General features: G+C 35.9%; 5 protein-coding genes across 10 annotated transcripts; 2 read left to right on the top strand and 3 right to left on the bottom strand.

The window, feature by feature from the left end:
- Positions 1–6,937: 6,937 nt before the first annotated feature.
- Positions 6,938–7,348, bottom strand: LOC115995937. The gene has a single exon (XM_031235086.1). It carries the CDS (start codon positions 7,346–7,348, stop codon positions 6,938–6,940), a length of 411 nt encoding a protein of 136 aa, XP_031090946.1.
- A 51-nt stretch (positions 7,349–7,399) lies between these two features.
- On the bottom strand, positions 7,400–8,209 carry LOC115995936 (protein FAR1-RELATED SEQUENCE 5-like). The gene has a single exon (XM_031235085.1). It carries the CDS (start codon positions 8,207–8,209, stop codon positions 7,400–7,402), a length of 810 nt encoding a protein of 269 aa, XP_031090945.1.
- Positions 8,210–18,357: 10,148 nt separating this feature from the next.
- LOC115997325 lies at positions 18,358–25,892 on the bottom strand. Its single transcript, XM_031236868.1, has 3 exons — positions 25,310–25,892; positions 21,818–21,948; positions 18,358–19,569 (listed from the first exon to the last, which is right to left on the bottom strand). The coding sequence occupies exons 1-3, from the start codon at positions 25,511–25,513 to the stop codon at positions 18,798–18,800; spliced, it is 1,107 nt and encodes a 368-aa protein (XP_031092728.1). The 5' UTR covers positions 25,514–25,892; the 3' UTR covers positions 18,358–18,797.
- Positions 25,893–41,294: 15,402 nt separating this feature from the next.
- On the top strand, positions 41,295–45,332 carry LOC115995610 (protein ALP1-like). Of its 4 annotated transcripts, none has more exons than XR_004093538.1 (3): positions 41,295–41,458; positions 42,404–42,931; positions 43,016–43,899. XR_004093538.1 is itself a non-coding variant. In XM_031234697.1 (3 exons), exons 2-3 carry the CDS (start codon positions 43,121–43,123, stop codon positions 43,791–43,793), a joined length of 594 nt encoding a protein of 197 aa, XP_031090557.1. In that variant the 5' UTR covers positions 41,295–41,458; positions 42,404–43,120; the 3' UTR covers positions 43,794–43,899. The 4 variants fall into 4 exon arrangements, 1 of the variants encoding a protein (XP_031090557.1); XM_031234697.1 differs by having other exon boundaries at positions 42,404–43,247; positions 43,327–43,899; XR_004093537.1 differs by lacking the exons at positions 42,404–42,931; positions 43,016–43,899 and adding exons at positions 44,013–44,377; positions 44,463–45,332 and having other exon boundaries at positions 41,306–41,458.
- Positions 45,333–50,888: 5,556 nt separating this feature from the next.
- Positions 50,889–58,442, top strand: LOC115997037 (photosystem II stability/assembly factor HCF136, chloroplastic). 3 transcript variants are annotated; one of them, XM_031236484.1, is made up of 9 exons: positions 50,889–51,319; positions 51,884–52,119; positions 53,518–53,648; positions 54,460–54,592; positions 54,875–54,997; positions 56,559–56,633; positions 56,981–57,096; positions 57,441–57,524; positions 58,205–58,442. In XM_031236484.1, the coding sequence occupies exons 1-8, from the start codon at positions 50,977–50,979 to the stop codon at positions 57,505–57,507; spliced, it is 1,224 nt and encodes a 407-aa protein (XP_031092344.1). In that variant the 5' UTR covers positions 50,889–50,976; the 3' UTR covers positions 57,508–57,524; positions 58,205–58,442. The 3 variants fall into 3 exon arrangements, with proteins under 3 accessions (XP_031092344.1, XP_031092346.1, XP_031092345.1); XM_031236486.1 differs by having other exon boundaries at positions 58,194–58,442; XM_031236485.1 differs by having other exon boundaries at positions 58,161–58,442.
- The last annotated feature ends 13,647 nt before the right edge of the window (positions 58,443–72,089 follow it).

Here is a 72,089-nt window from a genome sequence, read left to right as displayed (position 1 = left end):
TTCTATATTTTTGTAATATCGTATCAACCATTTGGACATATAATTAAAAATATTGAATCTATACTATATATAAAAGTAAAATCCTCCTCCTATTAATAAAGCTTATTTAGTAAGAAAATGTAAAATCGAAATGAACTAATAGCTATTAATTGGTAATATATTGTTTTTATATTCACATATCAATACTATTAATAAAAGTAAAATCATCCCCTTCAACTTCCTCACACAAACTAATATTACTAATTAATTGGTAAAAAAGTTAATAAAATTTAATTGGTAACAAAATTTTATTTACCAAATTTTGAGAATAATTAAACCATTATAATTGTGAGAATAATAGAAACAAATTCTGCAATAATAAATATATAAGAAAATTCCTTGAAAATTATGAGTAATTTTATAAGAAAAAATAATTTACTAATTATTATTTACACAAATAATAATATTTTATATCTATATATATACTAGACAATAAAATCATTGTAAAATTTCGGTCCAAACAATAGTAAAGATAAAATGGAAAAGAAAACCGATTTTACTAATTGATTGAAAATATAAAAAGATCCTAATAGAAAAGGAAACGAAAATTAGGCAAATTGGAAAAGTAAAAGGATATTACTAATTAAATGAAAATTGATTGAAAATTATTTAAAAACTTTAAAAAAATTATTTTGAGAACTTTAAGTTATTTAAACTTTAAAAAATTAATTAAACATGGGTTGTTATATTTTTTATAATAATTACAATTAATTCATTCAAATATGGAGGAGGAAGAAAAACTAAATGCGATACGGTGAAAATGAATATACTTACGGTATAAAAGTATAATTGCACATATATTAGTGTAATTGACTAATAATAATTGTCTAATAATTATTATGGTAATTAAGCTAAACATTGGTCATATTACATAATATAATATAATTAAATTATTTTCCATTTTTCTCATATTGATTTTAGTAATAATATAATTACATAAGTCATATTACATATCGATATTTTATGATAATTGTAAACAAACAAGTCATATATTATTCAATTAATTGTGTAATACTTTTGCACTAATCTTATAATCAAATAAATGTATAAGTTCAATATTAGAATTTTTTATAATTTCATCTTTATTTTTAATATCTAAATATATAATAGAAAAATAAATTGCGCTATATAATATTCGATGTCACCGCACGGATAATTAGACAATTATTTGCTCTAATTCAAGCTAGGAAAACATCAGAAAACATAATCAATCCAATCAATTTCATTAATTGCGCTATATAATATTCGATGTTACAATTTATATAATTGTATATCGATCCAAATATTCTTAAAATATTATAACAAATCTATTCCGTGCAACGCACGGGCGAAAATACTAGTATAACTAATGAAATTATATCTTCTTTTAACTTTTTTGATAATTAATTTTTATTTTAGAAAATAAAGACAATATAACTAATGAAATTATATCTCTTTTTAATCTTTTGATAATGAATAATTTTTTTTTAATAAAGGCATTGTAAACATCGAATTCTAAATTAAAGAAATGCATATGCATTTTTTGTTGTTGTAGCTACTAATTTATTTAATAATTTAATAAGAATAATAGAGTCGGGTACTTACTTTCAATAATAATCTCTAACATATTCGTAGTATATATTTAACAATTATGTCAACTCCGATTAGGATGAAGTTTGAACCTAAGACCTTACTTGTAGAAATTAATAAATAAGTTAAAAGTTAACGTAATATTCCGTTATTAATGTTTGTAGTAACGGAATGTGGGTTATTTAAGGGAAGAAAATACTATAATAGAGGGTAAAAAATAAAAATTATATAAAATTACTAAAATCAAAACAATATGAACCATTCGTTTAAGTAAAAATTATCACCAACATTTTTTTCTTCCCGTTAGAGCCCTAACTTTATTGCCTCTTATTAAGATTGTAGACATAACAACAATACTTATAATCTTTAGTACTTGAGTATCATGTTATTCTTCTTCAATTGCCTTCCCTTTGCCTGTTTTAGCTTATTTGGCTGCCAACTTCTGGACTTTCATCATTGAATAGTAGCCTTGTAGTTTCTAGTATATATTCTGTTTCCAGCAAAATTCAAAGAGAATTCTTCCTCAAGCTTCATGTAAGGAATTCCCTCAACAATTGTGTCAAAAGTGCTAATCCTCCATTCTCTCCACTTCTTCACTCTAATTACCTCAGACAATAGAACTTCATCTACTGAGATTGTCCCTCCATTATCCATGAATAAAGAGTGGTAAATCTTTTATTTGCACTTGGAGAGAAATTTGAGCATCAGTCTCTATTTGTCTCTCAACAAAGACCACATCTCTGCCTTGCTCCTAACTGACTTCTAACAATACAGGGCAAATATCCCCTATCACTTCAATGATGTTCTCACTAGTCATGTCTACCACTCTACTGACAAGCTAGGTTCTTGTGGAACAAATCTAGATTGGACATCCATTGTACAATAGCAATGGAAACATAAACTTCCCCCACAACACCAACACAAACTACTAACTACTTTGCAACTCGTTGAGATTCTCCTTCCTCTTCTTTAGTCTTCCTCTTCCCAAGCTTCTTTGATTGGACTTTCTTGAATGTTGTTGCAAGATGTATATTGGAGGAACTAGAAGTTGCCACTGAGCTCTTTTTCTTGAGAGTTCCACCTTTAGTCTTAGTTGCATGTGGTTTTGTGCTAAACAAGTAAGTATTCCTGTGAATACTTGCACCTGGTTTCAACTTGATACCCTTCAAGTTCATCAAATAAGTCACCAAAAATCTAAATCTCACTTTTTGGGTGAGAGTCTAGTCTTGCCTATCAACTGCCTTCTCAACAAAATTTGTCAGGAACTTGAATATCACTTGTCCTCAATCACAAGGATAGTTGGTCATGATAACACTCAACAAGGTCATCTTCTTAGTTGTTACATCATTCAATCCATCGAATTTGTTCCTAATGACCATATTGATGATGTTCACGACTCTTTCATATTTTGGCTTCAACAACTTCTTCTTTTACAAAAACTTCAAGGTACTGGAAGTGCCTTATCCCCTAACTTCATTCTAGAAGTTTTCTTCATTGTAAGAATGGGCTGAATGCCTGAATAGTTTGGTTTAGCACCTTCTACCATTGAAATATCGTAAGTTGTCCTTATGTCACCAACAGAGATCATAAAATCTATTCCACCAACCTTGAAGTTGATTTCTTCATTGACAACCTCAACATTAACTAGAGGTATGCGTCGAACGGGTTCGGTCGGTTCGGTTATACAATGTTGAAAACCGTTCAATTTTTGGTTAATTAATTTAATACCCAAACCGTTAACTCATTTTCGAAAACCCAATCGGTTTCTTAAAGTTCGATTTCGATCGGTTAAATTGGTTTTTAAAATTAGTTTGAAAATAAAAATAACACTCATTTAATGTAATATAATAAATTATAAAACTACATTTTTCAAGTTTAATGACAAAATAACTAAGTAAGTTAGTAACCCCATATGGCCATATTGCATAATTACAAGTTACAAATTACAAAGCACAAAATGCAATGCTAAAGTGGTAATTGCTAAACTACAAATATACAAAATAAGTGACAAAATAACCAAGTAACAACTACTAACTAACAAACTACAAATTACAAAATATACATAATAACTAATAAGTGACTCTGGTCACCAACAGTCCAAGAGGGGCAACAAATAAACCATAGGCAGATTATAGATTGCAGATAGTAACAAACTACATAATTACATAATAAGTGACTCCAGTCACCAAATTGTCCAATCATTACCTCTAGGGGCACCAAGTAACCAACTGAGTGAACTAACCAAAAATGCAAAAACTGAAGTAAAATTACATATACTGAATCTCATATTCTTCTTCTTCTTCTTCCTCCTAATGAAAAGTTAGAACTTAAAAAAAATCAATCACAACTCAGTGACCCAATTTAAAAGATGAATAATGGGACTTATGGCTCAGCATGCTTTAGCTTTCATGGCAAGACAATGAACGAGGGAAAATTTCTACTTGAGTAGAGTTATACCCACTACTCAGTGCAACATACCAACCCATAGCCATTTTTTTTTTCAGACTATTCATGGAAGCATCATCATAGCCAAAAGATAGAGGCAGAGAGATAAACATAATTACATAAATTGGGAGAGGCAGAGAGTGAGAGATATAGTATTACCATTAACTTAGGACTTAGGAGACTATAACCAAACTTGTTGCAGTGTCCATCAATCATTATGGCCTATTGGTTCTTACCTCATAGTTAGGGATGGCAATGGGGCGGGGCGGGGGCGGGGGATATATCCCCCGCCCACGCCCCCGCAATCCCACCCCACTCCCCATACCCGCACCCGCACCCGCGCGGGTTTTGAAATTCCTTCCCATACCCGCCCCCGTGGGGATTTTGCGGGTGCGGGGAATACCCATTATGTAACATTAGTCATTAATATGACACTTGATAAATAATTACTATATTACCATCACACGGTGGGCTCCCATTAATTAGAGAGAAAGCTACTAGTAGTCTGCTAAAGTGATAATTAAGTAACTAATAAAAAAAACATATAGTAATATACTAATAGTAATAACAACAACAATACTAATAATAAATTTTTAATAAAATTTATACGTTTAAACTATTTTTAAATTTTAAAAAATAATTTAAGAATTAAATAAATAACATAATACTTTGAGCTAAATACTAATAACACAAAATTATATATATATATATATATATATATATATATATATATATATATATATATATATATATATATAGAATAAGGATCGAATGAGAACACATAGTTAGGTGAGGAGGTGTGGACTAATCTAAGCCGTATATTTAATCAATCCAGTGGTTGTGGGTGAGTTGTGTTTTATTTAAAAAAAAATTAGCCGCTCTCATTTTTTTACTAAGTATATGATGGGGAGGGGTGTTTTGGTAATTTTCTTTTAGCAATTCATTTAAAGTTCAAGAATTAAAAGTAAAATCAGTTTTCACGGGAAAAAATTAAAAGTTAAACCTTTGTTCGTTCTTCTCCGAAGGGAAAACAGCCCATAGGCTCAACTGCGCTGTTTCTTCATCGGGTATCCTCCATTCGTTTCTTGGTGGTTGTTCAGAGTTTCAGCGGCATGCCCGGCAACGGGGAGTCTCGTCCGAATTCTCGCCAACGGGATAAACAACCGGAGACCGGAGGTATATTTTTCGGCCCACTTTTGTGTGCAAACTAGGGTTTTAGAGCTTGCGTTTAAGTTTCTTTTCCCAGTGATGGATCGTGGTCACTACTACGTTATAAGTGTGGATTTGAAGAAGATGAAGATGGATATCATAGATAATTGTCCTACTATGGCTACTAACAAGTCCAGATATGGCAATGCTCCTGCAGACTTGGTAAGGGCCCAAGTATCATTTCATATTTGTATTGATTCCAATTTCGCCTCCGGGGCTGTGGTGCTTTGTTTTCTGTTGGCATTTTGTGATGGGGTGGGGGGGGGGGAGGGAAGAGGGGGGCGGTGTGCCTCATGATGATATTTTTTGTGCATGAGGGCTGATTTAACTGTGCATTTCAGATTATGTAATCGTGCATTCCCGGCTGACTTATGTGTTTTCCCGAAATTAATTTATAATTTGTAAGGTGAGTTATTCTGTCTAACTGGTGTGTTCTGTTTGGGCGTTGTAGCAAGCGTTCCTTGCCTTGTTTTTTGTGGGTGTTCATCTTCATGATAGGGCGGATCGTGTGAGACGCTTGAAGCCTAAGCGTATGCAAATGTCTTGGAGGGACGGGTCCGTATTGGAAGACAGTGGCATTTATACTATGCGCCACATGGAGTCTTATTTGGGTCAGGGTGTTTCCAGTTGGGAGTGTGGTATAGTCAAAGGTGACAAGAACATGCTGAATGATTTGCGTAAGAAGTTCATGCATGATATCTTGGTGTTAAACATCAACACGCACAAGCATTTTGTAATTCAATGTGCGTTAGAGTATGATCGCAGTTTGTTTGGTCGTGCTAGGTAGCATTCATGGAAGGTTGTCCTTTTTTGGATGTGTTTATAAACTTTAAGTAGGTGGTGGTTTTTGACTTGTATAGTCCACCGTTTGGTTTTTTGGGTTTATGTTGTTCTAGTTGTTCGTCTTTTGTCTATTCGAAGGCCTTCACTTTAGCAATAGGGTGTAGGGTACATTTGACGAAGTAAATGTAATTGGGTAGTACTAATGCATTGACCTTGTCTGATATGTAATTTTGTTCATAAAAAAAATGAAGGAAGAATTTTTTGTTTTTTTAACAGTGATCATAGTTTTTGAGGAAGTTATAAGCACATATGCTGTCCGAAAGTGTGGCATTGGAGTTCCATATCTCTTTTTAAATTCTGATCCGTTTAACTATATTAAAGTCTGTATTTTCGCGATAAGAAATGCTTGGGGATTGGGTTCCAGATGTATTGCCTTTCTCCTAGAATAATCCATTGCATTCTTGGGGTCCCGAAATGCGCAGTGTGGGCTGGTTAATGTGTTCCGCCTTGGTGGCCTTTCTCATGGAATGAACTCTTGCTTAGTGGGGTTTCTGGATTGCACGGTGATGGTGTTTACTGTAGTTTTTCTCTGCACATTTCGTCCTTCTAGATTGCACATTAATGCGGGGGTGGATGCACTGGAAGTGGTTTTGCGCTGCACAGTCAGCTATATTTGCGTAATGTTAATTTGGGGGGGGGGGTGTATTTCTGTATGACTAAATAAGGGTGTTTTAATGTCATATAAGTTGGATTATATCCAGAAACAACAATTACAAATACTGAATTGAAAAAAATTGATATGTCAATCCTCTAGGCAGGATTCCTAATGTTTTGCAAAATAGTTGGGTGTGATGAAATACATTGCAGTAGGTAATATTCCAAATTTGTGTAATCATGTCACATTTGTGCAGTTACGGCTATCATGGTTTCCATATTTGTCACATTTGTGACAACGGCGTGCTCGTTTCGCTCCCGCTTCTATTGCTATCTCCCGTTTGCTTTTTATCCTTTTGCCACTGCCCTTGGTTTTTGCCACAACAGGGGGTCGGATGTACACATCTGCCTGTGTTACTGTTCCGCATAGCTCCTCAATGATTTTTATATTTCTCCTGCTTCGCTCGGTTGGGCCATGGTCTAACATTAAAGCTTGCTTGTGCTCCCGGAGCAGGCGTGTGAGTGCTTCCATTTTCTTGTTGTCCCCACTGACTAACCCCACGCATGAGTGTATTTCTCTCCACATTTGATTTCTGATAGTTTGGGAGTTGTCCTCTATTGAGTTTTGGTCTGTGTCTATATTATCCATGCTTGATATTGGACGGATGCAGGCTTTTCTTGTCCACCGGGGCACTATGTACTAGGCGGGAATGCGATCTATTCGGCAGTCTTTGAAAATGAGGAATATATGGCGGCATAATAACCCAACACGCGTAAACATCCTGCAGGTACAGCTTATAGTCTCATCATTAGGATTGTGGGTAACACATAATACGGTGTCATCATCTCTTTTAATCTCATAGGAATCTATTTGCCCATTTTTCGCTATAGAAATCACACTGCATGAAAAACAACTTTTCTCAATCTCGGTTTGTACCTCGTGAAATATAGATACTGTGTATTCTGAAGCAGCATGACGCTCTAGCAGTAGAGGGGTTTTGAACTTGGCGAAGTGGCCTTCACATGCTGCGTTCAATTCAGCTTCTTCATATCGTTGTGCATCGAGTGCACTCTCGAAATGCATTAAGAACTCAACTAAGGTTGAGTGGTTGCTGAAGAATCGTCCAAATATACTGTTTTCTCCTTTTGAACGGGACGTGGTCCGTATTAATCCACCCATATCCATGTCCCTAAAATAGGCGGGGATCCAAAATGAGCGCAACTCAAACATTTCTTGAAACCAGGTTGACTCCACTAACTCGTAGTCCTCCATTAGACCCTTCCACTTCTCTTCAAATTCATCTATGTTGATCATCTCATTCCAAACAATTGCATTTAATTTCCTACGGAAGACGTCATCCTTTGCTAGAACAGGCCCTGCCTTCTCCCCCAGTTTTGTCATTATATGCCACATGCAAAAACGGTGGCGCGTGGCTGGAAATACCTTCCCGAGTATGACCCTAATCGCCGGGTCTTGGTCTATTATGATGTAGTTTGGTGCATGGCCCATTGCCTTGTTAAAATTATCTAATAGTCACTCGTATGATTCTTTGTTTTCCTTTGCTATCAGCCCGGCTGCAAATGTAATGCATCGCTTGTGGTTATCCACTCCAGTGAATTGGACGAACACTAACTTGTACCTGCGCCGGAACCGTTGAGTATAGGTTAGTGGTCAGGGTTGAACAGGTGCACAATTAAATGTAGCATGTTGCACGTTATTAAATCCTTTATTGCACAGTAGGAGTAGTATAAATGCACACACCTGTTCGTACTGTATGTAGCATCGAAGGAGACTACGTCCCCAAAGTAAGCGTAATTACGTCGTGCCGTTGGGTCCGCCCAGAATACACAGTTTAAGTGTTGCTGTTCATCAATATCATAATCAGAATAGAATGCTGGGCATACCTCTCTCTTCTTGAAGAATTTGTCTATGAGTAGTTGTGCATCGTGCCCCTTTAGGTATGCTTGTAAGTCTCGCTTGAAATTGTGGAAATCAACAATTGTTGCTCCCACAGCTGAGTAATTCCCTACCATCTCTTTGTATAGTCTATAGGACTTGATGGGTCCAATATTGGCCTTCACGCAATTAGCTATGAATGTTTGGTGTCCTATATCTAACTTGCGATTGGACTTCAAGAATTGTTTTGACGTCTCTGAACATAAATAGTGGTTGTGTCGCTCATCAAGAATGGAGACTATAAACTCTCCCTTCAAATTCCTTTTCATCACCATTCTTGCCTTGCACCCAACCCTATTTGTTATCCTGCGTTTCTTTTCACGTGGTGGGCTATGTTTTCCATCATTCACGATGAATGTTGCTTGTTTCTCAACATTCTTATACCCTTTGCGGCTGCATACCAAATATTGTAGTGTAATATCACCTTCCCTATTTTTCCTTACTGTGCTTTGTCTCACATCAAAACCTGCCACCCCTGCGTAGTACTTGTAGAAATCAATTCCCTCTTGTATTGTGCCAAAAATTTTTCCTAGGAAGGGTGTGAGTGTTCTTTCACATTCCAGGGTCCAATACTTTGTGGAGCCTGGTGAAATCTCCAATCGGCACCCGCTGGTGTTGTTGCTGTTCAATTCGTCTTGACCTGCATTTTTGAAAAATCAATAACGCAATAGTTTTTTAGTATCAATTTAACTTTAAGTTCTAACCACCCCACGTTACTGCAACAAAGATTCCAGGTTAGTATTTTTCATATTTATAAGTGCGTTGTTGCAGTCATGGCGGTCCAAGCGGGGTTGTATGTTTTCATATACTTTTGGTCAACAATAACATGCAACCAGTATTCTGATGTCTCAGGTGTGATTGCACAGCTGTCAGTATTATGTTGCCTATTATCTTCTATATTGGTGCTAATTAGGAAGCACTGTTTTGCACGGTCAACTGCAAATCATCACTTGATCTATGGAGTTAATCTCTCTCTGGTTATTCACGTGGTTGAGAAATATGGGAGCAGTTATTATCATATTCAGACTACTCCGTGGTTGGTTTTTAAGAATTCTAACAGTGCACTTCACCAACTCCACCGTTGTGCTATATTAATAACAAAAGGATCTATGGTCTACATATTATGGTTCATCATTAATATGGGTAAGGCATTACGGCTGATTGTGGGTGGTTTTCCATGTGCGGAACACCGTATCTACCGAACCCTTGGTAGGAGTAGTTTGATGGATTTACATTCCAGTAAACCAACATCATAGGGGTTTTGGACACACCATACTTAATCGCTAGGGGGAATACAGACCTGGTTGCATTGTGTGGGCAGTCGGTGCACAGCGCTGAATCGCGGAATGTACTTCAGGGTATCCTTGCGGTCTGGAGTCCGTGAATTGCTATGGAGAGTCTGGTGTGTTTCTATATGATTTCTGTTTAAAAGGGGAAGACTCTGGTGTATTTCCATATGAGTCCTATCTAAACAAGGAGGTTAGTCCCATGCAGTATGGGTTTGTCCCAAATTTGCACTGAAGCCCTTGTTTTGTATTTAAATTACATTATGTGTCTTTTTAAGAAAGGGTGGTAGCCTTTTGATCGAATCAAACGCGTCGGATTCATCAACTGATAATCCTTCATAAAAAAATTAACTGATATAGTCGAAGTCCGCTCTGTGCTATTGCACACCATAATATTTAGTGATGCATTAAATCTAGATCTGTGGTGTACAATCGGGGGTGATCTCGTCTTGGTTGATTATGTTCACAAATGATGCACATCAATTACTAATCAGTGGAAATTACAGACTGTTATAAGTTTAATAATAAAATATCTGTTGCCAAAATCATTCCACAGGTTGGCATTCTGTTGTTTTGGGAAGAATTAGAAGTATCCATTAACATTTTCAAAGCAAGCATTCTGTTTTTTGTTCTCATTGGACATTTGGACAATTACGACTGTCATGCTGTCCTAATAGATTACATTTGCGGCAAACACGCATTGGCTTTGATCCATCCAGTTTTACGGTTTTTGTGTAGGCACTCAAACCGGAGTGCGTAGGTCCGCAACGCAATGGTGCAATAAGGTGTTGAACATGGTGTAATCGACTCCCATAGGCACTGTAGTCGTTGAATTCGTTTTCACCTGCAGTTTTTGTTAGGGTTATATCAAATTAATATATTTTTCATAGTTGTATGTGTATCAACCCTGTGGGTGATGGTCAGTGGGTCAGGTCTCATGGAGAGGCGCACGTTACCTAATACTATGTTGCATTTGATGACCTCTATCGTTGCACAGCAACCTTAATGGCATTACGCTATCATGTCCGGTGTTATTCAAAACCCCACATGTTATTCGTGTTTCTGATTAAAGCGCCTCTGGTCTAGGCATTCACATGAACACCCTCTACGTATGAATTATTCCGTTCATGGATTTTATCTTTTCACAACCCTTTCGTAGTCGTAATTCTATTGGAGTTGTGATTGAATAATCCGGCATGGTAATGTACTCATTAGGATCACGCTTAATCATTGAAGGAAACATACCTGTTTGCATTGTCTCTCCTGATCTTGCACGGCACCAAGATTGGAGGATCGAATACAGTGTAGTTTCTGCAGGTGGTCGTCTATGGATCACCATGGAACACGTCTGGGTGTTTATAAATTTAGTTATTAAAAGATAGAGTTTAGGATTTAGTGTAGTTTACGGTATTGACCCTATGGCATTAGTTATCAATTAACGGTAGTGCTTACTAGTGTAATCTTAGCCTTTAGATAAAAACGAACGGATGGGTTAGATTATTCCTCATATCCTCGCCTAAGGCTAGGTCCTCACCTGATCCCAGACCTACATATATATATATATATATGTATATATATATATATATATATATATATATATATATATATATATATATATATATATATATATATATATATATATATATATGCGGGATCACACGCTTAATCATTGAAGGAAAACATACCTGTTTGCATTGTCTCTCCTGATTCTTGCACGGCACCAAGATTGGAGGATCGAATACAGTGTAGTTTCTGCAGGTGGTCGTCTATGATCACCATGGAACACGTCTGGGTGTTTATAAATTTAGTTATTAAAAGATAGAGTTTAGGATTTAGTGTAGTTTACGGTATTGACCCTATGGCATTAGTTATCAATTAACGGTAGTGCTTACTAGTGTAATCTTAGCCTTTAGATAAAACGAACGGATGGGTTAGATTATTCCTCATATCCTCGCCTAAGGCTAGGTCCTCACCTGATCCCAGACCATATAATATATATATATATATATATATATATATATATATATATATATATATATATATATATATATATATATATATATGCGGGGGTGGGGCAGGGATACCTCCCCCCACACCCGCCCCCATACCCGCACCCATTACCCAAATTATGCGGGTATTTTATTACCCATTGGGACGGGGATGCGGGTAACCCGTTGGGTGCGGGTAGAATTGCCATCCCTACTCATAGTTCCAACTAGCAAAGTGCAGAATGGCAACAACAAATAATAATTGCCCAGCCACTTGTCATTTTGCCAATTGGCAACTGTCCAACACCTTCTAATTTCAATTCAAGTCAATTGAACAAAAAAAAAAAAACAAAGAATAAATGAATAAATTAAGTCTTAAGAGAAGTAGGCTAGTTACAACAATTAGGGCAAGTGAAAAACCAACTCCACTACTCCCAACTCCACTGCCACTCATGAATTCTGCAAACAGAAAAATACAAATAGATTAAAAAAATTCTCAAATTAAAAAATTCTCTAATTAAAATAAAGTTAACTAGTTAGTAGTTACCTTTTTCTAATCTCTCAACCTCATCCAGATTTTCTTCCACTGTAATGGGTTGATTTGGCAACCTCATCCAATCTTATGCACAAATAAGTGTTTCCACTATCCTAGGAGTTAAAGAACTCCTAAATGCATGCATCTAACACTCTTCCACTAGTGCTAAAAGCAAATTCAGAGGCTATAGTGGAAATGAGAACAACAAGAACATCCCTAGCCAACTGGGAGAGGATAGGAAACATATTATTATTGACCTTCCACCAATTTAAAATGTCAAAATCAAGGCTTTCATCCTCCACAAGTTCCTCACTAAGGTATATTTCTAACTCAATTTTTTGCCTCCCAATTGACCACTCTCTGCTCCTTGTTTTTTTAATTGAGATTTCAATTTAGATTGTGGTCTACCAGTGGTGACAAATTCAGAGTGGTATGTAGCAGTGACAGAAGCCTCTTGCACAGCAGTAGTAAAAACATAAGAACTGGGCACATAGTCATTATACAAAATTTTCAAACCAGTCAAAACATTGTTATAACAAGATTTTCCTTTACATCACCATACAGTTGTGTGAACTGGTATGGCATGTTGCAACTTTATCCATTGGATCCAATATATTTGCATAAAAGATGATGAAATTTATTTTATCAGGATCACCCGAATATTTCTCAAACTTCAATTTCATATTTGAACGCATCAACTTAACAAAGGCAGATTTAGCTTCCACCATTTCAGACAACATGCAAGACAAGTCCAAAATTTTAGAGAAGAAATTATTGGTAGTCACATACAAAGAACCAAATATCCTCAGAGTCATTTCATAAAACATTTAAGCAAGTTGACCATATACTCAACAGAATACCAATCCATAAAATTTGGGACAGATTCACCTAAAGTAGAGGAGAATGAACTATCATTTTCTTCATAGGCCTCAAATACCTTTTGATATGTGAGTGCATTCTTAAGCATCAAATAGGTTAAATTCCATCTACTTGGTACATCAATAGTCAAACTAGACTTGGCTTCTACCCCTATTAAATTAGCAAGGTTCCTGAATTTTTTAGCCTAGCAGCAAAATTTCTCACATATCTAACTGCACCCCACACGTTCCTCACAAAATTGTCTACATCCTTTAACTTATCTTGGACAATCAAATTTAAGATATGTGCAATGCATCTCATGTGCACATAAGTGCATTTCACAAAAGAAACCCCCCAGATAACTTCTTTTTGAAGAAACTCATAGCATTGTCATTACTAAATGCATTGTAAATAGTCATAGTGAATGCATATTTTACCCCCCCCCCCACTCAAGCAGGCAGGTTTCTAGGACTTTAGCAATGTATTCCCCCATATGTGAGGTGACAGGGACCAAGGAAATAATCTTTTTGTGTAGCTTCCACTGGTCATCAATAAAATGTGCAATGATGCACATATAATTTATTCTTTGGATAGAAGTCCAATTGTCCAAGTATCAGTTGTGATACTAACTCTTTGTCAGCAAGTCCTAAATAGTTTCTTCATATTTATCCTCTCATCAGAAAAATCTGATAAATGTCCCTACTTATAGTCCATTTAGATGGGATCTTAAATCTAGGACATGCAAGAACAATAAAGTTCCTAGACCCTTGTCCCTCTACAAATCTGAAAGGAAGCTCATCAATGAGTATCATTTCTACTAGAGCCCTCCTAATTGCATCTTGATTGAACACCCAAGTACTTAAGACCACCTCATTAACCTTAGGCTTGTGCATCGGGCGGGTTCGGACAGTTCAGATATAAGAATGGCCTACCCGATCGAATTTCGGTTTGTGTTATTCTAATCCAACTCGTCCAATTTTAGTTACAAAACCTACGGATATATATATTTTTGGATTCGGTTTATTGAAATCGGATTTAGAATTTATCCGAATTTCCTATCAATATAGAATAGTGTCTGATTCTCAGGGCAAACAAGGAAAGAAATAGAAGAACCTCAACAGCAGCAAATAAAAGGTAAAAAAAATTACAAATTACAACCTTTAACTTAAAATTTAAAAGTTAAAAATTAAAACTTACATAAAATTTACAAATTAAAACTTAAAACTTACAAATTTACAATTAGGCTTAGGCGATAAACACACCCTGGATTTTGGGAGGAATGAAATTGTGAGGCAGCTTGCCTTTTCCTTTGCCTTCTTTTATACCAGAATATCATATCCAATTACACTAAGAGTAACAACAAAACCCCCAAAATTGCACCCAAAAAAATTATATCAGAACCCCTAGATGTAGTGTGTGAAGGAATAGTTGGGCTTGGGGTAGCTCCAATTGTAGACTTGCAGGTGTAGTGTTTGGAAGAGGAGTGGAAGTATCATGTGGCAAAGGCTTTGAGGGAATAGAAGGAGATGATGCATGAGGGTAGAGTAGAAGAAGATGAACTAACAGTGAGAGGTGCAAATAATGGAGTGCTGCGGATGCGCAAATGAGAAATTAAGGAAATAATCAAGGTTTTGTTGGCTGCTAGTTAATTATGTACATATATATAAGAGTTTATTACCGAAATGGTCCCTCGACTATTGTAAAATTATCAATTTGGTCCTCGATAAATTTTCGTGCCCAATTAAGTCCCTCGACTTAGAAAATTTTAACCAATTTGGTCATCCGTTTATTTTGTCGTTAAACATCCGTTAAAATCGGGACCAAATTGGTAATTTTGCTATATAGTTAAGGGACCATTTCAGTGAAAAATTAATTACCAATTTGGTCCCTTGGCTATAGCAAAATTACCAATTTGGTCCCTTGACTATAGCAAAATTACCAATTTAGTCCCGATTTAATGGATGTTTAATGGCAAAATAAACGGAGGATCAAATTGGTTAAAATTTTCAAAGTCAAGGGACTTAATTGGGTACGAAAAATTGTCGAGGACCAAATTGATAATTTCGCAATAGTCGAGGGACCATTTCGGTAATAAATTCTATATATAATTATGCGCACACACACACACACACACACACACACATATATATATATACGCACACGCGCACACACACACATATACCTACGACGTCGTATATACATATACATACATAAACTAATAAACCTTCTTTTTCAGATATTCGGGTGGGTCGAGTATATTTTATATCCCCCACCCGAATTAATCAACTCATAGTTATTTCAGCTCGGATTTCAAAATATTGGGTTCGGATATCCACACACTTGATGGTTTCATATCTCGGGTCGGTCGGGTTATGCACATGCCTAATTAACCTCACTATTTGGACTAGGACTAACCACGGGCTGAATTGAAAGAAGAGATTGTCTAACATCTTTGGAGTGAGAATTCTTTAGGTAGTTAAGCATATGGTGCCTTAAGGAAGATGTGTCATTCTTTTTTGACTCACAAGAAAATAATTCTGCACAATAAATACTCTTTGTTTTCATAACCATGCCATCACTGTCTTTGATCTTCTCAAAATGATCTCATACTTTGGATCTGGATTCAACTTCCTTTCTCTCTTTTTTTTTTTGAAGGAACAGATTGAAGAAGAGGCACATGCTGCTGCTGAGATTGATTTCTTTCCACAACTTCTACTTCCACCAGTAGGTTCCTCACTAGATACTATAGGAAGTTGCCCAGTTAAACTAATACTCTCCATCTTTACATATGGGTATTAGAAATCAGTAGGGAAAAATAAGAATAAAAAATCAAGTCAGTATAGTGCAGTTAGATAGTTAGACTCATACAATCAAACACAGATACACATTTAACTGATTTAAGGGTCCATAATTCCATAAAAAAAAATTTTAATTTATTTTAGAACTTCAAAAGTTCATCATTTAGGGGCTATTAGGGCTTCCACATCAATTAATCATGTATTGACAACGGGTCTTGCACACCCCTAGCATTAGCATAAAACTTAGTAGAGTTGAGTTTATGTACTGATTTGTAGTTGAACGTCAAGTACTTCATCAATCCACATTTTTGAAATGCCCTAATAATTTTCCTCGCTAATTCCTAGTCCGTCATGTACTGCATATGCCCTGGTTAGTCGTTAGCAACAAATGGGGATGAAGATGAGTTTCCTTCGACAATTATTTGTGAAGGTATGAAGGTTTTAGAAGGTTTTGAGTCCAAAAAGATTGTAGAGAGTTTGAGTGTTTGAAATTTCTTTTTGAAAGTGTTTAAGAAATTTGGAAAAACTTGATTTTTTTTTTTTTTAAATATGGGTCCAATTTTTTGAAAAGTTGGTCACGTTTTGAACTAGGTCAAAATTTGTCTTAAATGCCCTTAGAAATTAATGAAGTCAAAGGTCTTTATGGGGGCACATTAGTAGAATAGTAGTTGAGGCACAGAAAACTTTTCTAGATTGGAAAAGAGAATATGAAAACGTGCAATGAATTAAATAAGAAAGAGTATGTGCATTAAATGTATATCAAATCATCGTGTCAGATAACTATGGCATGCAAAACTGTTCCCGCTTAATTCAAAAAGCTATAATTGCGTACCTTTCAAAATTTTAACCTTTTGGATGATTCCATGATTTGATCAGTTGTAACTTTCCCCCTGACTTTACACATTCACTTATGTTGTGCCTTTTCGTCTTACTCAACTTTTCGATTGAACAACTTTTCAGAACCTTAGTTGCTTTCTAGATAGCTTTCTAGAAACTACTTTTCGGTAGTTCTTTTACCATTCAGCCATTTCTTTTACTTTTCGACCCTCCTAAACATTTGATCAATCTTTTTAACTTCTCGAGTTTTCCTTACCATTTGGTCAACTTGTCAATATTTCAGATAACTCTTTACTGTTTGGAAAATTTCTCACTTTTCGATTATAATCCACTTCTCGGATAGCTTGACTATTCAGAATATTTCTTACTCTTCTTTTGTTGATTTATTTACTCTTCGGAATACTCCTTCAACTCAATCATTCCAAGTTCATGCCTAAGCATGGCAAATCTGCTTTCACATAGAGGTTTGGTTAGAATATCAATTAACTAAAATTTTGTATTGGCATACTTCAAGATGATGTCTTTCTTCTCCACATGATCACGAATAAATGATACTTGATGTCAATATGCTTAGTCCTTGAGTGTAACACTAGATTTGTGAGTGATTACAATTGTACTAGTATTATCACATGCACTTGATGCTAATCTCTTTGGCTGCTACTCCATAATCCTTGAGTTGTTATTTTATCTAAAGTACTTGTGCACAACTTCTCACTGCTACATACTCAACCTGTGCACTGCTAGTTGGTATTGAGTTTTGCATTTTGCTAATCATGAAACTAACCTCACGCCTAGGAATTGACAAATACGTGATGTACTTTTCCTATGAATCTTACACCCGCAAAAGTCTGCATCTGAATATCCTACTAACTCAAAAGATCCACCTTTTTGGATACCAAAGTCCACCTTTCAAGTACCTTAGAATCTTTTTAGGTTGCTGTAAAATGACTTTCAAGGCTAGGTTGGAACCTTGAGCATACCCCTTCAGAATATGAAATATCCGGTCTACCGGTTGTAAGATAAAGTAGAGATCCAATAATTCCGCTATACTTGGCTTGATCAACATTTTTGTCTTCATTTTCCAAATCCATCCCCATAGGAATATCTTTATCGAAGTTTTGCCATTTACTCCAAACTTCTTAATCAAATCCATGATATACTTTGCTTGGCTTATGAAAATACTTTCTTGCTTTGCTTGACTTATAAGCCAAGAAACTAATTGACTCTCACATCATAGAAAACAAAATACCTTGGTAAGAAAACTTTTTCCTCAACTGTGAGGAATTCAATTTCCTTTCAAAAATAAATTCCATAAACGTAACAAGAGAAAATATCATTTTCTTCAAATTTTAAAAAATTGATTTTCTTGAAAAACTTTTTTCATTCAACCATGGCACAATTTCAAAAACCTTATTGATATTAAGGTAGTAATTCAATATAATATCACCAATACATACTAAAATGATGTCAGAATAGAACAATAAATACCAATTCCGGAAAGAATATATGATACATATATAGACACTATATTCTGTTTTTGAATAAACAGATCTAGCTCCTAAGTATCTCTAATATACAGATTCTGGGGTGCTTCCGGGACACAAACCAAACTACGGCAAAATTCAACCGAGCCTGAGTGATAAGTTCATTGAAAGCACCAGCAGGCAGCAGCTGGAGATATGAACATCCTCAGCCAAACGTATAACATTGTATTTGATAATCACTTTTCTTATGTATATAGTCCCTGTTTTTCCCGTACCGCATAACAGATGATGGATGCCCATCTAAAATAATGAAGAAAATATGGAGTAGGCAGTGGGATATGCCAATAGAATTGCACTAATCAAGTGCAGCCTTGTTTCTTCGGCCAGTTATTGGTTTCGGTAAGCCATCAAAGATTGGTTTTGTAATGGATGCAGTAGTGAGTGTTGGCCACAGGGATGCCAGTGTGCTGCTATCTGAATCCTGCAAGCTTGGTGTGCTTGATGACTTTCTAACTCCTACCAGATTCTCAGCAATAAGTGAATCGCCCAAACCGATAGGGATAGGATTTATCAAACTTGCTTCACCATCAGCAGCTGAGACAGTTCGACTAGCTGATTTAGGCCGCAAAGCCAAACCTTTTCCTGCTATGGTCGAAAACCCACCGCCACTACTGTTATCTTCCTTCAGCAGCCTTTCTGGTGTGCTCAAGAAATCAGCATCAGATTTTTGACGCCTTCTGACCAGTTTCTCTACCCAACTATCTGAGCCATTATCTTTAGCATCTTGGGTTGATGCATGATCCACCAAATCACCATTCTGTGTCATAAAACCATTTGCTACACTTTTAGACTTTCCATGGAGACTTGGTGGTTGGCTAGATAGAGGTGCTGGCATGGTAAATGGGCCATCCTCTGGATCATGTAATCCAGCCTTTCGGTAGACAGCCATTTCAAAACCTTCAGATGCACTTTTCTGATCTGCTGGTTTAATACCATAATAATCTTGTAAACTGCTCATTGCTGGAGAAACTTTTCGTTGTGGAGAAGGTTTCAGTTTTAACGACTGCAACGAATCAAATAGATCAGAGTATCTACGGTTAGGTTGGGTCTGCTCCAAACTGCTAGGTCTGCAAAAAGAATTGTCACTGTTAGCCACTTGCCCACTTGTGCATCTTAAAGTAAACATTAAAACATAAATCTTTGCCTTTCATGACCATTTCTCAACCTCCAAGAATAGAATCAAGAGCTAATAGTTATAGTCAGTAACCCCAGCCAAGATGGCTAAAGATACAAACTTGTAACCACAAGGTCACGAGTTCGAATCCAAACCTTTTTGGTTTGAGCTAGTCAGCTATGGGCAACCTAGGTGGGGTTTGCCTAGTGCACGCTTTTGGGAAGTGGCTGCGAGTTTCCCTCGTCACCCCAAAAATAGAGCTAATAGTTATATCCCCAGTTTCAGTAAGCAATATCAGATAAGTTCTATATCTAAGATGATGTGTTCCTAAATTGCCAGCATAAGCTAAAGCTACAATCCTAAAAGCATTATATCAGTGTGTCACCATCCCTAATTGTTGCTTTAGAGCAAAACCCACATGCATCTCTATCTTCTCAAACAAATACAAAAGCACAGGAAAATCTCCAACCAAAACCACTACCTACGGTTGTACACATCTTAACAATAACAACCATCATGTTCAGCCAGTATTGGTCTACTCCCTCAACCCAAAGTCCCAACTATCCCCAAAAACAATCATTGAAATAGGATTAAACAAAAACATGGACCATATAAAGGGAACTGAAAATTGAAAACAGAATGATCAGAAAGATGACACTGCAATGCCAATAGTAGATGATAAACCTAGGAATAAAATTCAAGTCACCACCTTAAATTTGAAACTTATACATGCAAAAAAAAAATTTCTAAATTAATTATTTAAAAAAAAAAAAAAAAAAAAAAAAAAAAAAAACTTGTGATGTTTTGTAAATATAAAAGGCACAGGCTAGGCTATCATGAATCATGAAGCCTTCTCCAGGAACGATTTTAATCAGTTCATCATAGATCTGATGGACAAGGCACAAACAAATGGTGTTTGGGCACATACAACAGCAAGATATAACCAACATATTTAACACAGAGGGAGGGGGCAACAGGAAAGATCAAGAAGGTATTAAACCACCACCTGAAATATGAATATCAAACTTATTCCGTTTACTAATGGGAGGATTTCTCCAGTTTTCTAGAAAACTGAAAAATTGGAGAATAGAAAACAGATGTTTACTAATTACTAGCACAACTTCCATTTTGAAAACGGGAAACAATTTCCAATTTTCTAGAGCACTAGAGAAATTTTTTTTTTTCCTGTTTTCTAAATGGAAAACAAAATCTCTATCATCTAATTGGCTATATATACAACAATCACATTCTCACCATTATCTACTTACATATTTATCCATTACTATGATTACATTCATTATCATCTTCTTTTACTTATCACCATCTTCTATCTTTTCTACTTGCATTTAATTATATAAACATAACTATATTTGCTTATGCTTAAAGTTAAAACATTATTCACATAATCACAATTAAAATTTAAAACTTGAACTCTAAACCAAGTTTTAGATTTTGATTGAACTCAATAGATTATTGGTTTGGATATTTTTAGTTATGTTATATCCTAATATAAGTTTGGTCTGGATATCGTATATTGAAATTTCACATATATTAGACTTCAAAGTAAAAATTATATATACGTTTTCACTCAAATTGATATATACAAAAATATTTTAAATATTAGCTCAAAAAAATATTAATATTATCTAAACTAAATTTCAAGTTAACTTAATAGTTATTCGGATATATTTTTAGTTATGTTATATCCAGATATAAATTTGGTTCGGATATCAAATGTAAAAATCTTACATACATTAGACTTAAAAGTAAAAATTATAACCAAAAATATTTTAAATATAAGATCTTAAAATCACTTGAAATTGAACTTGTGTTAATTTTATAACGTTAATCCAAAAAAATAAATTTGGAAAAGAGTATTAGTAAACAAGTTTTCTAAACAAAAATTGAGAAATTAGAAAACAAAAAACAGAGAACAGAAAACTGAAGTAAACGGGCTTCTTAATGTTATAATAAGAGCTATAACAACTTGAGATTTATAGCATCCCAAGAAATTACCATTGCACCAAAATTGGGAAAATAAGGCAAAAATATGAAGTTCTACAAGTAGAACCTTGTACAGGAAAATCTGATGACAGGTTGAGAGATGCCCCCTAATTTAGTAGAAAGCCCAATGCAATCAAATTAAGAAATGAATCAAAACTAAATAAAAAGGGCACTCAAGTAAAACAAGTGAGAAATACCCTTGTTTATCTACACCATTTGACAGAATTGGAGATGGCGGATGCCTCCCTGGTAAAGGAATTTGAAGTGTCTTTAGAGCAAACATTTGGAGATCAGTAACCAGACCATTCATCCTCTTAATATCAGCCACCTGTCACACCACAATAGTCAATGCCAAACCACAAAATGATATGCAATATAAAGTGATTTTTCCACATAAAGAACAAAAAAGCTAAATGTCAGTAGCTCCAAATCACAAACATTTATATCTAGAATTGCCAACTGAAAGTTTTGTTCTTCGGAAGGGAAGAGAAAACAAAGAAAATTAGTTGTTTAAGTGCTCATTTGTCAAAAGTCAAGTGATGAATCATTAATGAAAATTTTTTGCTTTGTTTTGGCAAAGTGCATATATGTACAAAAGCAAACCAAAGCAAGCGGGAGAAAGGCATGCCTTTCTAGAAGATACGAAGTCAACACTGAAAATTAGGGCTAAAATAAGCAAATCTGGTATAATTCTAGCTTTCTTCTCTACCCAAAGGCCCAGACAACACCAAGTAAGCTTTCTTCTTCATCAATCTTCTGCCACCCAGCCCACCTTCACATTGTTGTTCATTTTTTTTTCACTCCAATTTATACTTTCTCTCAGTCTCTCTAATCTCATTGGTTATTTTCCTTTGATGCTTTATGCTTGTCTCATCTCTCTCTCTCTCTCTCCATCTCTGGGTTTTTTTCTTTTGGTAACTATGCTAAGCATATTATCTAAATATGTCCATTAAAATGGTAATTAAAAAGAAGTTGCTCCAAAGTCCAAACTGACAGGTAAGTTCTCATAATGCAACATAACATTGCAAAATGTAGCATCATCTAAATCTCTCTACAAACCACTACTACCCACAAACAGTATAGGCATTTATTGAACCAAGATTGCAGGTACAGAGGCTTCCTAGCTGTTGATGTAAACACAGAAAGGAAATTTGTAGAAAAGGGTGCTCTACACTTAAACAGTTTAGGGACAAAACACGCTTGTGTAGAGGTGATAGCATGATCATGCATTTTAAGAATCTAAGATTGCAGACATAATGTAGCCTTCTGAATGTTATTATAAGTGTTTTAAAATAATAATAATAATAATAATAATTTAAAAAAAATTGGGGTATGTCTTGTGTCAATGCACACAAATTTCAAAATCTAAGTACTGCAAGTATTCCTAACTTCGTTCTCATAACATCTAACAGGTCAGATGTGCATGTTGACATGTAGCATTCAATGAAACAACTAAACAACCTATCCCCATTGTAAGAATGCAGACATGATGCTGCATTCTCAACATTTTAATATAAATATACATTTTTTTATAAACAACATTTTGGGCATATCTTGTGTCAATATGCACACTATTTTCAAAATTTAAGTACAATAACTATTCACGCTATTTCGTTTTCATTACAACAAAGTAAGATACACATTACACACCTTTGCCATTTGATGTTTAATAGACACCTAAATAGCCCCTCCTACTCCCATGGCAATTATTTTCTTATACTGAGTTTCCTTTGGATAACCAATTTGTTTGGACTTGAGTTGACACATGATGTTCAATGGTGCCTATAAAACCCCTCTCGACACCTATGACAATGATGTTTCTTAACTGAATATCGTTTGGTTAAGCCATTAAGCAATTGGTTTGGACTTACTTAGTTACTTTATCTTTTGTTGTTTGCTAACTGCTTGTTCACAATGCCCAATAACTATGCTTTTTCTAGTCAATATCAGTCTTTTGTCTCCATTCACTCTTCAGTATAGACTTCCTTTCTTCTCCAAAAAAAAAAAAAAAAAAAAAACAGAACAAAACAAACCAAAAACAAAAATAAAAACAAAACAAAACCCAAAAAAAACAAAAAAACAAAAAAAAAACAGGGGAGAGAATGGAGAGAGTGACCAATAGGTACTATTATGATATTTTTAAAAGGCCAACTACCATGTAGTGTAAATGTGTAATGGTACCTCTGATACCATTCCGAATGGGTGGTCACATGATCGAACTAAGGTGGTGGGGGCATTGATTCTTATTATTTGGGCCAAAAAAGATTGAGAAAGTATAGAATATATACTACCTTGTAAAGAATCAAGTATTTCAACAACAACAACAACAACAACAAAAAAAAAGAAGATATTTTTAAAAGACAACTGAATTTTGGAGCATATTGATACTATCAGATCTCAGTGCCATAGAACTATAGAAGTCCATAAAATCCTGTATGCCATCTAGATTTTTTTAGACCACATAGTAAGGATTTTAAAAAACTATCTTCAATTACACTTTCCCAGAGTGTTTGAATCAGAACTAATGAAAATTGAAAAATGAGCTAAGCAAAGGCTTTAGTTTAAACCAAATAAAGGACCCATTATCTGGCTTAAGTTATTGATCATCACAATGCGGCCTAGGCAACAAAGGCTCATAGCCTAAATCTTTCTGCCCTAATCTACGAATCACCAAACACAAAATCAGAATATTATTTCAGGACATCTTACACTCAGCACCTCCAAAAATCTCCTTAGTTCTAACTCACATTTCCTAAAAAGCCATAAAAACCACTAGCAATCCAAGCACAAAATCAAATACAAATAAAAAAGAAGAGTCAGCTTCTCAGCTTTAAAAAATTAGCCCGCAGCCCAGTTTTCTATTGTCCATATTTTTACAATAATGTACAATAAATATCAGAAAACCATTTTTAATAACGTGGTTAAACCATTTCAATCGAAGATCCTCTGGATTAGAGCCAAGGCTGACGAAGTTGGCAATGCATTCGCAAAGGTAAAGGCTCCTGGCGTGCATGATAATGGGAATAGGTGGCAGCTATTAAGCTGGACCAAACCCCAGAATGGCTATGTGAAAATAAATGTAGATGGAGCTGTTGACAGATTCACTTCCAGAGCCAGTTGTGGTGGTCTGATTAGAGTTGAAGATGGCTCCTGGAAGCAAGGGTTTACCTTCAGTGTGGGATATTGCTCACCTTTGGAAGCAGAAGGATGGTCACTGCTTAAAGGGATTCAATTGGCGATTCAACTTGGATTTAAGAAAGCTATTTTTGAAACTGACTCCAACTAGACCACGAGCTACCTAAACTCCACAAGGCCTCCTTCAATTGCAGCCCATAATATATATTAGAGGCCTGCAGAAAAGAGTTGCGCAGCCTCGAGTTCTGGCAGATTGTATGCGTTGCGCGGGAACAAAATCAGGCAGCTGACTACTTTTAGCCAAATTGGCCAGGAATTTGCCCAAAGGACTGAATGTCCTCACTCACCCTCCGGATGAAATGTTAGGAATATTGGAGGATGATAGTTTTGGTCTCCGAGTGTGGAGGAATGTTTGTATTTCACAATAGCTGATTTTTGTAGGGTATCACCCCTCCATTTATATATAAAAAAAATTCTTAAATCTTGACAATACAAAAAAAAAGCAGACGATCATAACTTAGCAGGGAAGGAGTTAAAAATATCCTTTTAATTACCTCAACGCCGTACCGAATAGCAACACCAGCAAGGGTATCCAATTTGGAGACTGGGTGTTCGATATAATTCACCCCGCCGCCGCCACCGACGCTCCCATCACCGTCAGCAACGCCGCCAGCGCCGCCGGACGGCGGCATCGATACTGTAGAGCGATCCAACTGATTAAAGTAATCTCCTCCATTCACTCTGACCCCTCTTTCCATATTCCCTACTAACTAAAACTATAAAAAAGAAAAAAGAAAAACAAAAAAAGGAATCCCACACCACCAAAACGAAAAGCAAATCAACGCAAACCCAGACTAAGCATTCTGATTTGATTAATTACCAATAAATAATCATAATACAGACGCATACGGGTATAAGCGTATATGCTATGTATAGATGCTTATGTACAAGTATACTTGCATATGAAATGGAAGAAGTGACTTGGGTGAGTAGATCTGGACTGGAAGAAGTGTGAAGAATCGCTTTAGGCGTTGGGTTCTTGGCCCAACCTCGCCAGTAGCGGAGATCTTACTGCCATCAATTTAGGAACGCTGCATTTTTGGAGCGTCCATTTGTCGTCAGATTAATGTATTTTTCTTTTCAATTCTCTGTACACCAGGTTTCACATATAGTCAACCCCACCGGTGTAACTGTGTAAGCTTATTACTAATCTAAGCTCACAGGATCATAGGATAGTCGTTAAATCACGATTCACGCAATCGACGCACTAGTCAAATTTTGATAAATTATTACGTGGATCGTGATTCACACAGCTGTGTGGATCACAGTCTAAAATATCATCGTAAATTTTATGAGTAAAAATGATGTACATTATATGTAAGAATAATGTACATTACGTGTTAGAATAATGTACATTATGTATTAAAATAATGTACATTACGTGTTAGAATAATGAAACATATAGAGTAGTATAATACACATTATGAGTTATAAAAATGTATCTTGCAGCTAGACGCGCGAAAAAGTAAAATTAAACAAAAATGACGTTGTTTTTGAATCGTAGTTCACATAGCTTTGTGGACGACCACAACCCACGCAATAACTATTGTCAAATCTTAGTCTTCATGTGTGCATAAGGGATCCATTTCTACAGAAAATTTTAATTTGATCAATCAATAATAAATATGACAAGTATGAGATAGAAATAGTATATACTATATAGTAGAGAAAACATTACAACATGTAATTAATAATTTTATTCTCAACTTTTACTCATATATTCATACTATTGATGTAAACACTTTTGATAATTTACATGATGCAAATATATTTTATGAAGTAAATTTTTTTACTATATATTTTAATTTTAAAATTTTTATGAATAAAAAGTAAAAGAATAACACTCAAAAGTAATGTCACCTGAATTAAACCTCAAAAAGTAGCGCTCAAAATTTCAAATGTTCATAATAAAATTTAGATTTAACAAATTCGATCCAACGTAGACACATGACTACACAACTCAATATTATTATTACTTATCACTAACATGATATGCAAGTTGGAATGAAAAAAAAAAAACACAATCTCATTTTAAGTAACTTCATAGTTTGTCATTTTCTTTAAATAAAAAAGGTTAAAATGTCATCACGCACCATGAACCATTCTTGATTATTCATGTCGCACTATGATCTTCAATAAGGGATATTTCGAGTCATAAACCAAAAAAAAATTTTTTTGCCGAGCCTTTTTTGTAGGTTTTCCGGTAATCCTGATGACATGGTGCGGGTAACTTGCTGATGTAGAATTTTTTTATTTTTTTTAGTGTCTTTGCTCGGTCAAATAAGCTTACTCCATCCAGAAGTTGACTTTTTCATATCGCTGCATCTGAACGATGATGTTTAGGGGCTAATCATCTTCAAATCTCGCACCCAAGATCCGGCTTCTTACTAGCCAAACAGTCAGAACAAAAATACATGAACCTCTCCGGTGAGGACTTATTGCCAGTGACCCATATGAACATGGAAAAACAAACAAAATGAAACTCTAGGCTGGCAGTGAACGTAACTGGAGGCCATAATAAAACAACGCAAAAGCTAAGTCTCCCATAATCCATGGAGTACGTAGCCGGAAAACCTATCAATGTAATCCATGAAGAAGAACTCACAGCGCAAAACTTTTAAAAAATCTCAATTAGAACTCACAGCATGTTAGTTTTGTTTTGCACACACAAATTAGTGCCATAAACTTGTGGAAGCAGATCAGAGATGTTACTCATATAGTATACCATCCATATCATCCATAAGCTCCCTTTCATGAGTTCAATTAATCTATATCATCACGTTCAACTTTTGTATTCTCAGCATGAATAACAATAGCATATTTATCAAAAGAAATCAATGAAAGAAGGGTGTGAGAGTTTTGCCCAAACCCATGTCATCTGCAAAAATACCACCACGAATAGGATCCGACGGCTTAACAGTAGAGTAATTTGTCAATGCATTGACAAAAACAACCTATTTTTCCTCCCAGAAAAGAGGTAACTCATGAGCATTCTCTTGCTAAACCAACCACCATAAACCTTCCTTCTAGTGTGAAAGAAGTTCTTCCATTCACTCAGCATTGACAAAAACAACCTATTTTTCCTCCCAAAAAGGAGGTAACTCAAACCAGACTTTACAATAGTATGTGGTGGTTCCATTCACTCACTGTGTAAGTAGAACCACCACATTTACAAATACATATATACCCGACTTGAGCGGCGCTCTTTAGACGAAGAAAATGAGGACACATCCAACTGAAACCCCTCTTCGCCATCCTTGGCGTGCATGTTGATAGATACTTTCTCAACCTACTGAAGCAGAAAGAGTCAACAGATGCCTCCACTGAAGCTCGAACTCACTCCCGTTCACATGAGAGTGTACACCGGGTGCCGCTTGACCACAAGGTCTTTGGCTATTTTATTTTATTTAATTAAGCTTGCATGTCTTCCATCTCATTTAATTTAAGCCATGTCACTAACAAATAAGTCCAAATCAGCAGGTTACCCACGCCATGTCATCAGGGTTACCCAAAAACCTACAAAAAGACTAGGCGAAAAAAAAATTGGTTTATGACTCGAAATATCTCTTATTGAAGATCATGGTGCGGCATGAATAATCAAGAAGGGTTCATGGTGCAAGATGGCACTTTAGCCAATAAAAAAATGACAAACTATGAAGTTATTTGAAATGAGATTGTGATTTTTTCATAGTTTGTCATTTGAAAATAAAAAATAGATGTTGATAAAAATGTATTTTGGTTTTCCTATTACAGAGTATTTTCTTATGAAAAAAGAATATGAGATAAGTGTGAAAAGATGAATCAGACAAATACAATAGGTCCTTAATTTTTACTCTCATACTTCTAAAAAAAATTCGAAAAACTTCTAATAATTCTCCAAAATTCTAAAGTGTCCTAATGTGTTTTATGTTTGCTGAATGATCAATTTAACTGCTTGAATACAAGTAGGGAAAATTGTAATTTATGACTCTTAAAAATATACTAATTATCAATGTCACTCATAAATTATTAGTGGTGTAAATGTTACCCTTCAATTTTTAAAGCTTAATATATATTGCCCCTCCCCAGAATTATTAGTGGTGTAAATGTGGTTACCCGCCGTTTTCCTTGTTCGAAGGCACATTTTTTTTACTCCATTTTTCTTTTTTCATTTGCTCTCATTTCACCAATAATAATGTTTCTCCTTCTTCTTATTAGGAGAGAGACAATATATGCCACATTTTAAAAACTAAAAAGTAACATTTACACCACTAACAATTCATAAGTGATATTAAAAATTGACATATTTGTGAGGGTACAATTTTTCCTTCATTATATCTTAAGAAATTGCTTCAATATAATGCTCCTAAATTTTGCAGAGGAATTGAATTGATTTTAAGAATATTGCCTTTGATACAAGTATACAACCCTTATTATTTTATGTCATGAAGAACTATTTTTAACAAAATTTCCTATCTATTAAAACCGTTTATTGAATCTTTATTATTTTTATTAAAATTTCTTAAATGCTTGATTAAAACAATGAATTACGTTTACAGTTACTTTTTAAACAATAAAAAAAAATAATTAGAACATTGAATCACTCCAATCTCATACTCTCGTTATAGCATTGTCTCAAATGAGGCCATAATGGCGTAGCTATTGTGCGATTTGCGATACTTTTGTTTGCTTTCTTCTTCTTTTTTTTTTTTGGTTTATTTTTATTTCTTTTTAGAAAATAATTTAGTTTATTTTTATTAGTTTCATTCGATACAATTTTTATGTTAGTCACTTAGTTGTTTACATATCGAATCTTAAGATATTATGCAATTGACAAGAGTCTTAATGATTGAAATTTTGACATTAACAATGTAATTTCTCTTGATACATGAAATACATTTCGTTTCGATTTCAATTTTCTATAAACATTGTCATTAATTAGCAATTAAGGGTTGACCATAAGAGCAAAGACAATGCACTCGGAGATTTAGAAATTATCCCGTAATAACTCTTATAAAAGTGTTGATGTTTACTAAAATAGATATATATTGTCTCGTGTGGTGCACAACCATATATAATTGATCTATATTTTAATATAAATAAATATTAAGTATTGTTCATGACGTTCAAAAAAAAAATAGAATCATGTAATATAGTTTACAAAAACATGTACAATGACTAAGAAACATAATGTTTGATTAATTATTATTATTGAAAAAGAAATTACAAATTATTAAAAGTCTCTTTATAAACTTTATTAGTAGTAGAAGGACAAACTCTTTCCGATTCATCACAAATTAATATTTTTAAACCGTTGGGGTTACTTACCATTGATGCCGCCACATACAATTGTCCATGAACAAATATTGATTTCTTTAATAGCAACCCAACATTTGATAATGTTTGACCTTAACTTTTGTTGATGGTCATTGCATATGATAACAGAACTGACAATTGTCTTATGTTGAACTTGAAAGACGTACCGTCTTGGGTCTGATGGGGTGATAGTTATCCTAGCTATTAACTGTTGGAAAATTAGCAATAAAATGGCATTTAAGTGGCCATTTTGTGGTATAAATATATGTAGGGTCCACATCCTATTTGGGTCGGGTCAAAGTGGATTCGGATTCTTCGTAGTGAGACGAAGAGATCGATATATTATACGCTCAAAATAGATAATGGGTGAATGAGAAATTGGTTCTCAAAGTAGACCCATTGAGATGGAATTTGTGTGGGAAAAGCTTAAGGAAAGCCTTTGTCCCACATTGGTTTGGGAAAGGGATTTCATCCACTATAAATACAAGAGCCTTTTTAAGGCTAATTGACTTGTATGGCATAGAGGTCCTCTTTCGCGCGTAGAGGGGGGGGGGTGCAAATCAAATCCCAAAATGAGTTCGAAAAGGCTTGAACTCGTGTGCGCCAGCACCTGCGGATAGGCTGGCCTTGCGGGCATAAGTTATGCGAAAATTCCGAACAAGTTTTTCATCTCAGACCACACAAGTGCGACGCGCGCGTCCGAACGTCTCGCGGACCAGTGCGATGTCTCGAAGCTTGCACTTCTCGACGTCTCGCGGCACGGGCATGTCTCGAGTGATGTCTCGATGGTTCACAGACTGGACCATGTCTCGCACGACGACTTCAGTAACCTCTCAAACGCGACCTTTCACCTACTGTGTCCATTCAGAAATGACTCTTGGCATTACGGAATTAATTTGATTAATTCCAATCATTATTTTTAGAGTTATTTCATGAATTATGGGACTTGGTAGTGGGTGTAAGTGTTGCTTAATGGCAGATTTAAATTTCTGCTAGTGGAAGGAGGTTACAAATGGATTATCAATGCCATGATTAAATGCTATGATCCATTTCCTCCATTATTTATATTCGTTGTAAGTAGCAGGTTTGACACACACCAAGAACACACGGCATACACTATTTTCTCCCTCAAAACTCTGCTCACATTTCCTTCTAGCCACCTGCGTTGAACCCATGTTCCTAGTTCACCGGATCCGAGTTTGTGTGCTCAAACGAGGATCGTAGTACGTTTTATCCTAGGAAACCTAGACAACAACGCTCCAGCACACCGGGAGGCGGTAAATAAGGTTTTAAGGAGAGTGGCAACACGACTCGTGCTTCCAACCACCCGAGTTCGTCCGGATTTCATCCTCAACCGCAATTCAGGATTGTTTAACCTTCTGTAGGTTTATTTCCTGTATTTATTATCCTTCGTGGATATCTTTTTGTTGTAATTTCCATTTTTTCTTGCATTTTCGAGATCAACCTCTGTAATATTAACTAGTACCTTTGTTCCAGCATTTGACCCAGCCAATATGCATGTTTCTATCACATGTTCAGCTAATTTAGTAAGAACCAATAATGTTTGGGTTATAGTATGAATAAGAATTGTGTTTGTGTAATAGATTGTATCAATAACAACCAATCGAGTACCATTGCAAAGCCTAATAGTGTGATTGATATTTCTCATTAACATTATAACTGTTGATCGATATTTTCCATCAATAATTAACTGTTGAATTACAAAAATTATTTCACCACACTCATGTTTCCTATGTATTTGTTTACTTCTGGAGTACAAATCCCTTTACATTTAATTTTGTTTTTCAAGTTGACCATATTTATACAATTCAGCTCAATTGAATTAATGTTAATTTAATTATCAAATTTTTTATATAGAAATCTGAAACGGTGACGTTTCTCTCTCCAACTTTTTTTATTTTCTCTCTAGTGATTAATATTATATACACTTCTTTTGTCTTTTTTCTTTATTTTCTTTTAAATTAAGACACAAATACCACTTCTTTTTACCAAAAAAAAAATGAATACTACAATTACTTCATTATAATTATTTTCAAAGTTCATTTTTTAAATATTTTTTTTTTCATTTCCAAAAAAAAAAAAAGCAATACAAACTTTTTGTAACTCAATAGAAATTAGCTTGAAAAATTGAACAATTTTTTTATTTAAAAAATAATGTTGCAATTTCTTTTAATAAGACCACATATATAATATATATACTTTTTTAATCCTATAAAGGACATACATACATACATACATACACATATACATATACATATACATATACATATACATATACATATACACACACACACACACACACACACACACACACACACACACACACACACACACACACACACACACACACACACACACACACACACACACACACACACACACACACACACACACACACACACACACACACACACACACACACACACACACATATATATATATATATATATATATATATATATATCTACCAAAATTAAGAAGAACCATTGTATGCAATATATACGTATAATGCTTAAGGTTGAAAGTTGAATGAGCCACGTATAATGCAAATTATATGTAATGACTTTCCGTGCAAATTAATGTATATAACTTTATTAAGGTTATGAGTTATTTATGCAAATTATATATAATGATTCTATATACCAAATTTATTTACATATAATCAGTTATGAGTTATATATATAAATTTAACACACTATTTTCTGTGCAATTTAGGTTGCTGGTTGAATCATTAATTACTTTATTTGCTAAGCTTATATATATACACGTACCGAATTTAAGATATTCACTTAAATATGATTTAATTTTGTTAATTGTAATCTTATGCTGACTGATTTCAATTTCCAAACTAATTTTTTTTTTGTCTAATGAGCAGGAAAATGTCACTTTTATTATATATATATATATATATATATATATATATATATATATATATATTAAAGGTAAATAAGAGTGTATAAATATATAGGCCAATTTTTTACAATACAAAATCGAACACAAAAATGTCATGGATCATAATTCATATTGAATCTTGGTAGTTGGGATTTATATCCTGAACTACATGGTCATTTGGTATCTCAATCAACCACATTTAAACTTTTCAAATTAAAAAAAAATGACATTTTTCTCCTTTAAATTATATGCATATAGCATTTTCCCCATTAAAAAAAAATTCATTGGTTAAAATAAACATTAAGTGAGGAGACAGAGAAAAACTTAATATTCACTTAGGGTGTGTTTGATAAATCGGGAAATGATTTTCGAAAATTATTTTCCGGACTTTCCATGTTTGGCAATGTCCGAAAAATGCGGTCAACAGAAAATGAATTCTGTTGACCATGAAAAATGAGTCCTTTTTTCCAGAAAACAACTTCCAAACAAAAAGTTTAGAAGTACAAAAAGTTCGGAAGTCATTTACCAGAAATGACTTCCGTCTGAGGGACGGCCAAGGGCCACTAGCATGGATGGACAGCTGAAGATGGGTCTTTTGTTTGTTAGCACTTAGCAAATCCAAGAAACACCATTTGCCATACACCCATGCCTCAACCCAGAGCACTTAGCAAATCCAAGAAACACATGAGGAAGCTATTATAAATGAAGATGAGGTTGGAACTCAAGTTGATGATCAAGTGTAACCTCAATAGGAAGTGGCATTAAGGAGCTCTGCTAGACAAAAAAGATCGGGCATTCTTGTTGACTACATTGTTTATGCACTTGAGCATGAAAGTGACTTGAGTATTGATAATGATCCAGTCTCATTTAACCTTGCCATACAGGGTAATAATTTTCATTTTTTACTATAAAGAGACTTTCTCTCTAGTTTCTAAGAAAGACTTTTTGAGAATTATTTTGGCTTTGGCTTGAGCTCCACCAAATGGATGTTAAAAATGCCTTTCTGAATGGTGAATTAGAAGAGGAAGTGTACATGGATCAGCTACAAGGTTGAATGACCAAAGGAAAGGAAAATTTAGTATGTAGATTGAAGAATTTGATCTATGGATTAAAACAGGCTTCCAGACAATGGTACTTGAAATTCAATGATATTGTATTGTCATTTGTTTTTTTAGAGATCATTGTTGATAGGTGTGTATACATGAAGGTTAATGGAAGCAAGTTTGTAATCATGGAATTATATGTTTGCGACATTCTTCTAGTTGTTAATGATAAAGGGATAATGTGTGATGTTAAAGAATATCTTTCTAAGAACTTTGAAATGAAAGACAAGGGTGAGCTTCATATGTGATTGGAATAGAAATATTCCATGATAGATCACAAGCGATTTTAGGTTTATCCCAGAAGGCTTACATTAACAAAGTTTTAGAAAGATATAAATTGGAAAACTACAAAGAAGGTCCTGAGATACTTACAAAGAACTAAGGACCACATACTTACATATAGAAGGTAGAATAACCTAGAAGTTGTAGGTTATTCAATACTCAAACTATGGCGGATGTTTGGATAACAGAAACTCCACATTCGGACATATTTTCCTACTTGCTGGTGGAGCAATATCTTAGAAAGGTATGAAGGGGTTGGTCATTACTCCTTCCACTATGGAGGTAGATTTTGTAGCATGCTTTAAGGCTACAAATTCAATCATCATGGCTGTGCAATTTCATTTCTAGTTTGGGCATTGTCGACACTATAGCCAAACCATTGAGGATTCATTGTGATAATGCGGCAGGTGTATTTTTCTCAAAGAACGACAGATATACTAGAGGTACCAAGTACATGGATTTGAAAATTCTGTCTGTTAAGGAGAAGATACAAAATTAAAAGAGTATCAATAGTGCATTTTGGTGTCGATCTTGTGATTGCGGATCCGTTGACTAAGGGATTGGCACCCAAAACCTTCATTGGCTATGTTGGTAGAATGAGCATATTGGTAAAGTCCTTGTATAATGGTTAATCATGTCATACATGTATGGGTTTATTTTTGATAAGCACATTGGGTTGTTGATATTCTTAGATATCTATTCAAGTTTTGATTTTTTTATTGTTGATGTTGATCATTTATTTACTCATAATTCAGAATTGATAACGTTGGTCCTTGTTTAAAACATAAAGAATAAGGTACTTTCAGATTTTACCTTAGTATTATGGTTCAAATTCTTATTAACTATAATACATGGAAGGGAGCAGGATGCTATGTCAGGCTTGTAACTGCTATGATTTCATTATTAAAGTTCGATAAGGTTGTGACCTCTACATTTTCATATTAAGTGAGCTCAAATTAAGGATTGAAAATTTTAAAGTCACACTTATATGAATTAAGTGGGAAATTGTTATAAATAATTTATTCCTAACATTGATTCATATAATAAAGGAGTCACGCTTATATGAATCAAGTGGGAGACTGTTAGAAATAATTATTTCCTAAAATTGATTTATATAATAAAGGTTGTAATTCTATAAGGGACTCACGATGATGATTAGTGATGTATAAATGCGGAATTACTAGGTGAAATCCCCTCTATCTCATTCTTTTAAAATTTAAGTTTTTAAGGATTAAAAGATGTATGTTGGAAAATGTTAAGAGTTTCCTAAAAGGAGGTTTCACATTCCTAAAGAGATTTCTATTCCTAAAAGGAGGTTTCCCAATCCTCTTGAAAGAGGGTTCTCATCACATCTATAAATACCCAGGAAAACTATAGGGATTATATGGTTTTTCTACTCTATAAGTTTTCCCGTCTCCATATCATCTAGAGGTGATTAAGGCATACAGATTAGAGAGGTGGAGCATTCTTGATTATTCAAGTAAGAGATTACATCTCCAATGGAATCAAGTAAGTTTTTATCCTTATTCTTGTTTTAATTAAAAATCCATGATCATGAAAATTGTTTAGTTGATTGATTTTATTTACATGTGGTTCATTATTATTTGTGTTTCCGCATTCAAGTTATAGCGCATAAATATTGTGATTTACAAAAATAACAATTAGTGTTTAGTCTTAACATGTCTTGAGTCATTAACGGGTTGACCCGTTAAAAATCTTTAAAAATTGGTGTCTTAATGGATCAACATGCTTAACCAATTAAGAACATGTTTAAGATATTATTATTAGCATTAAGAGTTAATTCCATGAATGGTTCATTGACTATTGTCACTTACCAATTTTTATTCGGCCTATACTTTCAATTTGACCATAATTAGACCATAATTTGTCCCGTGACTATCGATTTTGTTCGAGATTTGGTCATCTAGTTAAATATTCATTTAATGGACGTTAAATTGAAGGGAAAGAATATAAAAATTAGCTAGTAGAATAGTTTATTCAAATTTGTATAAGTTGTTGAAACAAAAGATATAATCACTTCAAGTTTGGGGTAAAGACTTATCAGTAGCTTGGTTCGGTTGGTTATATTACTTTTGGGCAGTCAACGGCTAACCAACATAATCGTTACATGATAGGTGCCAAAAGTATCTATTTTTTGGGTCTATTGAGGGGTTGTTTAACATTGATTAATGCCTATCGTGTGAAACAATTTGTGGTAATTATGCTTGGATGTGCTAACATTCGTGAGGATGCTATCTTTAGAATATCTTTGAAAGGAATCCAATAGGTTCAGGATCACGAAGAGATCACGAGACGAGACAAGGGGTTAATTAGAAGATGGACCGATCGTGGCACACTCAAAAACCAAACTATGCAAGTAAAGGGGCAAAAGGAGAAGGGAAACACCCTCTCCACGCCAAGTCCCACGCGTGAAGACCGGCGTGGGGTTTTTCCAGTAATGCTCCACGCTGGCGTGGCGTGGATGGGCTATTTTATGGCAAAGCGCATGACTATAAAAGGGGGGCAATTTTAGCAAGTTAGGGAGTTCCACTTCAGTTCCAATTTTACATTTTTGAGATTAGAGAACTTTAGGTTAGATTTTAAAGAGAGAAAGTGAAGAATTCAAGGATTGAAGGAGATCTAGAGAAGAATCAAGCTTAGAATTGAATTGTAGACTTCAATTGATAACACATTTCGTTTCCTATTTTATAATTCTTTCAATTTCTAGCTTGTGATTGCAAATTGTCACTTTGAAGCTTGGTTTGGAATATTGTTCTTCTTGCATCTTTTGCTTTTGGAATTGAAATTGGAGTGATGTTAATCTTGATCATGGATGTTAGTTGCTAATTAGCTAGGATTGGATTGGGAAACCTACACTCTTGCACTCATGAATTCAATTGTTGAAATTAGAGACTAAATATGCTTTGTTCTATCTTTGTTGTGAGTATGATCCTTCTTGATCTCGTTGAATCGAGGGCCCCGATTTCACCAAGATTTAGAGGTCACACACTTGGTGAGATATCGCAAGTGTGTGAGAGCCTAGATGCTCACATCTCCCACCCTCTATCCGGGAGGATGAGGTCCGGAGGGAACTCATAAACTAAGTGTTCGATGAAATTCCCCAACCGAATGAGGATTGGGAGTTCGAGTGTGACACCACTCGCTATAGGGCATATAGTTTCCTTAGATAGACCAATTGTCATTTCAACATTTACCATAGCCCATAGAGTGCAAGAGTTGAGGAATCTTAATCCAATCTGTTTACCTTACTCGCGCTCTAGTTGAATTGAATCTTTCCTTACCCAATGCTTTGTTATTCTTTTAGTCTCAAGTTTCTTGGTAATTAAAGATAGGTCGTGTAAACTCTCCAATTTGCCATCCTTGTGAACATGACACTCGGGGATTTCATCTCTGTTTTACCACCTCTACACCACCGTGAAAACTACTATTTCAAAATAACTCCATTGTCGGGGATGACAAACGGTGTAGATTATACTTTCTACCTTGATTACTAAGATAATTTGTTAGTTTGTTTGTTTTCCTTTGGGTTGCTTTACCATTGCAAACTTCATCCCACCGCACAATTGTTCGCACACACACTTTTTGAGCTAACCACACAAGGAGCTACCTCTTGTGCTCCGTTTCTTTGTTTCACCATTGTTTGTAGGTACAATTCTCGAGCATATGGATCATTCGCCACCACCTGAAGATAGAACATCTTACGGTTATCCACCCTATAGTGGAAATCCTTACTATCCTCCTCCACCGGCCACCATACTACCCATCTTATGCCTATTATCTTCCCTACCACTATCCACTACCTTCACCTCTACCACATTATTAGGAAAGAGCGTATGCCATGCACCACTACTCACCCCTTCATCATTCTCATACATATGAGACACCACTTTACCCTAAAACACCCCCCCCATGAGCCAAGGAATCAAAACCACAACTATTTCGTAGATAGCAGCTCATCCACGCCAGCCCCATGCGTGGAATAATTCCAGTGAGTTGCACGCCCGTGTCCACGTGTAGACGAGGCATGGAACAATTCCAGTGAGTTCCCACGTCCGTGTCCATACGTGGATGAGGTATGGAACAATTCCAGTAGGCTCCCACGCCTGAGTCCACACGTGGACTCGTGCGTGGAGCAGGCTGAGCCGCAACATTATCCTCCTTCGGCTTCGGAGAAATCTTTTTTGACCAACAATGAGCGGGATGACCTTGAGAAGCGCCTCAACACCCTTATCAATGAAACGAAAGAAGAAAATGCCAACCTCAAAGAAACTATTATAAAGCAAGTGTTGGGAGAAATCTAAGATCTTCGCCAAGAGACCCTTTACCCTCTCAAAGAAATTGAAATCACCCTTGCTAAGATGATGGACATGCTTCAAGTACAAGCTCAAACACAAGGAGAAATGGATGTTCATGCCATTACCTTGTGGAGCGGGAAAGCACTTCCCGAGGCTATTCCACCACAAAAGAAGACCAAAACCAATGAAGAGCCGAGGACGGAAGCAAGCTCTCCCGAAGCCAAGAAAGATGAGTCAAGCAAGGACGAGGAAGAAGAAGAGAACTCTGATACAACCTCCACCTTCCAAGAAGGGGAAGGAGGTCGTGTAAGAACCACCGCCCATTCCAAAAGCACGGCTTCCCTTCCCGCAACGGTTTTGCACTGGTGTTGATAATGCAAAATATGACAAGTTCCTCCAAATGCTTCTGCAACTTCACATCAATATGCCTTTCATCGATGCGCTAGAAGAGATGCCGAGGTATGCCAAGTTTCTCAAAGATCTTTTGTCCAATAAGAAGAAATTAGTTGAATCGACAACCGTTGTTCTAGGGGAGGAGTGCTCCGCTATATTGCATAAGAACGTGCCCTAGAAACTCAAAGATTTGGGGAGTTTCACGATTCGGTGCAACATAGGGGGGACTTCCTTCAATAAAGCCTTAGCCGATTTAGGAGCTAGCATTAATTGTATGCCCTTTGCACTATACCAGAAGCTAAATTTGGGGACCCTCAAACTAACACGCATGTGCATCTAACTTGCGGATAGATCTACCATATACCCTTGTGGTATTGTGGAGGACGTGTTGGTGAGGGATGACAAATTTATCTTCCCAGTTGACTTTGTTATCCTCGATATGGATCCCGATGTCGAGGTGCCTCTTATCTTGGGTAGACCATTTTTGGCTACCGCAAGAGCACTTATAGATGTTGGGGAGCGCAAGCTCGTCATACGAGTGGATGACGCGTCAGCTAGTTTTGATGTCCTTGGAAGGGGATGAATGCTCTTTCATCAAGTCGATACATGAAGAAGTTGATTATCTATGTGAGGTGCCAGATGTCAAGAGGCATGCTTTTGATTGGGAATGTCCTAAGGGCACCAATGATCATAGTGTGAATGAATATGACCATGATTTACATACTTTGCATGTCTCTTTGAACCGAGAGGTTGATCGCTTTAATTCAATTGATAATATGCATGATGCTTTATTGTTTGAAAATATGAATTGCATTGGCGAAGTTGAGGAGGAAATGGTTAGAAGTGAAAGGGTTGTATTTGATGAGTATGAGGGGGGGGGGGGAATGTGTTGACAAAAAGAAAAAGGAGGGTGAGAGTGAAAAAGAGAGAGGGAAAAAAGAAGAGGGGGAGTTGAAGCTGCTACCTGATCATCTTGAGTATGCTTACTTGGGGAAAGAGAAAGAGCTTCCTGTTGTTATTGCGACAGACCTTTCAAAAGAGGAAAAAGAAAAACTTGTGAGAGTCTTGAGGGAAAACAAATAGGCAATTAGATGGAAATTGACCGATCTCAAGGGAATCAATCCGGCTATTTGTACACACAAGATTTTGCTAGAAGAAGGATCAAAGCCGGTAGCCCAACCACATATGCAACTCAACTCGAATACCTTTGAAGTAGTAAAGAATGAGGTTATCAAGCTAATGGATGTGGGGGTGATATACCCCATCTCAGATAGTACGTGGGTTAGCCCGACCCACGTAGTGCCAAAGAAGGGAGGTATTACGGTGGTTGAGAATGAGAATAAAGAATTGATTCCAATAAGAAAAGTGTCAGGGTGGTGTGTGTGCATCGATTACAGAAAGTTGAATGAAGCCACTCGAAAGGACCATTTTCCTCTACCGTTTATTGACCAAATGATTGAAAAAATAAGTGGCTATGGATACTATTGCTTTCTTGATGGGATGAGTGGTTACTTCCAGATCCCTGTAGCACTTGAAGATCAAGAGAAAACCACTTTCACATCCCATTTGGTACCTTTGCATATAGACAGATGCCTTTTGGTCTTTGCAATGGTCCGACCACCTTCATGTGTTGTATGATAGTACTCTTCGAAGACTTTATAGGTGACTTTATGGAAGTCTTTATGGACGATTTTACCGTCTTTGGGAAAACATTTGATAATTGCTTAATGAATTTGGAAAAGGTCCTCAAGCCATATCAAAAGATGAATTTAGCACTCTCATGGGAAAAGTGCTACTACATGGTCAAGGAGGGCATAGTATTGGGACACAAAGTCTCGAAGAAAGGATTTATTGCGATTGATCAGAGCACATTAGAGCTAGGATCAAAGTAATTAATTGTGATTCCATTAACTACTCTACTTGTTTTTTTTCTTGATAACTCACATCTGGCAGTAGATCAGACCAGCTAACACCCCAATTTTTCAAGACCAAATTTTTACCAAATTTTCCTTAAATTTTTTTTCTTTATTAAGAATTTACTAACGGTGTGTTTAGTTGGGGGGTTTAGAAATAGGGAATGGGTATGATAGTGATTGTTAATGTTTGGTTAATGGGTTGTTAAGATGTTATTATGGGTATGGAATACCCCTTTATTTACAAAACCCATACCCCAATGAAAAACGGGTTTAATTTCCTCAGCCGCCCTTTCACATCTGTCGACTCTCTCTATCTTCAGTACATCTCCGTTGCTGCTCACGCTCGTCGCCTCTCACGCCCGTCGCTACTATGAAGACTCCATGACTCCATAGCCTCCTTCTACCCAGAGCTTTGCTGACGTGAGGTAAGTATCACTCCCTTTACCTTCATCCTCTTTCTCCATTGTTAATATTTATTTCAACTAAACATTGAAATTCCTCAGATCCATTGTTAATATTATGAATTTGCTTCGTAAATTTCTTTAAAAATCAAATAATTGTTAAACCCTTTGAGTTTTGGGTCATCTTGGTTCTGGGTTTAAGCAATTTATCCAGTATGGGGTGATTGCCAGGGGAAGAACAAGAGATGTTCTCGTGAACTTCACCTATATTTCTTTTAATTGACCTTTTGGACATGTTAAGCTGCAAACCATTTCCTGGTTCAAGTGAAATGTTATGTTTATGAAATTTGCAGATTGATGTGACTGTGTAAGCATAGCAAATCTTCTTGTCTTTGAAATTTGCTTTAAAAAAATTAGATTTGGGCCTATTTTGTGGCCTTAACACTACTTGTCTACTTGTTTACTATGTGGACTTTCTTTGCCTGAGCTCCCTGCATCTCTGCTTCTTATATTTGCTAATGATATGGCAATAAATGAGCTCCCTGCATCTCTGGTTTTGGTTTCAAAAATTGAGGAATTGAAGCAGATTTGAACATACTTGGCATGTTTACTATTTTAATATTTTTATTTGGAATAATACATGCATTGCCTTATATTAAAACCTGTCAGGTTTAAGAAAAGATTTGTTTTGAACATACTTGGCTATGTAACAAGCAGATTTGAACATACATGGAAATTTCATATAGAGTTTAGTGACTTTAAATTTCCATGTATGTTATTGGGTGATTGACTAACCTAGCTAACTAAACAAATCTTTTCATGCATGACTAACAGGTTTAAGAAAATAATAAGGGTCATATTCACAGCAAATACATAAATGAGGATTGTAGAAATGAAACCTGCAAGAGAGTTCAGTGTTTATTATAGTTCTTATTTCTAAAAATATTTATTATTTGTTGTTTGAAACAGAAAATGAGTCGTCTCCCAATTGTTTTGAGAACGCGAAGGCGGTTTCGCATGATCACAATTATGTGTGCCATGGCTATGGCTATGTTGGAATTAATTACATTGTGGTATTACTTTATTACTCTTTATAAGACATTGAAGAGGCGTAGTCTAAGAGATGCAACTGAAAAATCAATGTCTAGAATTAAATATATATTCTCACTTATTGGGGAAAGTGATAGATATTGTAGGAGTGAACTTCGAATGAATAGACACTCATTTGATATATTATGTGAGATGGTTACTGATGTTGGTGGTTTAAGAGGTACTAGGAACATGTCAATACAAGAGATTGTTGCTATGTTTCTTTACATATTGGCTCATCATAAGGAAAATAGGACAATAGCACGTGACTTTTTAAGGAGTGGAGAAACTGTAAGTCGTCAATTTAATCGGTGTTTATTAGCTGTGTTGAAGTTGCATGGAGTGTTGCTTAAAACTCCAGAGCCAATTACGGATAATTGCAAAGATGATAGGTGGAAGTGCTTTAAGGTAAACTATTAGGTTTTTTTAATACTAGTTTTATTTCTTTTCTTAAAATGTGTAAACTAATTAGCTTTTTTGCTGAATTTATAGTTTTAGAATTGTCTAGGTGCTTTAGATGAAACTCTAATTAGAGTTACACCCCCATTTGATGACAAATCAAGGTATCGAACTAGGAAAGCTAGTTTGGCAACAAATATGTTAGGGGTTTGTACACCTAGTATGGAATTTATATATGTTCTACCTGGTTGGGAAGGTTCGGCACATGATGGACGTGTACTTCGAGATGCTATATCTAGAACTAATGGCCTTAGAGTCCCTCAAGGTAGATATCAATACTTTGTCAGTTTATTTGCCCAAATACCTTTCATAGATATTAATTTTGGATACATGTGTGTTTGAAGGTTGTTATTATTTGGTTGATGCCGGTTATTGCAATGCTAAGGGATTCCTAGCTCCATATCGAGGGCAACGCTATCACTTGAATGAGTTTCATGGTAGACAACCACAATTTGCAGAAGAGTATTTTAATATGAAACATTCTAGAGCTAGAAATGTCATAGAGAGATGTTTTGGACTCCTTAAGGGAAAATGGAAGATTCTTGCATCTCCTTCATTTTTTCCAATCAAGACTCAAGTGAACATCATTATAGCTTGTTGTCTCCTACATAACTTAATTAGAAGGAACACAATTATAGAAGAAAGAGAGGAAGATGTGATCGAGGATCTAGAAGCTTCAAATAATGAAACTGACGATGAGGAGGATGAAGTGGAATATGTGACTAGTATTCAACCAAATGACGAATGTGCTAATTTTAGAAACAACTTAGCTTTAGACATGTTTAATAGTTGGAGATATAAAAATAGCTAGCTATTTAGTTATAATTCTGTTTGTTTTATTTCTTATCAATTATGTATTTTCAGTTCTAAACTCTTGTTCTATTTGAAATTGCTAGAGATTTTTTTTTGACCCTTAATTCTCTCTTTAAGTGTTCATTGCAATTTTCATGTATGCAGTTCTAATTCTGTTTTATTTCTTATCAATTGTATGTATGTATGCAGTTGTAATTCTGTTTTCATATTTCATAAGATGGAGACAGATGAACCATTAAGTTTTGAGCATTCTCGCGGTAGGGGAAAAATAAATGCTTTTGGACTGATGAAGAGTTCAAAGCATTGATTGATTCATTGCAAGAGATGTCATGTGATCCAATGTGAAAATTAGACGGTGGTTTTAGGAATGAGTATATGGGTGAGTTATGAAAAGAGTTCTTGTTAAATTGTCAACTTTTTCAAAACAAGTGAATCCACATATGGATTCTAAATTAAAGTGGTTAAAGAATAAATTTCATGCTATTACTGAAATGTGTAACCAAAGTGGATGCCAATGGGATGATGCTGAAAAGAAAAAAGAAAATCAAGTGTGAACGACAATGGTATTTAAGTTGGATTCAGGTATGTATAATACTTCTTTTTTTTTTTTCATATGCTTATATTTTTTCAATGTATTATATTAACATTATATTATATATTACTTTAGACACACAAGGAGGCAAAGGGTGTTTGGGACTTGAGATTTCCTTGGAAGTTTTGGAAACTATTTATGCAAAGATAGAGCTACAGGGAGAGGAACATTGGTATTTGAAGAAGCAATTGGACAGATGGAAGCTGATTTAGAAATAGACCAGTCTATGTCAATTAATTTGGATGACCTTAATGTTGAGGATGACCAGTCTGAGGCACCAACTTCCAGAAGCCAAGATAGTGAATTATCAAAGAAAAGAAAGAAGTTGGCAGCAATAAGGAGTAATGATGCAAAGAAAATGAGGGATTGAGAAAGGAATTAAGTGCTACTTTTCAAGGGATGTCAACTCATTTTGCCACTATTGCATCGACTATAGCAGATGAGAACAATAGATAACAGATGCGTGAAAAAAAGGACTAATACGGTGGTTGAGCAACTCTCACCACTTGGTTTGCCTAGTTCAGAATTGTTTAATGCTGCAAGCATCTTGCTAAAGGATTCTTCTGCACTAAATCTATTTTCTCAACTAGATATTGAGCACAAGAGGCAGTATATTTTTTCATTGTTGTATCCATCTATGCATGACTCAGCTTCTCATCCATAGTGGTAAAGTTGGTTGATATTTTGGATTGTTGTTGCTGCGGGTGGTTTTGCTATTTTGGAGGAAGACAAGTTTAAAATGATTGTTTTTTATTTTTATTATTGCTTTAGTATGAATTTGCTAGTTCATAGAACAAGTTTGCTACTTTGTGGATGAAGACAAGTTTAAAATTATTGGTTCTTTTTTTATTATTGCTTTAGTATGAATTTGCTAGTTCATAGAACAAGTTTTCTATTATGTTAAAACTATTTATAGGAGCAGGGTGTTTGAATTTGCTATGCAAATGATTGATGTTTTATCATTATATTGAATGGGTATTTTAAATTTTATTGGTAATTTGATTTTAAAGTTTGATTAGTACTTTTAAATTTTTATTTTTAATTTTTGTTTATTTTGGTGTTCTTGATGTATTTATTATATTAGAATCAATTTTTTGAACTTTTGTTTTTGTATTTTTAAAATCTTCATTCCCATTATAGGATTATACATAACCAAACAGCAATATTGGTAATCATTCCCATTCCACCCAACTACCAATCTTGTTAAATACTTTCACCAAAACTCATTACCCTTACTACGTATTTGATACCCATTCCGATTTCGATTCCGATTCCCATATGCGAACCAAACGCACCCTAAGATCATTGCGGAAGCTTAAAAACTAACTTCATCATATCATAAGGGTGTTATCGCCACACCTAACCTAACAAGGTTAGATGCAAGGTTAAACCAAAACAAAAAAATTACATTTGTCCTCATCATAAGTTTTTAACAAAAACAATACTAAATCAAGTCCTGTAACAAAAACAATACTAAATCAAGTCCTGAAAAACATAATTTAAAGACTAGGTCCCGAGCGCCAAAATAGCTGCCTGTCCTACCACGCTCATACTAGCATAAATCATCAGATTTTCCTGCTACTCAAATAAGCAACAATAACAACAATAAAAGAGAAAAGGGGTTAGCAACACTTGCTAAGTAAGAGACTGCTTGCTCCTAAAGAAAACAATTTTAGAAAATAAGAATTTACTTTACTTTACCCCCTTCTTTTAAAAACTCGGATGCACTGCACTTTAATTCAGAAAAATACAATTTATAGATAATTATATCAAAAAGCATATGGAACTTTTCATAATATCATCACTTATAAAATTTTCTCAAAAACTTTATTTTGTGTCATACTTGCACACCACAAAATACATATGGAAGCACATCACATACATAATGGGACAGGGTTCTTTATACTTAGGCCCTAGTGAACAACTCCACGCTGGACACTTCGCAAAATTCCCATGTTAATGGAAACAGGACTCTAACCTTAAGTGTGCACACCCCCAAGTGAGGATTCCAAGCCTCACCGGGAAGTTACTAGCCCTAGTATTCGGGGATTTTTCCTACCGAATACTCCTCAAAACAGGGTACAAAGACCCTAGTGGTAAGCATAACCTAACCACTCCTCAATCTCAATAGGATAATGAATGCCCTAGTATCCGGGGATTTGTCCTATCGAATACTCCTGGTACAAAGACCCTAGTAGTAGGCATAACCTAACCACTCCTCAATCTCAATAGGACAATGAATGCCCTAGTATCCGGGGATTTGTCCTATCGAATATTCCTGGTACAAAGACCCTAGTAGTAGGCATAACCTAACCACTCCACAACAGGGCATAGCCCTAGTATCCAGCATCAAACTGAATACTCGACAATTTCCAAGTCACATATCTTCCATCAGTTTTCAAAACATTATATGTAATAAAATATAACCCTTAGGCTCTCAAAATCTTTTGACCAAAATCAATTTATCAAAAATCTCAAACTTGGGTTCAAATATTGAGTATATCTCAAAAATATTTCCACAAGTTTTGAAACCATATTCTTGACATATTCATACTCTTTATAAAAGCTCAAAATTTGATTTGGATCAACTTTAACCAATTTCACAAAAAGGATATTCTAAACTAAATCATGCCAATTCTTGCCCTTTTAAAAAAATTCATACAAATCATAATACTTGAGAATTTACTCTCTAAAAATAAAACACATAAAACTTTCATTTCATAGTCACATAGTTCAAAAATCATGTTGTGATCAATAGTTAACATCGGAAGAAGAAAATCTCGGGTATTACAGAGCATATAAGAAGATCAGAGCAATTAGTTGTGATTCTATTAACACCCTAGGATCAAATGAAGCTGCCCCCAATGTGGTTCCCCTACTGGTGAGAATAAGTTGTTTGTGCGTTTCTGTACCGTCCTCTTCAATATATTCTCTAATTCAAATTCAATTGTTAGTCTCCTTACATTGCTTTTCTTTCAAGTATTCATCATGCATATTGGAAGACAAGTAGTCATCCCTCTTTCTCCTTGTTGTCGATATTTATGGGGTGCTTCCCTTTGGGAACTATTCAAGTGATATATTGTCTGAAAACAACTTATTTAGTAATTGGTGCAGCTTTGTTGGCCATATGCTTCTTAATGATGTTTGCTCACATACCAAACCAAACTTAGTCCCATACTAATGATGAACCTCTTTCCCGGGTGCTTTATGGTATAGTTTGGTTCATTGATAAAATTCCTGTATTGCTAGGAATATTAAGTTTCCCAATAGCAGAAACTTTGCTTTTGATAAATTTAGTTACCAGTGCCCTAAATATTACCATCGAAGTCCTATGTAGAAGGCTACTAACCAATGTTCTCATTGCAAAGCATGCTTCTAGGGATTTCAGTGGCTTTCTATACAGGCCGGTTGACATATTAGACATATTAACACACTGTACTTTGTTCTTGATGACTCACGTTTGACAATAGATCAGAGCATATCAGAGCTAGAATCAAAGCAATTAATTGTGATTCTATTAACTGCTCAACTTTTTTTTTTTTTTAATACTTTTTTCACTTCGAGATAAATGCTTTTTAAGTAGCTCATGCTTCAAATCCGATCTCTAGATCGGTGAAAATTCAGACAACCCCTTATAGTCCAAAAGACTATTGTTGCGCTCGTTTTCCTTAGATAGATTTTTTCCACTTGATTTCTTTAGTGTAAGATTTTTTAACGAGGCAACCAGCGTAAGTCATGGACTATATAGTTAGATTTTCTAGCTCGAACCCTTCCTTATTAGCTCGGATGGGGCTACTTGATAGGGAATGTTCCCTAGGTTTACCTCTATGTACGTCCATGCTCTCATTTTGTAGTCGGATCGAGGTCAAACGATTCGAGTTAAGGTCAAAATTAGCGGGTTAACTTTTAGGCCTATATAATGTCTATTTCAACACAAAGCAAAGGGACTCTCTCTCCTCCTCCACTCTATCTCTCTCTACAATACCTCTCTACAACATTGAATGAGAAATAATAAAGCTTCTTCAACTATTTCTATAATCCTTATACTTTTCATTTGCATTCTTTGCACACATTCTGTACATACAAAATACACAAATTAGTTCTATCACTAATTATTTACATTTGACAACTATTTATTTCACATGTGACACATGGTTTCTGCATATCAATCCATGCTAGTTGTTGAATTGAGACAATTGAATTCAAGTAATATGTATATCTATATATGAGAAATCCTCTATGGTTCAATACATTGGTGTGATATGTTACTCAAAACGAGAGTAGGTAATTTCTAAATACAATTTACTCTATTTTCTTGTTTTCAAAATTTTTTATTAAGTTTCCAAGCTTATTGATTGAGGAGTAGTCCATTTGTTAATCATCATTTTCATTTGTTTTTCTTTTGGGTGCTGATAGCGAAATTAAGAAAATGAGTTAATTCCATTTTTAGTCCTAGATTTATATGTGATAATCTACTTTTAGTCATTTTTTTTTAATTAGAACATCTTTATTTGGTCATAGTATTATTATGACATGACCGTTTTTAGTAATCCGTTAACAAAATTGTTGAAATGCCATTAAATACAAAGACATTTTGATCTTTTTAATACAAATTAATTAAGTTGACCCACTATATTTTTTATATTTATTTTTTTGAAAAAATCCATAAATGAAGACGGAGATATCCTTGTATTTAACGATATTTAAATTGCTTTGTTGATTAAGGACAAAAATGATCATGCCACAATAATAGTAGAACTAAAAACGGATTTTCTTTAAAAAAAAAAAGACTTAAAGTGGACTACTACATATAAATTTAGGGTCAAAAATAGAATTAACTCTAAGAAAATCACATATAGAAAGCAAAATGTTGACAACATAAAACAATATTTAATTATTATGCTATGAAGTGATATGAAGGCATAAATAATTTACCTAAATTTTAATTTTAATTTAAATTGTTTCCATTTGTAATTTATTAGTTGCTTCTACGATACTTGGATTTCACTACGACAATATGAATATAGAAGGATATGTCTCTAAGTATTCATTTTCAATTGCATTTACATTAATGTGCTTTCTTCATAAAATACGCCATTTTACATGTAAGAAAAATGGTATTCTCAATCAAAACAACGGCTATCACTTATTTTTAGATGTTCAATTCAACAAATAACAAAACCTATAAATTACACTCTCTAATAGTTAAAACATTTTTCACTTTCATTTTGAAATAGTTTAGGACCAATAAGCAACATACTTTTATGTGAGATTGGAAACCATGAAACTAGAGCTGTCAAAACGGACCCAACCCATCTAAAATACGGATTGGGCCCATTTAACCCGTATTTTAGATGGGTTGGGTTAGAGAATTTCTAGCCCGACCTGTTTTTGACCCGACCCGTATAACCCGTGTGGGAGTACAACCCATCCACCCACCCCAACCCCCTACACTTAAATTTGTTGTGTAATTATGTATTTTAATATTTTAAAATGTTGTTAATAAGACTTTGATTAATATGTTACAGGTAAATTATATTAGTATTAAATATAAATTAAATAAATTATATATATATATATATATATATACACGCACACACACAGAGTACGTACATACATTAATATTTTACATAGCATATTTAACATATATGTTTGTTGAATGGTTTTGTGCAAATGTTATATACATCAACTAATCTAAATTAAATTCAAGTGTTTATTTATATTTATTTATACACAGTACATACATACATATATGTTTATTTTATTTTATTTATTTATTTATATATTCATACATAGCATTGGTTCAAAAAGATTCATGTATTTAGTTGGAAATAGTGGTAATTGTTAATTTAGAGGTTGAGAGTTTAATTCTAAAGAAATACAAAAATTCATAAATTTTAATTTAAAAAAAAAAACGGGCTGGCCCGTAGCCAACGGGTTGGGTTGGAATTTTCCCAACCCGTTTGAAAAATGGGCCGACCCGTCCCGGCCCGTTTTTCACCAACCCGTGACGGGCCAACCCTTATGGGCCGGATTGACCCGTATTGACAGCTATACATGAAAGATACATGTTAACTAAATAACATAAGGAGAAGATAGTTGTAATATAACGTTGAGTACCCTTACTTAAAATTATAGTTGTATATATTCATTACAATGAATTTCTATTTCTTGTATAAATTTCATATACATCAACAAAATAAACTTTACATGAATATTTATGAAACTTCGTCAATTCAAAAAAAAGTTACAAATGTATTTATTTTTTTTTAATCTTTTTTCAAAATAATTTATTAATCGAATTTAAATGTTGTGCATAAGTTTCCGCCCAACGCGCTTAGAAAAAACTAGTGTATAGCAATGATTTTACAAAAAAAAAAAAAAAAAAAGAAGAAAAAAATTCCGTTAACATTTGCGGAATCATCAAAAATTGATTTTGGACCACTAGTATAGCAATGAGTTTTGTAGACGCGAAACCTCCCGCGAAGCCGTTAAGATCAAACCAACCACGATTTCCTTTCTGTTTCGGATAAGACACGCACAAACACAGAATAGCATAGCAGAAACAAGCTAAGGGGTCTGTCTACCAATGGCGTCTCCCCGAGTGCTCACCGACTGCTCCAACTCCTTCCGCGCTCCTCTCGACCCCTCTCTACACAGCCACAGCTCCGCCATTTTACGCCGACATTTCCGAGCTTCCACCCCTGCCACCAGCCGCCGCCTTTCCCAGCGTCTGGTCGTCACAGCGTCTCTCAGTCGCCGGCGTTTGATTGCGGAGTCTGCTGCTGCTGCTTCTCTCTCGCCTTTGGTTGGCCTCTGCCCGGCAAGAGCTGCCGACGAGCCGCTGTCGGAGTGGGAGAGGGTTTACTTGCCTATCGACCCCGGCGTCGTGCTTCTCGACATCGCTTTCGTACCGGACGACCCCAATCACGGTCCGTTTTAGCTTGTTGCCGTAGCTGAAAGTATAATGCGTCGAAGTTTCTCTTATTTTCTTCGACAGTTCATGTGGTTTCAGCAGTGTTTTCGTGAATGTTATGCACCTTTGCAGCAAGGAGGATTTTCTTTTTCCTTTTTAAATTTTCTGGATTTTTTTTTCCTGCATTTTAAGGCAAGGGGAAAGTATTTTTTGTTTTTGAGGGGAAAAAGAAATTTCTTCTTAAGTAATCCAGTAAAAAGAAATTTAATATTCTCTAGTGAATTATAAATTTTAAGTCATTTTAAACATCCTGATTGTCCTAGTTTAGCCTAATCATGAGAAGCTGCATTCTGGGTAACATAATATATTCGTTGTAGTTCCAAATTTTAGTTATCAGACATTTGTATGCCATGAACCTATTTGATGTCCTATGCATATCCTGTATATCAGGTTTATGTCCTGTGTGTATAATTATTTATGAAGTTATATATAGGGGATGAATGCATTACCAATCAATAGAGTTGGTGATAATTTGATTCTGAAGTTTAATTTAGTTGCTGGTGAATATTAATCTTATCAGGCTTCCTATTGGGGACTAGACAAACAATTTTGGAAACTAAGGATGGAGGAAACACTTGGGTTTCACGATCTATTTCCTCAGCTGAGGAGGAAGATTTCAATTATCGGTTTAATGCAATAAGCTTCAAAGGGAAGGAGGGGTGGATTGTTGGAAAACCAGCCATCTTGTTGCACACTTCTGATGCTGGGGAAAACTGGGAGCGAATACCATTAAGTTCTCAGCTACCTGGTGATATGGTAAGGAGATACCCTGGACTTTGTTTGTTACCATTTTATGTTTTAATTTTCTATTTAAAGGAATTTACTTGTAATGTTAGCTATTAGATTGAAGTTTAACTGTGTATATGATGCTGTCTGAACAGTTTAGTTCTTGAAGACAAGAGTGTCCAAAAATAACATTGTAGACTTATAGCATATGACTTGTACTATTATTTCTCTCATGAAGTTGGGCACACTAAATTAAAAATTTACAATTCTTTAGGGATTAAGGTAGCTTTTATCTTGGGAACTTCTGTTAGTTCCTGCCAGTCTTCCCAATTTGTAGCTGGCCAAATAAAATTTTCTTGCAATTTTAAATATAGAGTCCTATTCTTTGAATTGCTAATCTGTCCTAACATTTTTGGTATTTTCTTCCTTAATGGTCCTGGATGAGGTTTAACTTTTATATATCAAGTATTTTAGCTTTACATGGTATTCATTTAGTCATTAAACTTTGGAAACACTTGTAACTCAACATTAGGATTAATAAGAGGTATACAATTCTTCCACAACTCCTTCCATGTTTGAGCAGTTGTCCGCTTCATCATTGTTGTACTGCAAAATCTTTGGTAGGTAGCTGGTTGTAACTATTACTACAAAAGACACATGGCTCTAAGCATGTGAATTGCTTTGATTTGAAGAAATAGTTTTCATCGTCTTCCTTAAATTTATGTCTGGTCTGGTATACATGTTTACCTTTAATCTCCAACTTCTGTGCGCATCAATTTAGTTCAGTGTGGAGATCTCTCATATCTATAACAGCCTGCTGAAATTTATATGAATGTAGTAGGCAGTACGTTTACTCCTCTGCACACAATCACATCCTTCCCTTCTCAAAAGTTGGTGAGTGTATGGCAGGAAATTGTCATGTTCTGCAAACAAGGTTGAGGTTGAAGCTATGCAATTGAAAGGTTATTCTTGTGACAGATTTCAATTAGAAAGAACTTGAAAAAATTGAGATGTCTGTTTATGGGGATGTTATTTGGTCAGAAAACCAGATCTAAAATAATAAAACACAAGTTGAAAGATTATTGAGATAGAGAGTTAGAATAGATGTGAAGTCCATAATTTGTTATCTTATGAGATCTTTACACACTATGACATACAATGTTCACATCATTGCTTGATTTGCACTAACTGAAAGCTGAGAATTTCCTGAATTTGTATTGTTATCACTATTGCTTGTTGCTGTTGTTATTATTATATCTTGGGTTTCTTGAAAGTAGCACCTTAAGATTTGTCCATTGAAATTGCTGAAAACTTAACCTGGGAAGCTAAGGAGTAAGGACAATGAATGGACTCTTTACTTTCGTGAGTTCTGTTATCTTTTTCTGAATTCCATTCATCCCAAAGAAATCATTTATGTTTTATTTGCAGGTATATATAAAAGCTACAGGTGAAAACAGTGCAGAAATGGTAACTGATGAAGGTGCTATATATCTTACATCAAATAAGGGATACAACTGGAGGGCTGCTGTGCAAGAAACTGTTTCTGCTACACTGAATAGGTAACCCATTGACAAATATAATTTTTGACTGCCAACTAGTTTGAGTTCAAATTCACAGGTTATGTGTTTAACACATTGTTGTTTGAGTACTGCTGACAGTACTACTCTTATAACTCTTGGCATTATAGAGCTATCGGTCAACCTTATGCCATCAAAACCTATCTTTCATAAATAATGGATTTTTTTGTAATCCTTTTATCATTGGTTATACTTTGCTCCTGCTGATTCACTAACAGAGTAACAGGGTCATTTCTTAGAATACATGTTCAACATATTTTCCTCTACCTATTGAAGTAACTTCATAGTTCATAGGCAGCATTTCTTTGAAATTTTTGTACTTAAGTTATTGAGTTTCTAGAAGTTTTCAAAATTAGAAAGTTTCATGGAGAATGAACTAAAGAAACTTCATAGACAAATTAAGTTTTCAAGGTTAGTTGCTGAATGTAAGTCAGATTCTATAGAATTGGTTTTTCTATACCTTTACGAATGCTGTGGTACTAGGCACTGGCTCTTAGTGTAGCTAAGCTGCTTTCTTAGGCCACCAAGGTCTTTTTGAGATATTTTTGTGCAGAAGGCTGTTGGGACTAAGCTTCATGATGGTATGAATTCAATCATTCTTTGACAGTATTAATCATCATTTGTAGTGTTTCAGCTAAAAATTCTTTCAGTAAGTGGAACAGGGGAAGTAAATTGTTAGAATGAATTCTTCCATTGCTATTATTATTGTATGGCTAAAAGATTAAATTAGGATTCATATCTGGAAGAGTATAACTCTTCAAAATGATATTCACATGCCCCAATTTAATTGCAGAACAGTTTCTAGCGGTATTAGTGGGGCTAGCTACTATACAGGAACATTTAGTACTGTAAACCGTTCCCCTGATGGACGTTATGTTGCTGTTTCAAGCCGTGGTAACTTCTATTTGACCTGGGAGCCAGGGCAGGTGAGGTTCTTCTCACTTCTTTTCAATCTTTTGTGTGCGCCCGTGGTCACATGAATCTGTGGATGGACCTTCTAACAGCCAATTGTTTGTACCTTACTGGTTCATTTACTCATAGCTCCTATTGCCTCCTGTTTCCTTTAGTTCCATTTATTGAAAAATGAAAATAAAGAAAGAGAACAGAACACACTAGTATAATATGCATTTTTATTGCTTTGTTGGTAAGCTGGAACTTAACTGCTTTAGTATGATAATGAGATGTTTCCTATATGTAAATCACTGCAGCCATTCTGGCAGCCACATAATAGGGCTGTGGCTAGAAGAATCCAAAACATGGGCTGGAGAGCTGATGGTGGCCTTTGGCTACTAGTCCGTGGCGGAGGATTATATCTTAGCAAAGGAACAGGGGTAAGTAAATGCAAGAGCTTTTCCTTTGAATTTGATCCATAAACGTATCTCCTTATGCTAGTTTAATATTTAAGCATGAAAAAGTGGTGAAAAGCAACATTTATTATATGAATAACAATGGGCACACTGCATTGAGAATTACAAAAATTTAGTCCAAATAAAATTTACATAATGTATTTTCTTTTTCTAAAATCCACACCTCAACTAGCATAATAAGTAAAGCTTCCTGTGTAATCCGTTGCCTTCAGCCCAGCCTAAGGTGTTGCATTTCCTGATTTGCTAAAACCAAATATTCTCCCCTGCCAGAAGAAAAATTACAAGGGACCTATCACCTATGCGTAGATTTATTTTGTATCAAACTTTGAAAACGTTGCAATTTTTGGTGGAAACGTTACAAATTTCAATTAGATCTGAAGGTTATTGCCTAAACTAGTTCTTTGTGGCACAACTTTAAAATTCCTAAGAATCTAGGGAGAAAATAGGGAATGCTTGGTGAAGATTATATAAGAAATACCTTTGTATTATTGAATGGTGAAAATTCCATTGGGGAAGAATCTAGTTATACTAGTACCCCAAAGATCAAACATTACATAATTCAATGGCTAGGATTACAAAAATACTTTAAGCTCTATACTTCACGGCATAATTTTCACTTTGTTTATTAAACTAGATTTTTATAGATTAGGACTTCTAGGATCCTTCCACGGGCTTCACATCCTTGAGGTTCTTTGACTTCACATTGGATTTCATTTCTTGAAGTAGATTAATTGGTTTCTGAAAATCAGTCTTCCTCACTTCTGAAAGATTTATCTCAAGGATTCTGAATAAAGGGGGTAATCTAGTGAATAATATTCGAAAGTCTGCAACATTAATATAGGGGAAATGCCTAAACCCACCAGGACGGTTTACATATGATTTAGCATTGATCTTTTTCAGGATTGGACAATGATTAATCTTCTTCTTATTCAACTTGTTACAATTTCTAGTTGGAAACCATTCTTTTGTAGATAGGAGATTACTAAATCACCTTCAGAAAATAGCTAGTCTGATGTTTGTCAACAATTCTTATACTTGGCAATGACATTAGATTCCTCAAGCTTTTGTCACTCTTCAAGAGAGAGAGAGAGAGAGAGAGAGAGAGAGAGAGAGGGGGGGAGAGGGGGAGAGGGGGAGAGGGAGAGAGGGAGAGGGAGAGAGAGAGAGAGAGAGGGAGAGGGAGAGAGGGAGAGAGAGAGAGAGAGAGAGAGAGAGAGAGAGAGAGAGAGTGGAAAATTTTAGAAAGATAGTAGAACCTTCTGTTGATATTTATTCAGCCTAAGTTAATACTTCATGAAGTTTAGAAATAAACCAATTGCTTGATATAGGATTTCATTTTAGTTAATTTGAATGTTCATGATATTTATTTCATAATTTGTAAATTATCTTTCTGTATTTGCTTCTTCTAAGAATGTTATAAGATTTTTTAGATGAATAGTTTGATTTTTATGTTGATGAGTAGTAAGATTGTTCTATCCAGTTCTCTGTTATCCTTCATTGAGGCTCAGGCATCTTTTCTTTCTAGTTAACGGAGGATTTTGAAGAAATTCCTGTGCAGAGTCGTGGTTTTGGCATTCTTGATGTTGGTTTTCGCTCACAGGTAAAATGAGTCCTTTAGATAAGAGGTCAGTTTTTTTAGCGAGTGTAGTTCTTATTGAATGGCATGCAGATATGTCTTTAGTAGTTTTGAGATGACTATTCAAATGGGTATAACAAAATGCTAAAGCATAAAAAGAAAAAGAAAAAGAAAAATGATGCAGAGGAGGAAATAGAAGAAAGTCAAAAAAAAAAAAAAAAAAAAAAAGGAAAGATTTTAGCTGAAACTACTATTGTGTTTTATGCAAGATGACAGGTTGACACTAGGTCTAGTTGCCCTACCATCTTAGTGCATAGCTTCCTCTTTCTTCAATCTAAACACGGTGGCAACCATAAATTTAATTTTTACAGGATGAGGCTTGGGCAGCTGGTGGGAGTGGGGTTTTGTTGAAAACCACAAACAGTGGCAAGACATGGATTCGTGACAAAGCAGCTGATAGTATTGCAGCTAATCTTTATTCAGTCAAGTAAGCTTTGTACTTAAGCAAGCTTTGATCTAATGTTTCACTGCATTGATTTTCAATAGATATGAAGTTAAAATTTCAATTTTGTAATGTGCTTTCTGGAGGAAAGTTTAGAGACTTTCTAACCTATCCATATATCTGCAGTTGCTGATATACTTCCTTCCCCATTTCATTTGTTTCAACTTTTAAGAACTTATTGCATTTCTATTCATTTTCATAGCAGCAGATGAAAAACTGAAAATAATTAAATTGTTTGTCTGTCAAACTGACTTAAATGCAACAACATCTCGCTGAGCTGCTTATGGGTCAAAGGACAGCTCATCATTTCATCAACTTATGCATTGCAGGTTTATCAATGACAAACAAGGTTTTGTACTGGGTAATGACGGTGTCTTATTAAAGTATCTCGGATAGATGACTGATTCCACATGGTAATATTCTCTTCTGTTGTGTGGTTGACATGGGACGTGTGTTCTGTATTGTACTATTGCAGTTTAGGTTCTCCTCACAATGATAGAATGAATTCCTAATACTATCAAATACATATGCTGATTTTACTAAGGCTCTCCTTGGGAGAGGTGGGTGGAACTGGAGTAGTTAGATTGGGGTGGTCCAATTGTACTTGTTGGGCGGAGGTCGGTAAGGGCCAAGTCCAGCACCATGTGCCTAGGGAATTGTTTGGCGGAGGCCGGTAAAGGATCAAGTCCAGCACCTTGGCTCTCGAAAATGTGTGGTGGTATAAAGAAATTAAGTTGCGCCTTCACTATTAGTTATAACTTTTGGCACAGTGGTATGCCCTTGATCCTAACAACTGGTATTAGAGCCAATTTACGGATAGCTTTTGGTGTAGTGGTAAGTGCTTGATCCTAATTGTATTGCTTAAAAGCACACTAGAACTGCTCCCCGTAAGGTTGTTTGGATGGATTGTAGTTGAAGCGATTAACCATGGAAAAGAGAGTTTATTAGAGCGATTCAACAGTTTTAATTTCACTGCTCTAATCATTACAATTTCATTTCATTTCCAAAGAGAGCTAATTAGACTGAACTTGGTAACCTGGTCTCTGCAGGTTATTGATTGAAACAAATTATTGACTTTCCAGGGTCATTGCAGGTTTTGGATGAGCAATTTTTTTTGACGTTGAACAGTTGTGAATGGAGAGTACATAATATTGACTTTGGAAGCAAATAGTTGAACAACTATCAACATGGCAGTTGCTTTTGTACAATCAATCATCCTTTATAATATTTATATATACAATTACATTAAAAAAAAAAAAAAGATTGATTGAGCTTACATTATCAATTTCTGGTTTTTGGAATTTTTAAAAAATTGAATTACCTTGTTTTTATTTTGAATTTTCTTCTTTTTAGTTTGAATAAATGTTTCAAACTCATCACTTACTTTTTCTTTCTTGGTATATATTCTTATATCATGAAAACAAGTATCACAATGTATGATTTTGGTTCAAAATTTTAATATTGAATTAAAAGTTTGATATTTATCAATACCATCTATTAACATAACACATAATTAAACACGAAAAAAAATAGCATGTTATTAGTGATTAGACTTATTTTTTAATTCATAATAATTCATTTGCGAGTTGTGATGTGTTACCATTTATATAAATCTAGATTCCAAATATGAAAAAAAAAAAGGTTTAAAAAAACGCTAAATCTCATTTAATTCCATTCCTCTCAATCTCTCCATAGCATAGGAGGCCAGACCCCAGAATTTTCCATCACACAGCAACATAACCTCGCAACCTTAAAAGCGCATAAATTTTCTATGATAATTTTATTTATTTATTTATTTTTTACAATCAAAAGGTAAATTATATATTAATGACAACTGGTAATAAGAGAACGAATACAATTAGGTGGAGAATCATCTCAAGAACGGGAGCCGGGTTGAGAGCAAGCTACCTTAGCAAGTGCATGGGTAATATGGTTCGTCGACCTCCTAATAAAGACACAGGACACAGAATCAAAGGACTCCATTAACATGATACAAGAGTGAATAATTTGGCATGTGTGAGATTGGCCTTGGACATTCTTCTTTAGCTCGCCAACAACGCTTAAACAATCGGGTTTGAGCCTAACACTTGTAACTACCCGGTTCTTCAACAAGGCAAGGATTTCTTTGTAACTCAACACTTCAACCAAGGTGGGGGATTGAGGGCAGCCCAATATAATACTCCATTTGTTGTTGCAATGAACTCTCCTTTTCTAGATAATAAGACTGCTTTGAAGGTCACTTTGGACGATTGGGGAAAGAGGGCTGCGTCCATCCAGCAGACCATGGGAACGTTGGTAGCAGTCTGAGGTTAGGTGACCTCGATTCGATCATGAAAAGTTCTGGATCTCATAGGTAGCCAACTAGTGATTTGAGCTTCTATTGCTCTCCACCGACTCCACATTGCGATTGGATTTAAAGGGGTGTTCTCCCAGCAGAGTTCGTTGCGACCTTGCCAGATTGCGCTTAGGATGAATACATCTTGGATCATCAAATTTGATTTGGATGAACTACCATCGTGAATTGTATTTTGCATCCTAGTAGTGAGGCTTTGGGCATTAGTCACAAAATTTTCATAGGAGGATTGGCACCAAACATTGCGAGTGGTGCTACAAATGAGAAGTGTGTGGTCCTAGGTTTCCTCTTCCTCATTGCAGCATGGGTAGGTAGATATCACATCTGATGGCGAGAGAGATCCAAGGCTCGGGATCTAATGCTCGGGAGGAAAGGACAGACGAGTGGGGATAAGCCGGGGCACTCATTGAGAGAGAGAATGAACTTGAGGAAATCGATTATAGCCGGGAGTCGGCACGTCGAGGAAGAATGAGTGGAAGGGATTACATGAGAAGAATACATGGGAGAGGTGAGAAGAATGGCCGACCGATGACCGATCGGCAAAGTAAATCAGGATGTTTCGTTGCAATTGAGTGAGAATCTCAAGAAACACAGGAAGTCTCAAACCTAGAAAGCTGAGCGAAGAGGCCAAGCTCGGGTCACATTCAAGACCGGGCCATGTCTGGGAAGAAGGCAAAAGGGAACCAACATTCGGCTCTAGCAAGCCGAGCATGAAGATCGGAGTCAGAGGGCACAAATGAAGCAAATTAGGAAGTTTCCTAAGGGATGGAAATTATACTAGATCCCATGGACGTGATATGGAAAGATGATCAAAATAATTTAGGAAGCTAGACCAAGTGTAATAAGGAAAGAAATTTCAAGCATTTATGGTAGTTTAGGGTTGCCTTACAAAGATCAACTCCCCTTCCATTTGTATAAATAAGGGTTCCCAACCCCAAAGAAAGTTAAGCAATTCGTAATACAAGAATGATATTGTAGTTTTAGTGGTGGATGAAAGTGATAAAATGGAGAAGAAGTTTCCCGAGTGTCGTGTTCTCAAGGATGAAAAATTGGAATCGAATTACATGTTGGCATTTAGGATGTTAAGAGACAAGAGTTACAAGAATCACTAGCAAACAAAAGAATCATAAAAGAAGCGGTAAGCAAGGGTAAAACTAAGGAAAACAATGAAAAGAAACAAGGGGTTGGATGGCCTATCTAGGTCTCATGTTTGATCTTACTACGAGGATTCTAGGCAATGTGACTCGGACTCAATCAAGGGAGCCCACGACACCATCACCGGGTGGCGTCGCACTCCGGACTCTCGATTCCTCATTCGGATGGGGCATTCTGTCCAACACTTGGCCTACCACTCCTCCCAGGCGTCATCCTTTCGGATCAAGGGCGGGGATGTGGTCAATTAGGACTCACATAGATCCACTATCGCACAATCTATACTTCCCCTACCTATTGTGGCCACAAATAGGCACCAATCAAGCTACTCATCAACCACACATGATATAAGAACCTTAAATCAACATTTCTAGAATCAATGGAAGAATTGTATCAAATCAAGCACAATAACTAGATTGGAACATCCAATCCCCAATCTAAACTAGCAAATCATTGTAGGAATCAAAACAAAAGGAAAACTAAGATCAATTAAGAGCTAGAATAGAAATTGCAATTGAATTAATGGAAATGACAAGATAAAGAAGAAATTACCACTTAGGAGATCAATCAATCTTCAATTCCAATGTAAAACTCTAGATATATTCTACGTTTCTACCTAGAATCTAAAACTAAGAAGAAGAAAATCCCCTAAGGAAGGAAGGAGAGAAATTGATCTTCAAAATCAGGAGATGATTCCCCCTAAAGTATTGGGGTTTGCTTTAAATAGCCTCTTCAAAGTCAATTCTCAAAAATGCCCTTAATGAAGGTGCCCCACGCAGGCTCCACGCGTGGACCCTAGGCGTAGACCACTACTGGAATTGTTCCACGCCATCTCCACGCGTAGAGGAGGAAGCTGGACAAAAAATCCGCTGCGTACGAGGGGGAGTACGAGCGTACATGAACCTGTACATGGTTCAGGATCCACAAGTGCGGTCCACCTCGTTGCTTCTTTCCTTGGCCTCCGGCTTTCTCTACTCTTATAAGAATAGCTTTGAAACACAACAAAAGGTAAAGTTTTGCAAGAATGAACACATCAAAGCTTTTCTCACACGAATTGACCATAAACGGGTATAAAAACAACGTAATTACATCTTAAATCTGACCCTTTCTATAGCTATCTTTGGTGCTTATCAAAGTTTCTATACTTTAAATATTGCTTGTCCTCAAGCAACTCACAATCTAAACACTAATCATCTAAGTGCCAAAGATAGTTATGCAACTCAATCAACCCATTAGGTAGGCAACAAGGGTGTAGCCAACCGGGGAGGATGAGATCCCCCACATTATCTACCATGGATGCTAACCACGTGCCATACACTCTAAGAATATTCAAGCAAAGCAAAACTCTTAAGGTCTCGTTGGACAATTTAAAACACACCCTTCACATAACCAAGCATGCAATCCAAGTTTGATTCACCTCTAATTTTACAATGGCCTTCAAGCCGAGCCCCCTAGTGGGAATGATGTGCACTCCTCAACCAACCAACCAACCACCCTTTAGGCCAAAGCCCAACGCATAAGAATAAGTGAGGGTAGGGGCATGGACCTCACCTCCAATGACTTGGGCGGTCTCTCTTTCTTCTCAACCCCCTTGGATAACACTATCGGGCACCGGACTTCACATGGAGCCCCATGCTTTTTCGAAGATCGGTGCAATGGGTACATGAATCCAAGTAGGGTGGCTCACCTCCTCTCTATTTTCTCATCTTCTAGGATAACGTGGTTGAGGCAACCGACTTCACGTAGAGCTCTACGCTTGTTCGAAGACGGTGCAATAGTTGCCCTAAATACTAGCATGACGGCTCACCTTGGATTTTACCTCTAGGAGTGGTCAAACTTAGCCTTTTTTCAAACTTTCTTCATTTCAACCCCTCATTCCTTTTACTTGGGAAATTCGGATTTACTCACATTTTTCACCATAGTCTCACAATTTGCCCCATGCCCTACCAAGATTAGTTCAATTACGGGCTTCGCTTTCGATCATCTTTCTAAAATTAAGGGGTGCACACTCTCACTTCGAGAGATCATTGACTAAGGTCCAAGCAAAATAAGAGGTGAATATCATGCAAGCATACAAGAATTTAAAACTCATTTGGTCTAAGCAATTGCTTGGTAAAGAAGGGGTACTTCCCATGGATATTCAAAGAGAAAAACTTTTTTTTTTAATTTTTGGCACATGATTAACATTCTCTCTAGATAATGCGAAAAATGACACACTCTCCAAAGATCAAATACACCCATAGGACCAAAACCAAAATATCAATCAAGTAACCAAGACAATTTAAGCACAAGGTGCATCCTTTCCACACATTAAAACAAACATCGTCATCGATGTTGCCTTGAGGACCGGTGGAAAAAGGAGCAAGGGTCTATAAGGAGAACAAATGACACCTTTCCACACTTTAGAAGTTCTTCCAATCTTAGGACAATCAAACTATACCCATTCATGAATCAAGATCATGTAAAGCTTATCCTATGCAATTCAATCAAGCAAAACTCATGACAACATTTCCACACTTAAAAAATTCTAATCGGCGTACCCAAATGTAAGAAGGGATAGAAGATATACCAACTAAGTGCTCATCCTACTCTTTCCACACTTTAAAGCTTCCAACATGCCTTACCCCACAAGATTCCTACAATCAAAAGGTTAGTTGAAAGAATAAAGAATATGGGTATTAACCTTTCTACCTTTTCTTTTCTCCTTTCTTGCTATTTCTCTCTTTCTCTCTCTCTCTCTCTCTCTCTCTCTCTCTCTCTTTCTCCCTCTCTCTCTTTATTTGGCTTGGGGTGCCTCCCAAGAGCACTACGTTTAACGTCTTTAGCCCGACTCAACGCAAAAGAAAAGAAAACAAACGAAATGCAACAATCTAACAATTAAAAGAACGAAAAGCCTAATGATGAAAGCATCAAAACATAAATTCTAATCCAAAACAAGTAACTACAACAAAAGTAACAAGAAAAACATGTAAAACTAAGATTTCTAGAATCAACATGATATAAGAACCCTAAATCAACATTTCTAAAATCAATGGAAGAATTGTATCAAATCAAGCACAATAACTAGATTGGAACATCCAATCCCCAATCTAAACTAGCAAATCATTGTAGGAATCAAAAACAAAAGGAAAACTAAGACCAATTAAGAGCTAGAATAGAAATTGCAATTGAATTAATGGAAATGACAAGATAAAGAAGAAATTACCACTTAGGAGATCAATCAATCTTCAATTCCAATGTAAAACTCTAGATCTATTCTACTTTTCTACCTAGAATCTAAAACTAAGAAGAAGAAAATCCCCTAAGGGAGGAAGGAGAGAAATAGATGTTCAAAATCAGGAGAGGATTCCGCCTAAAATGTTGAGGTTTGCTTTAAATAGCCTCTTCAAAGCTAATTCCCAAAAATGCCCCTTAATGAAGGCGGCTCACGCGGGCTCCACGCGTGGACCCTAGGCATGGACCGCTACTGGAATTGTTCCACTCCAAGTCCACGCGTGGAAGAGGAAGCTGGCCAAAAATTTCTGCTGGGTATGAGCGTACATGCCCTCGTACGTGGCCCAGGATCCACAAGTGCGGTCCACCTTGTTTCTTCGTTGCTTCTTTCCTTGGCCTCTGGCTTTCTCTAATCCTACAAGAATAGCTTTGAAACACAACAAAAGGTAAAGTTTTGCAAGAATGAACACATCAAAGCTTTTCTCACACGAATTGACCATAAACGGGTATAAAAACAACGCAAGTACATCCTAAATCCCACCCTTTCTATAGCTATCTTTGGTGCTTACCAAAGAACAGCCGAAACGCTACTTCAATTCCATTACAAACTTAAAACAATTTTCTGGTAGTGTTAGCCCGCCGTTCGACCCCTCTGTGGTTGATAAAACCAACAACATCCACTCCCCTTGCCACAAGTCTAGACGTAGTAAGCATAATTCCTCTTGCTAGGTGCAAGATGAATTGAAGTTCGTTAAATGAGGAGGGATCTTCAAGTTTCAAATGGCATTTCATTTCATGAAGGCTCCTGGTAGAGTCTATGCTTCTCCGTTCATGAGGTGGTATCCGATCTTCATCGAGTAGATACCTTTGGGATCATTTTGCCAATACCATACATCGTCGAAATCGCAATTGAAAGGCACTTTGAGGATTTCCGTTGCATCACTTTCGTCCAAAATTTCATTCAATAGATTATCGTTCCAGCCTTCCCTGTTAGGGTCCATGAGAGAGTCGACCATTGCCTCGACTCAATGAAGAGGTGGGAGACATAAGGATGCATGGGTTGGGGTTGTCTAACAAAGTAACCACAGAGAGTTCAAAATTCCCGCCCGTATTGTGCCCATTCCTGATTCTCCTTCCTAGATCACTAATCAACACTTCTCGTTTTGCTAGAATACTCGTCCACCCATAGTTGGGATTGTTGCCTAGATTGGTCTCAAAGGAAGGACGAGTTTGCATAGTATTTTGCTTGCAGAATTCTGGCCACCATACTAGAAGGAGATGTAACTAGCTGCCATCCTTGTTTAGCGAGTAAAGCAACGTTATGCCTGTGGATACTCTTGATGTCTAAACCTCCCATCTTCTTTGGTGGAGTATAAAGCCTTTCCCATGCTAACCGGTTGACGGCACTGCCATTCACTCCTCTGCCCCTCCACCAATATTTATTCATTAATCTCTTTAAGTTCGTACAGAAAGTGGTTGAGAGCAAAAAATACTCATCGCGTACATTGGCATCGCCTGAGCTATAGTTTTCATGAGGATCTCTTTACCTACTTTGGAAAGAAATTTTTTATTCCAGCTACCAATTTTCTAGTGTATCTTGTCTCTAATAAATGCAAATAAGGACCTTCTACTACACCTAGTAACTTTCAGAAATCTCAAGAATTTTCCAATTCCGTTGGTAAGGTTCACATTAAAGAAGTTGGCTAGCTCCTCTTTTACTAGTACCGTGCGTTGCAGTTGAATGATATACCTGACTTTTCGAAATTGACTGCCTGCCCGGAACATGCCTCGTAGACTTCCAAATGATGCTTGATTTCTCTCGATTATTCCAAAGTGGCTTTGAAGATGAGAAGACTCTCATCGGCGAAGAAGATATGAGTCATTGTCGATTTGTCAATGCCCCACATGCGATTTTTGAGCAATAGATTCTTTTGTTCCCTCTCGGCCTTTGAAGGAGTGACAACCAAAGTTTCTCAAATTAGTCCCCAACTATGCAAATACTAACTTAAAGTGTAAGTTTATTATGGATTTAGATACCTTTTTGAATAGTCGAGGACCAACGTGGTGAATTAATCCTAATAGTCGAGAGACCATTTTAGGTAAACATTACATAGTTAGGGACTAAATTAAGCAACTTTGGTAGTCGAGGACTAAAGTGGTGAAATCTTAATAGTCGAGGGATCATTTTAGGTAAATATTGGATAGTTGGGGACGAAATTAAGTAAGTTTAGAAGTCGAGGACCAAAGTGGTGAAATCCTAATAGTTGATGGATCAAATTGGGTATTATTAACTCTTTGTTATAATAATTCAGTCAATTACAAGTTTGGGGTTTATACATAAAACACTAACCGTCAACAACTACATGGGCTTCAAGATCAATCCTAAATATGAGAAGCTTATCAAAGATAAAAGCATTCGTGAGTCCAGGACATTCATCAACAAGGAAGACTTTAAGCTTTGTAATAGATAGAATCATCTTGTAATTGCCCTATTTGTAATGATCTTAAAAGATGAATAAAAAGGAATTTTTAGGGTTGCGTTGAGTTTTAATTTCCAGTAATTTTACTCCTAGAAATCTAATTGTTAAACTCAATTATTTGGCTGTTTTTAATTAAAATCCTTTTCATTGATAATTTTAGCCCTATGGTTAGAGTATAGGTTTTGGCATAATCAAAAAGGGAGAAATTGTTAGGAATACTTTGTAATTATATTTTGATAATACCAAACTTAGGAGTTTAGACTCCTCAATTCTTTTCTGTCTTATACTTAGGTTGAGTCCTTACTTTGTTCGAATCGTTATTCAAATCATTAAACAGATTGAACATAACAAGCATTCGTGGATGTCATTTCGAGACAACAACATTCAACCCGAGTTGTCATCTCTCAGCGATTCATGACTAGGAACGAAGGGTAGAAGAACAAAGACGCGAAGACATGAAGATTCGAATACAAAGGCCAAGAGGTTGCAGAAAGACCGAATCATGGAAGGGTCTACCTCTTGTGCCTCCTCCAAGCATGGACCCTAGGCAAGGGCCCAGCCTGCCCTGAGCCTACTCAGGACACCTCGTAGTCAATGGACGGTCCAATGTACATTATTCTAATACATAAAGTACATTATTCTAAGATATAAAATACATTATTCTAACACATAATGTAAATTATCCTACCCCAAAAGTTTCATTATTCTAACTCATAATGTACATTATTATAACACATAAAGTACATTATTCTAACATATAATGTACATTATTCTAACACATAATATACATTATTCTAACACATAATCTACATTACCTTACCCAAAAGTTTCAGTATTCTTAAAGCATAATGTACATTATTCTAACTTATAATGTATATTATTTTAACTCATTAAATTCAGCGACGTTATTTTGGACTGTAGTCCACACAACTATATAGATCACGGTCCAAACTATAATTTGCCCATTGTAGTCTAACAAAAAAAAAAAAAAACAAGAAGAATGGAGCAGCTAAAACAAAAACAAATTGTAAATTAAATGCTGATTAAGAACTTGAAGAACTACGCCAAACTAGTAAAATATTTGTTTACTAAATATTTTATACAATTACATGATTTGTAATATAATTGTAATAAATCTATATCTATCTATCTATCTATCTATCTATCTATCTATCTATATATATATATATATATATATATAAAATAATAATAATAATAATAATAATAATAATAATAATAATAATAATAATAATAATAATAATAGAAGTGTCTGGACAAGTTTTTCCGCCAAAACTCAAGGTTATTTTAGTAATATTAACATTATTGGGTAAAAATGTCATTTCAAATTAATCTTTACAGTTTCCTTTTGAAATACTATCTTCCACCTATAAATCCAAATTTACAATCCTTTTGAAATGATAATTCTTGGGAACAAACATCGGGCTGTCATTTCCTTTTGGTTTGGATGCAAGCGGATGTTTTATTGCGCTGGAGTAAGCCGTCGGCGGAGGGGCAGAAGCAATCTTACTTCCTGCGTACAAACACTAACGGTTTTGTATAAGATGGGCGTAGTGACAATGTCGTCGTCGTTGTCTCCACCTCACGGCGACGAGTATTCTGGTGATGTTGTCATCCAATGGATCATTTGTTTCTTCCACGTTCGAGAATAATAACCGACCTTTAGGGGAGAAACAAGGCTAAGGAAATGGAGATCAACAACAACAACAACAAAGGATTGTTCCAATGCAACGCTGGTAAGAAAGTGTTCAATTTCCACAAGCGTTGGGCAGACATAGAGTTAGTCACAAGAAGGTTAAAGGTTGTTACACTGCCAAGTTTGACAGCCCCAACAACGTCAATAACAACGTCCCCAACATTTCGATTACTCTCTCCCCTCTCCTGGCGGCGGCCACCGCACTCTCCAGAAAGCGATCAAGGGTGCATCAGTGTTCCATCTGTCACCGGATTTGATCCTCCGGCAAGGCGCTGGGCGGCCACAAAAGCTGCCATTGGCTAGCGTCGGGATGACAGATCAGATGCCACTCTCAAATACTCTTTTGTTAACTTATTTCTCTTAATTCTGGAAATGATTTTCAACTCAACAAAATCAATATCCGTTTCAATCTATAAAATTTTATTATAATTTTATGTCAATTCCTATATACATTTTTATATTTAAGGTGTAATAGTATAATTGCGCAGATATTAACTTAATTGCTTAATAATCTATATCTATACTATATATAAAAACATTATCCTCCTCCAAAATTTCCCGCCCAAACGTAGGGGCATTTTAGTAATATAGTAATTATTATTCTAATTATAATTAATTAATATTATTCTATCATAATATTAGTAATTATGGTAATCATAATATATTATATATAGTATAGATTGATAATTAGTTATTAGTAATTATGGTACGTAATTCCTTATTAGTAATTATGTTAATTATTATGATAATATATTTGTATTTTATAGATTAATACGTATATGTGCATTAATGTAATACCACTGAAAAATGTTTATGGTAATTAATTATTATGATAGTATATTTATATTTTATAGATTAATACATATACGTGCATTAATGTAATACCACTTAAAATTGTTTATGGTAATTAATTATTATGATAATTGTAACCCCTCGGTTTTCCGACAAAGTTAAGGTTCGAAAATATTTTTTTTTAAGCTATGACATTTATGAGAAGGTCTCTCAGTGTTCGAAAGAATTTTTTTTGAGACTAGTTATTAATAAGTTGCGATCTACGTACCGGTCACGAACCGTAAAATTTTAAAGGATGCTTATACAGTTCGAATTTTCCTAGAGATTAGATTATTAAGTATGATACGGTTAAGCCTGAACTTCTAGTTAGTTCAAGGGAAAATTTAAACGGACTGTAAGGGTAAAATTATTACGGACCTTCGTACCTATATTTCGCGAGATACCGAAAAATTCTCAATTTTAGTGGTTATCGACGAGATTATTTTTAGGATAATTGTGGTGTTAGAATTTTCCCGAATTAAGTAATAATCCTCCGAACTTTCATCTGATTTAACCCCAAACTGGCAAAGTAAATGTTTATTCTTCAAGAGCCACCATGGGGAGTTGACATGTGGCACTCCTAATTACCACATGGTTAGTTCATTAATGGTGTGTCATAAGAAGTATGGGAATGTTGCACTTGTTTCTTAAACATCAAGCAAAGCTCATCATCATCATCATCATCATCTCTCTCATCTCCCACACACACACATTTTCGAAAATATTAGGAGGAAAAGAAGAAGAGAGAAAAGCTTAGTCTTCCACTTTGTGATCAAGAACTCCCTAAGCATCTCTTCAACTCAAGTGCTCTAGTATAGGATCTTTGGTGAAAGGTTCGAGGGAGGAAATCATCAACTTCTACGGTTTTAAAATCTCCTAAAGAGGTAAGGAATCCCTTAAGTAGGCTTAGTCACTTGAAGGTGATCAAATGCTAGTAGATTATGTGACTAGGAATTTTATATGAAAATTTGTGTTAAGTTTATGGATCTACAAGTTGGCTCAAAAGACTATACTTTGATTTTTGGTAAATTTTAATATGCATGTTCATAGTTATTTTATGCATGTATATGTTGTGTTAGGTCCATATATGCTTATATTTGTGAAAATGGTGGAAGATCGGGTCGTTACAACCCCGTTCTTGCGGCCCGAAGTGGGTAGAATCGGATGGAAGCGGCAGTGGACGCGCGTCCACCGCGCGCCCATCGCGGGAGAAGGTCTCGGCGTCACGGCCCAGAGGCCGGACGCGGGCACGGACGCGCGTCCGCTGCGCGTCCGTGGGCGCCCAGTTTCGGCGCCATTTGCCGAACGTGCGGACGCGGCTCAGACGCACGCGTCCGCTGTGCGTCCGCAGCTGCGGCCAACGGCGAGTCCGCGGGACGCAGACTCGTTTTCGACTCGTTTTTTACCGAACTTTTCCCTGATGTTTTAATCCCGAATGTTATGATGTTTGGAAGGCCTACGGGCAACCGGGTAAATTTTTGAAAGCTCGAATATTATTTTTGTAAATTATATTCATTTAACTTGGGAAAAAAAATTGTGTTTTAAAAAATAAATGTGACTCTTGTCACTTGGATTTTCACGATGAAAAATCATTAACAAATATATGTGTTTTGGAAACACATTTGAATGGGAATGATCGTGTGAGTCTTCACACGAACATACTAATTAAATTCAAGGATGAAAGAATGGTTGAAAACCCTAGTTTCTGGATAATGTTGTTGAAGACATTAACTTCTTGGGAGGCTTGTGAGCCGGGGCACAGAAGTTAGTGAAATGTTTGACTTTACGGGAGGCCTGCGGGAGCCGTGGCCCGAAAGTTATTGTAATGTTGACTTCTTGGGAGGCTTGTGAGCCGGGGCCCGGAAGTTAGTGAAATGTTTGACTTTACGGGAGGCCTGCGGGAGACGTGGCCCGAAAGTTATCGAAATGTTTGACTTCTTGGGAGGCTTGTGAGCCGGGGCCCGGAAGTTAGTATAACGTTTGACTTTGCGGGAGGCTTATGAGCCGGGGCCCCAAAGTTATTGAGATGTTTGACTTCGCGGGAGGCTTGTGAGCCGGGGCCCCGAAGTTATTGAGATGTTTGACCTGCGGGAGGCATGAGTGCCGCGGCCCGAGGATCTTGAAAACATTCTAAGATTACCCTGTATTTATCCAACAAGGAATTAAGTGATTTTACTACTTATAAAATCTAGTTACTCCGTAACTAGATCGCAGAATAAAATGTCGTAAGTCCTGATCAGTAAAGTGTGCGTATTGTGAAACTCACTTTTGAATTAAATGTTGGAATTCTCGGGAATGAAAGTATTATGTGTCGATGTCACTTATATACTATATTGTACTGTTTTGTTGTTAATCTGATTGCAGGTAGAATGCGACCGTTGGGTAAAGTTTACATTTTCTGAATATTATGTTGTTTTTGAAACCTTTGTTTACTTTCGAGTGACAATGGATTTCCTTACTTAGCAGTCGTGCTAACTACATTTCATTGTGTCCTTTATCAGATGGAAACTAGTGTGGGCTCCTGGAGCCCAGCGGACTCAGATCCCTCTGAGTTCGAGTTCCCCGTGCTTGACGAAGACCCATTATCTACTTGACGAAGACCCGTACGCACCGGGCTACGCACCAGATCCGCCTGCATTGACTTGTACTCCTGAGCCTACTCCCGCTACTGTCTCACCGGTGGTACCAGTTTGGTCCCCCGTCCCCGTCGAGCCGATGTGTCCTTTTGACGCCCTCCAAGCCAGCTATGGGTTCTACCCCATAGAGATCCTACCCGGTAGCAACCCTCTCGAGTTTGTGGTCCACTATCCTTACCCGTGGGATCCGAGGCCCCCGGACTACCACGACGAGTGGATGATGTATATGAACACGTGCCAGTTTCTGGACCACATCATGTGGTTTGAGGGTGAGTGGCATGTTGTCTGGGCACCTACACGGGCCCAGTGTACCACTCGTTAGACTAGGTAGTGTCTAGAGTGGGGAGTGCAGTCAGTTCTTTTGTGTACATATCTTTTGTAGCGGTGCCAGTTCTAGAATGACTATCAAGGCCGAGTCTAACTAAACTCTTTTGGTGGGCTATATCTTAAACCGTGGTTCTTTTGGTAGCTCATTTAGCTACACTTAATGTAACCCCTTGGTTTTCCGACAAAGTTAAGGTTCGAAAATGTTTTTTAAGCTATGACATTTATGAGAAGGTCTCTCGGTGTTCGAAAGAATTTTTTTTTGAGACTAGTTA

This window comes from Ipomoea triloba, chromosome 11 (genome assembly GCF_003576645.1).
Source record: "Ipomoea triloba cultivar NCNSP0323 chromosome 11, ASM357664v1".
In the NCBI taxonomy this organism is placed as follows: domain Eukaryota; kingdom Viridiplantae; phylum Streptophyta; class Magnoliopsida; order Solanales; family Convolvulaceae; genus Ipomoea; species Ipomoea triloba.
Note: the sequence above shows the minus strand (reverse complement) of the source record. Positions and strands in the feature narration are given on the sequence as shown.

Coding starts and splice junctions, on each gene's coding strand:
- LOC115995937 (XM_031235086.1), bottom strand. CDS start 7,348: ATGGATAATATAGACACAGACCAAAACTCAATAGAGGACAACTCCCAA.
- LOC115995936 (XM_031235085.1), bottom strand. CDS start 8,209: ATGGGCCATGCACCAAACTACATCATAATAGACCAAGACCCGGCGATT.
- LOC115997325 (XM_031236868.1), bottom strand. CDS start 25,513: ATGGAAAGAGGGGTCAGAGTGAATGGAGGAGATTACTTTAATCAGTTG. Junction 21,949..25,309: donor CTATTCGGTACGGCGTTGAG/GTAATTAAAAGG, acceptor GTGGTGTGACAG/GTGGCTGATATTAAGAGGAT. Junction 19,570..21,817: donor AATGGTGTAGATAAACAAGG/GTATTTCTCACT, acceptor TTCTTTTTGCAG/ACCTAGCAGTTTGGAGCAGA.
- LOC115995610 (XM_031234697.1), top strand. CDS start 43,121: ATGTTAGGGGTTTGTACACCTAGTATGGAATTTATATATGTTCTACCT. Junction 43,248..43,326: donor TGGCCTTAGAGTCCCTCAAG/GTAGATATCAAT, acceptor GTGTGTTTGAAG/GTTGTTATTATTTGGTTGAT.
- LOC115997037 (XM_031236484.1), top strand. CDS start 50,977: ATGGCGTCTCCCCGAGTGCTCACCGACTGCTCCAACTCCTTCCGCGCT. Junction 53,649..54,459: donor GTTTCTGCTACACTGAATAG/GTAACCCATTGA, acceptor ATTTAATTGCAG/AACAGTTTCTAGCGGTATTA. Junction 54,998..56,558: donor ATCTTAGCAAAGGAACAGGG/GTAAGTAAATGC, acceptor TTTTCTTTCTAG/TTAACGGAGGATTTTGAAGA.